A 69,451-nucleotide genomic window follows, 5' to 3' on the forward strand; every position below is an offset into this window, starting at 1 on the left:
TACCCTGATGCCAAGCTAAGGAGGAAACTCATTGTTCAACCCCCACCATTTAGAAACCATTACAGTGTCAGCATTCTTGGCAATAGCCAAACACTTTTAACAGCCTGAACGTCCCTCAGTATGAAATGCACATGCATGTGTGCCAAGTTGCTTCAGTCATGACCAACTCTTTGTGACCCCATGGACTGTAGCCCACCAGGCTCCTCTGTCCATGGAATTCTCCAGGCAAGAATACTAGAGTGGGTTGCCATGCCCTCCTCCAGGGCATCTTCCCAACCTAGGGATCGAACCTAGTCTCTTGCATTGCAGGTGGATTCTTGGCCACTGAGTCACCAGGGAAGCCCATGAAATGCACACATATGTATAAATAGAATAATAATAAGTTAAAAGGAATTGTGCTTGTTTGGGTCCTTTGAGAAGCAGCCATGGAGATGATATTAGATCTGCAAGGTAATTACTGGGGGAAATGCCTGAACAATAAAAGGGGAGGGAGCTGGAGAAATGGGGCGGGGCAGCCTCCAGGTCAGATACAGACCTTACCCTGGGAAGGAGGAGTGGGTGGGTGGCAAGAGGCTCAGTCTGGCCAGGCTGAGTCACAGTTGCCCGTTAGGGGAGCCCCCATCCCACCTCATCTTGCAGCAGTGGGCTGGCATTAGCACCCCAGCCACGCTCAGCCCCTGGCTGGGAGCAGCGTGCAGGAAGTGTGGCAGGGGACCCATGCATTTTCATGGCTCCCAGGTGAATAAACTGGGTCTGAGCATAGCAGTGTGGATACATCTTGTAGATATAACACTGGGTGAAAAGCAAGTTGTCAGAGAATAACCACTTATGTAAAATACAAAATGAAGAGGGTGGGACGAATCGAGAGAGAAGCAGCACATATATACACTATTGTGTAAACTAGCTAGTGGGAAGTTGCTGTATAGTGTAGGGAGCTCAGCTCGGTGCTCTGTGACAACCTAGAGTGTGGGATGTGGGATGTAGGGGTGCGAGGGAAGCTCAGCAGGGAGGGGATATATGCATACACGTGGCTGATTCACATTGTTGTACAGCAGAAGCTAACACAACATTGTAAAGCAATTATATTTCAGTTAAAAAAAGAACTCAGAAAAAACCCCAATATGATACATTGGTCATGGGTATATACCATGTAGTGAAAGTATAAAAATGAAGAGTAAACATGTGTACCAGACTCAGGCTGGGTTAATGATGGAGAATGGGATGAGGCAGGATTCTCTCGAAGTGATGGCTGATTCCAAGGGATGCTGGGTGGACTCCTTTCCTCTGGGGGGTGGGATGGATTTATGGAATGAAAGATTGGAGACATGATGGAAGACAGTATTTCTGCAGGCAGCCCGAGCCAGGCTGTCACTTGCTCCAACCCAAGTCAGTCAACACCTGCTAATCACCTACTAGGTAGGTGTGGGCAGAATTGCCCTCTATGATTAGGATATAAAGGGTAGTTAACATCTCTAGGAAGGAACTGACAGCCTGAGGACACAGATAGCCATGAAAATAAGCTTGTAAATTACAAGAGGAGGATGTGCTCAGTCCCAGAACCCTGTTTGCTGCTGCTGCTGCTGCTAAGTCACTTCAGTCATGTCCGACTCTGTGAGACCCCATGGATGGCAGCCCACCAGGCTCCCCCGTCCATGGGATTTTCCAGGCAAGAGTACTGGAGTGGGGTGCCATTGCCTTCTCCGAGAACCCTATTTAAGATACAGAAAAAGCAGTGAGGTGGGAGGGAGTTTTATCTTCCTCTGGGAAGATGGACAGAGGATCATTGGCCTGGGTTCTGAAAACTGAACAGGAGTTTTTCTGAAGGGAGTTGCAGCTGGATAATGGCTAATATTAATATTTACTGAGTGCTTACTCTGTGCTGGGCACTGTTGTGAGTGCCTTGGAGGTATTAATGCTTTGAGCTCTTACCATGATCAAGAAAAGTAGGTACTGTTGTGGTCGTATTCATAGAGGAGGAAACCAAGATTCATAGCAGTTACACCTGCTCACGTGGGGAGTCCATGGGGAGACAGGTTGAATTCTCCGCAGGTTGACTCCAAAACTTCTGTGCTTAATCATGTCCATCTTCCTGCTTGTGGGATATGGGATGCATGGGGTGACTTCTAGTGTAATTGGGATGATCCTAATCAGAGCCGTTGCATCCTGCCATAAATACTTGTTGTTCAGTTGCTCAGTTGTGTCCAATGCTTTGTGTCCCCAAGGACTGCAGCATGCCAGGCTTCCCTGTCCTTCACTGTCTCCTAGAGCTCGCTCAAACTCAAGTCCATTGAGTCAGTGATGCCATCCAGCCATCTCATCCTCTATGACCCCCTTCTCCTCCTGCCCTCAATCTTTCCCAGCATCAGGGTCTTTTCCAGTAAGTGAGCTCTTCACATCAGGTAGCCAAAGCATTGTAGCTTCAGCTTCCACATCAACCCTTCCAAGGAATATTCAGGGTTGATTTCCTTTATGACTGACTGGTTTGATCTCCTTGCTGTCCAAAGGCCATAAATACTATTGAACCACAATGCTAGGATACTCCTCTCTCTTCAGTTCTTCTCCAGTGTTTCTCGTTTGATTGAAGAGAAAATCTTTGCTTTGAAGGTAGTATGTCTTTTTTAAAAGTTTTTTTTTTTAATGTGGATCATTTTTAAAGTCTTTATTGAAACTGTTACAAGATAGCTTCTGTTTTATGTTTTAGTTTTTTTTTTTTTTTTTTTTTTTGGCACAAGGTATGTGGGATCTCAGCTCCCTGACCAGGGATCTAACTCATACCTCCTGCTCTGGAAGGTGAAGTCTTTACCTCTGGACCACCAGGGAAGTCCTGAAGCTAGTGCACCTTCAATTCTCTAGATTACTTCCTAACTGTTCTCGGTGGTGAAAACAGGGATGTAGGTTAAAAAAAAAGTGCAATGTTTTGTTTGGATCATAGATCATAGTTCCTAAGTTATGGCTAGAGATCTGGATTTATGTTCAGGGTAATGATGTAAGATTTCTTTCTGAAGCAGAAACACTTAAGTATATTTCTTATTTTAGAATGAGCTGACTTAAATACAACTACTAAGTCCATAATAAAGGCTCACAATCCACCATGGTAGAGGAGGGGTCCTCCTAGCCTAGGTGAGTGAGCAGCACAGCAGTGGGCTCCCCATTGTCCCCCAGGAGTCCTTTGAACTCAATAGGGTGGCCTCCCTAGGAGCCACCTGGGACCCTTCAACAGGCTGCCTTCATCTCGCACACATGCTGGGGGGGAGCTGAGTCTCCACTCTCTTGATTTTAACCATGAAGGAGACACTTTGGCTCGTGAAGGCTTGTCCCCACGGCTTTCCTCGTCTCTCCCTCTGCCCTTGGGTTTCCCAGAGCTGTACAGCTCCCTCTGGACTCAGGCTTTCAACCTGTCACCTTCATTCCTGCGGCAGCAATGAAGTTAAAGAACAAACAGTACCTGTTTACTCACCTCGGGGTTCTGATGTACTTTGCTCCATTAATAATTTAGTGAGGTGGACTGAATTGGATTGATTCCCCGCCCCCCAAATCAATATACAAAATGATTACTGTTTCAGGGTACTTCTGAGTGGTTCAGCACGGTGGAGGGGGAGCCTTTTGATTGAAAATTGAAACTGCACTCCTTATTCAAAATTACTGCGGAGAGGGTTACGTAAACCAAGGGAATGACCTGGCACTAACATTTTTATTGCAGTAAAAAGCCTTTTTTTTTTTTTGGAATGGGGCTTTTATAGCATGCTATCACTGTTCCAGGCCTATAATTTGAAAATTACTGTTCAATACTGAAGGTAAAATGATTTTACTGCTGCAGGTCTATTAAAGTTGGAAGAACCTGTGGCGGCCTGGAGAGTGTCTATAGGTAGATGCGCTTTGCTGCACTGAGCCCATTGCCAATGTGCCTGCAGATGCGGCAGGCGGGGTCCCTGGGCTGCACAGGGTGGAACAGGGCTCTGGTCTGTGCTTTGGGAGGTTCTGGGAGGGTAGAGTTGCTGGGAAACACATTAAATCCAGAGCAGCCACTTAGGCTGGCCACCTCACCCCACGGAGTCCAGGTGGAAATGTTGTCACAACTCGGAATTTTGCCAGTTTTAGTACTTTAAAAAGTACCTATTTATTTATCTGGCTATGCCAGTTCTTAGCTGTGGTACGAAGGACCCTCGGTCTTCATTGTGGCATGCGGGTTTTTTTTTTTAAGTTGTAGCATGAAAATTCTTAGTTGTGGCATGTGAGATCTAGTTCCCTGACCAGGAATCGAACCCAGGTCCCCAGCATTGGGAGCGTGGCGTCTTAGCCAGTGGAACACTGGGCAAGTCCCTATTTTCAGTATTTTTTATTTGTGGTCAAATGCCTATTACACGAAATTTACCGTTTTAAGCACTTTTAAGTGCACAGTTCAGTGGCATTAAGTACAGTCCTGTTGTTGTATAACCATCACCACTCTCCATCTCTAGAACTTTCATTTTCCCAAAGGGAAACTCTTGTTCATCAATGACTCCCCGTTGGTTCCTCCTCCCCCAGTCCCTAGCAACGACCTTTCTACTTCCTGTCTCTGTGAATTTGATGGCTCTATGTCCCTCATGTAAATGGAATCACACACTACTTGTCCTTTTGTGAATGGCTTGTTTCACTTAGCAGAATGTTCTCAAGGTTCTGAAGCATGGATCAGAACATCCCTCCTTTTTCACTGAATGGCATTATGTCTATGCCTATAACTCTATATTACACTTTTACTTATCCATTCATTTATTAATGGGCACTTCTGTTGTTTCTGGGCTTCCCTGGTGGCTCAGATGGTAAAGAACCAGCCTGCAATGCAGGAGACCTGGGTTTGATCCCTAGGTCGGGAAGATCCCCAAGAGAAGGGAAAAGCTGCCCACTCCAGTATTCTTGCCTGGAGAATTCCATGGACAGAGGAGCCTGGCGGGCTACAGTTGGGGGGTCCCCAAGAGTCGTGGTGGCCACCTCGGTCATTAGACTGCGGGACTAACACTTGCACTTCCCCTGTGTTGCTTCTACTTGTCGGTTATTGTGAATAATGCTTCCATGAACATGAGTGTACAAACATTTCCTGGAGTTCCTGCTTTCAATTCTTTCGGGTGCATACTCAGAAGTGGAATAGCTGGATCATATGGTGGTTCTATATTTAACCTTTTGAGAAACTGCCAAACTGTTTCCCACAGCAGCTGTACCATTTTACATTCCCATCAGAAATGCACAAGTGTTCTAACTTCTCTGCATTCCTGCCAACACTTGATATTTTCTTTCTTTCTTTTTTTTTTATAATAGCCATCTTAATGGATATAAAGTGGTGTCTCATTGTGGTTTTGATATTTGTAGTACTTCTAAGGCAAATAAACCTTAACTCTCTTTCTCTGAGGCTATTCTTTCTCTTCTTGCTTCTTTTCTGTCCTTCTACCAGCTTATATTCAAGCCGTACAACATTAGCTGCCATTCAGAAGTCCCATAGTTGCTCGTTTTCCTGTTAGTTTCTACCTAAAGGGCTGAGATTTTAAAATATCATTTGAGAAACATGGACTTTGATGTATATGAGAGCAAAATAGCAAAGAAATAGCAAAATAGAGAAAATTCTGTCTTGTGAGGCTCCTCTGCTGGGTCCCAGAGGGATCTTATAAAGCATTCAAAGGTTGTTTCTGCCCAAAGAGAGACTTAAATGCAGACAGAACAACCCTCCCACCACTGGCTCCAGTGAGTGGCCATCCTCAGGGGCTTGCAGAGCTTCTCTCCAAGGTGGCCCTGGACATGTAGCAACAGTTACCTCCACACACTGGAGGGGCTGCTCACAGGGCTAAGAACATCTCTCCAAACACTCTCCTCCTCTGCTTCTGGACTGGTCTTCTGGCCAAGAAGGAAATGTAGACCTTAGCTCTGGCTAAGGTGGAAACATTCTGGGGCCAGAACGAGTTGGGTGGAGAGGGGGGCTTGGAGAAGGTGGTAGGCAGGGCTAGTCCAACAGGATCACAAAGCTCAGGTTAAAAACTTCAAAGTCTGCCCTGGTGCATTTTCATGATTCACTTTGCATGTTAAAAATGTGAGCTGTTAACTGGGAGGCAGGGGACCATGTAGGAGGCCCAAGAGAGAGGAGATGGTGGCTGGGACCAGGGAGCTGGCTGTGGTAATGAAGAGAAGTGGGTAGAGTTGATTTGAGATACCCACATTGTGGGGTTGAGCTATGAGGACTTAGTGATGGATGGCTCTGGGGGGATTGGAGTAGAAATTATTAATTCAGCAAATGATGCCACCATGAACCAAGATGGACACAATAGTGAAGGTGCAGACGGCAGATTTGGAAGTGTCTGGAAAATGGAGAGCTTGCCCCCCACCCCGGAAGGCACTTGCAGTGGACCTGGACCAGTGATCATAAGCCCTTGTTTCAGTTTGACCTGCCAAAGCCACATTTGGCCTTTGCTCCTCAAAACGATGCTCACTATGTGAGATTGAGAAAGACCATTACCAGCCAACTTGGCGTCCTCTACATAGAGTCCAGCAACCATTGGGTAAGAGCGGGCTTGAGTTGTGCCTGCATTTTGGTGAGGAGTTTGTTCCAGAAGGGGATTTATGTGGGACGCCTCCAAGCCCCTTCCTTCTCTCTGCTTGCCCTCCTCGCCTCACTCCTGGAGCAGATTGCTGAAGGCCTCAGTGGCCCACATGCTGAAGCTCATGAGACATGTGGAAGGAACAGCAGCTTCCCTTCCTCCTAACTAGGAAGGTCAGCTTCCTGCCAGGAAGACCTTGATCCCCTGCCTGGGTCCCTCCACCCCACTGCTTCCTCATCTGCCCCAGCCTGTCTGCAGGTTCTTGGGGTTTGTTACCTGTATCACCCCTTTAGTATCCAGTACTAAATTCTCCACTAGTTGGAAGATTTGGTTGTGAGAGACACAGCCTCCTGGAGACAATCAAGCCAAGGTGGGATGTTTGTTAAAAAGTTGTGGGGGACCTGGTGACTGCAACCAGACTGTCAAGTCCTGCAGCAGAGATTAGGCTGCCAGGAACTGCTCCAGAAGTGGTTAGAAGGGTTACAGGAGAAGACTGGGCCAGGGCTCCACTGGAGCCCCCTAGGGAGCCCTGCCTGGGGCAGCAGCCTCTAGAGGGCGCTAGACCACCAGGAGACTAAACTGGAAAGGGATGTCAGATAGTCAAGGTCTCCTCCATACAGGCAGGGTCCAGAGAAGGCACTGGCACCCCATTCCAGTACTCTTGCCTGGAAAATCCCACGGACAGAGGAGCCTGGTAGGCTGCAGTCCATGGGGTCATGAAGAGTCAGACACGACTGAGTGGCTCCCCTTTCACTTTCCACTTTCCTGCATTGGAGAAGGAAATGGCACCCCACTCCAGTGTTCTTGCCTGAAGAGTCCCATGGATAGAGGAGCCTGGTAGGCTGCAGTCCATGGCATCACGAAGAGTCGGACACAACTGAAGCATCTTAGGAGCAGCGGCATAGGCAGGGACTAAGTTTGTGCCAGAAGACTCAGTAATCAAGATGTGTGTGTATGCACTAAGTCGCTTCAGTCATGTCCAGCTCTTGGCAACCCCATGTATTGTAGCTTACCAGGCTCCTCTGTCCAGGGGATTCTCCAGGAAAGAATACCAGAGTGGGTTGCCATTTCCTCCTCCCTTCCAACCCAGGGATCAAAACTTAGTGCCTTACATATCCTGCATTGGCAGGTGGGTTCTTTACCACTAATGCTACCTGGGAAGCTCCAGTAATCAAGATAAGTCACATATATTTCTGTGTTAGTCACTCAGTCATGTCTGACTCTTTGCGACCCCATGGACTAGGGTCCCACCAGGCACCTCTGCCCATGGGATTCTCCAGGCAAGAATACTGAAGTGGGTTGCCATTCCCTTCATATATTTCTAAATTTCATTAATTATTATTTTTTATTTTATTTTTTTACTGTGCTGGGTCTTTGTTGCTACACGTGGGTTTTCTCTAGTTGCAGTGAATGGGGGGCTACTCTCTAGTTTTTGTGCGTGGGCTTCTCACTGTGGTGTCTTCTCCCAGGTGGTTCAGCAGTAAAGAATCTGCCTGCCAATGCAGGAGACCCTGGAGACTCAGGTTTGATCCCTGAGTTGGAAAGATCCCCGGGAGAAGGAAATGACAACCCACTTCAGTATTCTTGCCTGGAGAATCCCATGGACACAGGAGCCTGGCAGGCCACAGTTTGTGGAGTTGAAAGAGTGAGACACGACTGAGCAACTAACACACATACTCTAGTTGCAGAGCATGGATCTAGGTGCTCAGGCTTCGGTAGTTGTGGCACATGGGCTTAGTTGCTCTGTGCCATGTGGAATCTTCCCAGACCAGGGGTTGAATCCGTGTCCCCTGCATTGGTAGGTAAATTCTTAACCACTGGACCAACAGGGAAGTTCCAGATAAGTTATATTTTTAAAAATGTATATAAATGCAAGACAAATTCGTGCTGAACAAATTATCAAAAGTTTACATAAAGTTAGGTGGTTGTTGTTTTCTGACTCTGCTCTACTAGGCAGTGGGAAGACTTGTTCCCAATTGACCGAAGGGTCCCAGGCTGTCTGTGCTCTGGCCTGTGGGTTTATGAGGGTTGACAGTGAGTCTGAACAGATTGGGCAAATTGGAGCTTTTTATCTAACCATGTTTTCCCACTTGGTTAAACATATTTTTTATTTGAGAAGTGTACATAGGGGCTCATATTTTTCCATTCCCCACAAGCTCCAGTAGGACTCCCCAGGGCACTGGTGTCAATCCTGGATTCCTTACATAGCTTGCAAAACATACACTGAGCCAGAAAGCATCTTCATATGGAAATAAAACTGCAGACTCTGCCTATCCCTACTTCTGCTGAACGTTTTTGCTAAGCATAAACACCCATTACAGGGTGATCAGCAGCCTGATGAAATTTTGAAACCGAATTACGGCAGGCTAGTGCTCTGTACCATAAATGAGTCATTTATCCTGTTATTTGATTCTTAAATCCTTTAATACATATCCCAAGAAGTCCACGGTGGAAAAATCACCAGAAGAATTAGAAGAGAGAACAAGGGAAGACAGAAAACCTAAAAGTTTTTTTTTCCCCAGATTTTTAAAAATTAAAATCCAGTTGGCCTGCACTGTGAAAATGATAGTTGAATTACAATGTCTACAATGTTCACTAACATAACACTGGTTTCTCTCTACCTTCTTTGCAAAACAGGGAACATCAAGCGGAGACCAATCCTGAGCCTTGGCTTGGGGACGAAGGCAGGGAAGGTTATACCCAGCAGCCAGGACAAGGAGGGACGCTCTGGGGACCTCCCATTTCACAAGGTTCTCAAGAAAGGAGGGGTGGCCCTTTAGGTGGTCTCCTCAAACTGTTCCCCAGGGTTTCGGCTTCTACTGGGCCCAGGCCCTTGGTTGACAACACTCCCGGATGGAAGAGGCTGGAAAACAGGCCTTTCCTCCATTTCCCAGTGCGTGTAGGGATGACTGCGTGGGCTCTGGGGCCCGCGGGAGGGGTGGGTTTCCAGAGGCCTCTTAGAATGGTCACCTGGTCAGCAGTGTCCCCTCACAGGCCTCGCTCTGCGCAGAGCGATTCATCTCAGGGATGTGGCGGGTCTGCTTGGTCGTGGCCAATGAGGGGGGCAGGTCCTCACACAGAAGACAGGCCTCAGTCTTGCGCCATTAGGCGCGGTCCTGCCCTCAGGTCCCCTTAGCAGCTCCTCTAGCCCCTTTCTCTGCCACCCTCTACCCATCACCGCCCCGCTCCCCTCCCATCTCAGTTGGCTCCGGGAGGGACCGATTCTTGGGCGGGGAGGAGGGCTGCCGGGAGCGCCAGGCTCGGGCCGGGAGGGCGCGCACTGGCCAGGGGCCGCCTGCGTGGAGCTGTCCAGCACCCGAGGCGGGGCGCGCGCCCCCCGCCCGCCCCAGCCACCTGCACCCGCCCTGCCAGCGCCACTGCGGCTCGGCGGGCGTGTCACGTGGCTGGCGCGGCGCGGCCTCCGGGCTCGGGCGGGCCAGGGGCCGGGCGGCGGGACCCACAGACCCGCGGACGCTCCACCGGCGGCACCGGCCGGGCGGGCTCGGCGCAGCGCGGGGCGGCCGGGGGGCGCCAGGGCCGGGCGGGCTGCGCGCCGCGGGGCATGGGCGCGCCGGGGGCCCCCGGGCACAGGCCGGCCGCGCCGCGGGGCCCGGGGCGCGGGGGCAGCGGCGAGCGAGGGTCCTCCCTGGCGGCCGCCGCTGAGCCCCCGCGGGGCCCGTGACGCCGCGGCCGATGTGGCCCCGCGCGCGCTGCGGGCCTGCACCGCCGCCTCACAAAGACGCCGCCGGAGCCGCCGCCCGCATCCGAGCCGCAGCAGCCGCGGGAGCCCGAGCCGGAGCCGCAGGCGCGGGGCAGGAGGCGGCGCCCGCGGGCGGCCGGCCGGCCCCGGCATGGAGAAGCGGGCGGCCGCGGGGCCGGAGGGGGCGCCGGGCGCCCGGACGCAGCTCGCTGTCGTCTGCCTGGGTGAGTGGGCCGCGCGGCCGCAGCGGGATCGGTCCCCTGCCTCGTAGCTCCGCGCCGCGCCCTGGTCGGACTCGGGGCGCCCCTCTCTCCTGGTTGCGGCTGGGGCTCCCGGGGCGGGTACTGCGAGAGCTCCCGCTAGAGGCCGAGGAGACTGCGGCTCCCCGGCACCCCGGCCTGCTGGGGTCTTAGGCCTCTCTAGCAGGGTTCAGAATAGCGTCCGGGAGCCCGGGTGAGCGGCGCGCGGGGCGGCCCGCTGTGTGGGCGCCTGGAATTGGCGGGCAGTGGCTTTCTGCCTGACTTCCCCGCGCTTAGCCTGGCGGCGATGGGGGATCCGGACCTCCGGAGCTGCGGACAAAGGCGAAGCCAGCGGGGCTGGGGCTGGTAGTCCCCTGAACAAGGAACTATTTCCTGCCTGAAGTGGGTTGGGGGTGGGAGCCAGCCGGAGCCGGGATCAGGATGCGCGGCAGGAGGCAGTTGCTAGAATGACTCCTGTCTTCCCTTTGTGTCTTCTCGGACCCAGCAGGGCAGGCCTCTGCAGCCCCGGGTGATGTGTCTGGGGAGGGCCGAGGGACCCATCCAGCCCTGCCAGAGCTTTTCTGTCCACCTTTCCAGGGCCTTGTGTGCGGGAGAGGGGAAGCAAGGGGTTAAATCCTCTAGCCACATGGCTCCTTTATTTACCATGATGAAGGAGGGAGGCCATTATCTAAGCCCGGGGTCATTAGGGGACACCCTATGGTGTCGTCAGTGAAGGTTCTGTAATCCCAGAAGGTTTGTTGAAGCCACTGAAATGACAAAGTAAAACAAAGAAGCCTGTTCATTTTAGGGTGCACTCTCCTCTGCCCCCAAGAATCTAGGAGCTGGGGGATGGCCCCTGCCTTAGCTGCGTGAGCAGATCTCAGTAAGCTTCATGGCCCCCAGAGTGCCCACTCCCCAATCTGTCAGTGTGGTCCCGTGCTCCTGAGTGCCTGGCTTCCCCCAGGGTGCAAGGCAAGGCGCAGACCCTTTGGCCTCCCCCAAGGCCCTCCCTGCCCAGCAGAGCCTGGGTGTCCTGCCAGGGGGCAGCTGGCTCTCTTCCTCACCAGACGTGGGCTGACCCCTGTAGAGATGTTCTCTGCTTCCCTTGGCATCGTTGATGTTGGGGAAGGGGGCACCCTGAACCTCAGGAAGTTGAGTGTGCCTACATCTTCTGCTCCCATAATTGCTGCAGGAAAGCATTCGGTGAAAGCAAAGGGCAGATCCCATGGTGGTGGATACTTGAAGGGGTAGGTGGCAGGCAAATTCTTTGCCTCTCTTTGCAAGGTCAGCATGGTGCAGTGAGAAGGACCTTGAACCCTGGTAGCTGTGAGTGCCTGTAAAATAGGGGTGATCAGAATTGCTTCCCTCCATCCCTGGCTGGCTGGCAAGACCCCTCAGAGGGAGGAAGCCATACAGTGTGGTAGGAGCCCTCTTCACAAGCAGGGCCCGTGCCCAGGTTGAGCAAGATCTTTCCCTGAAGGATGGTCAAGGCCCGTGGTTCCCAAGCCTGAGAAGATACAAGCAAACCCCCTCCCACGTGAGTTAGAATTCCCAAGGGTGGGGAATGGCAGGAGTGGCCTGGTGCAGCCAGGCTTGCACCCTGCTCTCTCCTACTATGGGTGTGTGGGTGAGTCCTGAGATCCCCTGGGGTTCTCCTTCTGCCCATCCCAGCAGGACTGTAACAGTGCTCTAGGCCTTACCCTTCGAGATGAAGAGAATCAGCCTGGAGTTTGGGCTCTGCACCCCAAGGGTTTAAGCCCCGAGAGCCACCCCCTCTTCTCCTCCCCTCCCCCACGCCACTGAACCCGCTTCGTGTCTCCCACAGTGAACATTGTTCTTACCGGGCGGTTCAGCAGCGCCGTTCCTGCCTTAGGTGAGTAACCTACTTCTCCCCTTCCTCCTCTCCTCCCTGCTCTCCTGGTTTAATGACCTCTGAGTACCAACCTTCAGGAGCCTGGCTCCACCCCTGAGGTCACCTGGCCTTTTTCCACCTCAATTCCTGGGCATCTTTGCATCACAAAGGAGTTTTTTTGGCATTGGGCAAGCTTATAGCTCTCTGAGCCTCAGTTTCCTCTTCTGTAAAATGGGTGCCTTTAACCATGAAGCCTGGTTAAATGGGCCAGTGAGGTAAGGTGTTCAGCACAGCTTTTGCACGTGGTAGCTTCATACAGCTAGGAAACTGTCATGGCCTGCACACTTGGCACACTGTGCTTCCTGTAGGCAGTGGGGGTCCCAGAGAACCGTAGGGCACCATAAGATGCCTGCCTGCTTTAAAATTCCACCTGGGATTTAGTTTATGAAGGTATCACTAAGCAACAACACAGAGAGGCCAAAGCCATTGATGGAGGAATTTGTTACTTACATGTCTTGAGAGGAGGGGACATGCCATGCCACTTTTAGGGTCACTTGGACAACACCAGGTCTAGTCAGGCAGACAGAAGTGAGGGGAAGACTTTGGCCAGAGCCTTGATCGAAGTTTTGGTGAGAAGGGCAAGACAGGGCAGAGTAAACATCTTAGGACTGGCTAGTTTGGCTAATCCCCAAGAGCTCTGGGCTAGGGGGGTGGTCTCTCCGTGCCTGGTACCTGACCCTGGGATGAAATATTGTCTTGGCATGTGAATTAGGTAAGAAGTCTGTAGGGGTTTAGTCTCGCATCAGCCTGTCTGCCAGGGAAAGACCAGTTTCAGGGACACCGGTTTGCAGGAGAGACGTAAACACTTTGGCTGATAGTTTGGCCCTGTGATAAGCAGGTGCCAAATAGACACACGGGATCTAAGAAAACACAGTTGAACTCCGTGGCTGCCTCCTGCCTGTCTGTCCATCTGCTGGCCGTCTTCATGTGTGGGCCTAGTGCCGAGTATAGCAAAGGCCGCCAGGAGCGGGAGACTTCAGGGCTGAGGCCATCAGGGGCATTTGCCCTTTGCTGAGGGGGCTGCCAGGGGTTGGGTCCCTTGGTGCCAGGGGAGACATCTGAGAAGGGCCTCGGGAGCTGGAGTCTGGGGGCTGGGGCTTGTTTGCTGTGTCCTGAGCTGCGTCGTGGGGCAGGAGGTACCTGGGATTTTTATTAATAGTTCTGCTCAGGGCCTGGAGAAGGCAATGGCACCCCACTCCAGTACTCTTGCCTGGAAAATCCCATGGACGGAGGAGCCTGGTGGGCTGCAGTCCATGGGGTCGCTAAGAGTCGGACACGACTAAGTGACTTCACTTTCACTTTTCACTTTTCACTTTTATGCATTGGAGAAGGAAATGGCAACCCACTCCAGTGTTCTTGCCTGGAGAATCCCAGGGACAGGGCAGCCTGGTGGGCTGCCGTCTATGGGGTCGCACAGAGTCGGACATGACTGAAGCAACTTAGCAGCAGCAGCAGCTCAGGGCCTGGCTGGCAGCAGAGGCCCACTGAGGCAGCTCAGGGAGGCGGAAGGGTGGGGTGGGGTGGGCTGTCTCCTGGGCTGTCCCTGTGATGGGGAGGCTCAGAATTCACACAAGCTGCTCTTCCAGGCTTATCTCTTAGATGCATACTCTCAGCCTCCTTTCCCATTCTCCCTTCAACCAGCTCCTTCCTGCTCCTGCAGCCTGGCCTCCGCTGCTGACCGCGCTGGCTCAGGGCCCAGCCTTGCTCAGAGCTGAGCCAGCCTCAGTCCTGCCTGACGTCACGGCCCCCACAGCTAACCACCCAGTCTCCCCACCCCAATCTCCAGGACCAGACAGACTTGCCTCACCTGGGTCAGGTGTCCGTGGCCACGGTCGAGAGTGGGCGCAGGGGGAAGGGGACAAGGAGGTGGCAGGTCCTACACATGTGAGTCCCAGGCCAGTCCCCAGGGACAAAGTCCATCTGTAGAGCCAGGAGAGAAATCCATCCAGGTTCAGCCTCCTGTTTGACTGCCAGGGGGGTTCAAGCTGTCTGTGCCTGCACCCCACCCCCCCGCCCCCACCCCCGGTATCCTGAAGCTGCACACAGAGCCTGTGTGGCCACAAGGGCTGTGCTGAACTGAGGCTGTCCTAGAGCCGGTCTCTCACCCTCTAGCATTGCTGAGAGAAGTGGAGACCAGCTTCTGGCTGCCAGAGTGTCTCCTCCCACCTGAAGCTCCGTGCCTCTGCACTTCCAGGGTTTCTGTGCGATTCCTGCTGTGAGGAGCCTGGGTCATCACTGTCTCACCTGCTGCTTCCCCACCCTCACTGGGCTCAGTCCCTCCGCAGGGTCCAGCTGAGCCACCTGGGGACCTCACAGGCTTTTGCCTCTCAGCCGCCATCCTGCCCCAGCTTGTCAGGCACTAACTGGGTTGGATAACTCACCCCTGCAGCCCAGACTTTGGCCACTGTGACCCAGGGGCTGAGCCTGGGCAGGGTCTCCAGGGTGTTCTCCGCTCATCTAGCAGCTCTGCCCAGGCACTCTGCTGGGGCTCCCGGCTCCCAGTCATCCAGCACCCTGGCAGGTTGTCCAGAGTGCCGGCAGCCGCTGGAAACCAGGTTTGCGAGCTGTGTGTCTTCAGGCTTGCTCATGCCGTCTCGGGAGTATTTGACATTTCTTTGGACCAGGAAAGGATGCTGGTCTGAAAGCACTCAGTCACCCCTTGCTCCCTTGAGCAGGCCACCTTGACCTGAGCAAAACTTCAGTCCAAGTGAACACAGGTCACTTGCAGTTAAGCTCAGACAGACTTCTCTGACGGCCCCTAAAGACCCCCAAGAGCCTCCATCCTGCATCAGTATCTCCCAGCTCCCCTCACTGCCCACCCCTCATCACACACGCCATCTCTGCCCTCACCTCCCACAGGCGTCCCCTCTCCTCACCCCACATGCACATCTGCCTCCAGACTGCTACTCCCCCACATCTTCCAGCCACCCTGAGATGAGCAGCACCCTCTGACTCCATTTCACTGATGGGCAAGCTGGGCCTAGGGTGCGACTGGCAATGTGGACTCCAGGACTGGACTGGATTCACGAAGCTCTTTCTCCTGCCTGTGCCTGGGTGCTGGGGTGGCGGTGGGATGGGAGTGAGATTGCCGTCCCAGGGAAGCCTGGGGCTGGTCGTCTGAGCTGGTGATGCCCTCCAGGCCCATGGCCAGGCAGTGTCCAGTTTGGGCTCCTGCAGGGACCCCGGCCTCCCTCCCCATCCATGGTCACTCTGCATGGGCCAGGCCGACGGCTGCAGTAACCCGTGGTCTCTCTGCCCACCGCCCCCTTGCAGAAGAATTAACAGTGACTCAGGGACATTGCTGCCCCCAATGGGGACATGTCTGGGGCATCTGAGGGGCACTTGGGGTGAGGCATGTCTGGGGGAACATGTTGCCAGGGGATTGTTGAGAAGCAGTGTCTGGTTTTCTGCTCCTGACTAGGCTGGTGGTCTGGAGAGACAGGCTTACCCATGCCATGAAAGAGGGTCAGACATGGGTTCCTGCAGGCCTGGCTTTCTCTGGCCATATGGGGGAGAAACCCAGCCTCCACGAGGGCTCCATCCTGTGGGGAAAGCCTCTAGGCTACAGTGGGTATTGCTTTGCCTCAGGCCGGTCCTGGGGGCTGAGGGGACAGGGGTGACTCCCACACTGGCTGATGGAGCATCTGACTCCAGGTGTAACGTTTGCTTTAGAGACTCAATGTTGGGGGAGGATGTGCTCCCAACCCTGCCTAGGGACTCTCCCCTCACCCAGCATCCTGGAGGAGGAGGAGCCCTGACCTCATACCTGCCAGGGTGTCCCCAGGTCACTGTCTCTGTGAAGCCCACAAAGCCTCACCCATCCAAGGAAACACGTTGCTCAGGCCCCTGATCACCACTCCGGTTGTTTAGTCCTTACCCTCCTGGGTTGCGAGAATGCTGAGGCTCAGGGAGGATGACCTCCAGGCCCTGGTGAGTGCCAAGTGGGGAGCCCTGGCTGGTACCTCACCAACCTGGGGCTGTCAAGGCTCTGACGGCGACCCGATGTGGTCAGCCTTGCTTTAGGGTTGGTGTGGGTGTTTCTCTTCCAGCCGTTGATGCTCCTGTGAGCCACTGCTGGGGGTTAACCCCCTGTGGATCACAGCCTTGGATCACCCGGACCTCCATGGGTGGAGCATGGGAAGCTGCTGGGAGGGCTTTCACTCTTCTTTCTGCAGCTGAGTCTTTTGGGGTTCCAAAGAGTCTTGTTGAGAGCCAGCAGAGAGATCCTGCTTGCAGGGCAACAGTCAGGGGTCAGGGAGAATGAAGAGGTAGGTAGTGTCACTGGGCTCAGGAAAAGCACTATTTGTCTCCCCGGGCCTCAGTTTTTCCATCTGTATAATGGGCCTGCCTGTGCCACAGGCTGTTGTGAAGATCAGATGAAGAAGTATGGTGAGGGGCAGGGGCAACCAAGTATAGGACCTTGCTTGGTCCTGCAAAGGCCAGGGCACACCAGGGCAGGGTTTGCCACCTTTAGGCTAGGTGAGCTTGGCTGGGTGCAGTGGGCATGTGTAACTAATGAAGTGGGTACAATGAGGCCTGCAGGGCTGGGCATAGAGGCACTCATCACCCGTGCTGGCCAGGGTGATGCCTTGTGCTCACTGGCACAGTGGACGGTTGACGCTTTACCAATGAGTTGACACTTTATCAATGAGAGGCCCAGCCCACTAGAGGACCAGGGTGGGCCCTGACTCTGCCACTTACCCGCTGTGACCATGGGCAACTAACTCACCGACCCTCTCTGAACCTTGGTTTCCTCATCTGGTTGACATCCCCTCCTGGTGGCCTCCCACTCACACTCAGGATAAAATCTAAATGCCACACAAGATGCCATCAGACCCAGCCTGTTTCCAGCCTCCTCAGGATATGGGTCCCTCCCTTCAGGCCCGTTTTATAAACTTCACTTTGCCCAGGGAATCTGCATTGCCTGTCTGCCCCTCCCCCAGTCTGTGAGCCCACAGAGCCAGACTTTTACCTGTCTTATGAGCATGCCTGGTACTGTGCTTGCCACATAGTAGGTCCTCAAAAAGCATGTGTTGGGTGAGGCCTGTATTAGGCCAGCCCTGGGGTGGTGGGGTGGCAGGCAGGGAACCATAGTGGGTCTGCTTATCCTGGGCCACCAGGCCTAGGGCTGCAAGATTCTCCACTGAGCTGAGACCCAAGGCCAAGAGGTGCCAAGGAGAGTTGGTGGGCTGCCTCCCAGCCCCGCGGAGGGTAGGGGAGAAGACCTGGGCTCTGGGGCACAGGGTAGACTGTCCTGAGTCCATGGGGGTCCTCCTCTCCCCACCCCATACATACCACTTCCCTGAAGTCTCACGGCGTGCCCATGCCCTTGGCTATGACCACCTTAGCTGGCCTTGAGCCTACCTGGGGAAGGCCTGTGCTCAGGTCACGGAGTGAGGGGCTCAATGTCGCCCTCCCTCACTGCCCCCTCCCACCCAAAGGTGAAGCCAGCGCCTCTCAGCCTCCTCTCCTGACAGCCGCCTGCAGCGGGCAGCTGGAGCAGCACACTGCACGCCGCGGCGTCATCTACAGCCCGGCCTGGCCCCTCAACTACCCACCGGGCACCAACTGCAGCTGGTACATACAGGGCGACCGCGGGGACATGATCACCATCAGGTACGTGTGTGCGGGGGTGTCAGAGTGGCTCGATGTGGGCCTGCACGCGCTGCATGTGTGATGGTGTGCATGTGAGTGTCTGTGACAAGTAGTGACCAGATGTATGTGTACGTGTGTGTGAACACACATGTGCTTGTGTACGTGTGTGCACCCAACCTGAGCAGGTATGAATGACACGTGTATGTGCGTTTGTGAGCACATGTGTGTGTAGGTGTGGAGGGCATGTGTGTGAGATGTGCAGGTGTGCAAATACATGTGTGAGTCTATGTGTGCACATGTATGGGTCAAATGCATGTGAACATGTGGGTGTGGGTCTCTGGGGCTGGCTACCCAGACCTGGGCCTCTCTCATGGGCTTGTGAGGCTGTCTGTCACCTCAGGCCTGCCAGGGAGGGGAGCCCTGGGACTGGAGGGCATGGCCCAGTTGTCTGTGAGGTGGCAGAGGTGTCCTGTCTGTCCTGCAGGGGTGGCTTGAGGCCAGGCTGGCACTAAGCCCAGAGCAGGTTTTCCCCCGGGCCCTTGGGGCCATCTCGGTAGGAGAGGGAAGAGCAGGGTGCTCAAGCTGCGGGGATGTGCAGAAGGAAGCGGGGTGAGACGATCAGATGGTGGAACTGAGGCTTGAGTTTGGCTGGGGTGTCACTCCCTTAAATGCAAAGCCTGGAAGATCCAGTCACTCCACGTCTCCAAGGCCAGGGGTGTGATGGGAACACATCAGGGTCTGTGCCTGTTTCCCTGTGGCCACTGGGAATCTCTTCAAAGACGCCAGCCTTTTTGGCCACTTCTAGAGTACTCCTTGGCCCTGCTCATCCACAGCCCGGGCCACTGCTTCTCCCCAGGGGATGAGCTGTCCCCCGGCCCAGGCCTGCCCTGTGCACACAGGCCCCCTCAGTGCCCTGGCCTGGGATTCTTGCCGGGGCTGTCGAAGGAAAGCCAGTGTAGGGGGATCTGGACCCTTGGACCTTGTCCTTCAGGGGAGAGTGTACGTGGAGGGAATCGCCTACCCTGGGACTCCTGCCTCCACCTCCACGTGGCCTTGGGTTGGGGCACCGTGTGTGTTCTGATGGAGGGTGGAGAGGCACAAGAGGAGGCCTTCACAGAACTGCAAGGGGGCTGACATGTTCATAGTTGTCCACATTGTCCTGATTCTTCATGGAGCCACTCTCGGACCCCTGGGGGCCTGCTGAGTGGCTGGGAGTGGAGGAGAGAAGGGATGCTGGGGCTGGCCGTCCTTGCTGTGAGCTTAAGCATGACCTGCTGGTCTCTGGCCACCCACTCACGTCTGCGGTCCTCCCTACCCTCTGCAGCTTCCGCAACTTTGACGTGGAGGAGTCCCACCAGTGCTCCCTGGACTGGCTCATGCTGGGCCCCGCAGCCCCGCCCCGCCAGGAGGCCTTCCGGCTCTGTGGCTCTGCCATCCCGCCCGCCTTCATCTCTGCCCGGGACCACGTCTGGATCTTCTTCCATTCCGACACCTCCAGCTCTGGCCAGGCCCAGGGCTTCCGTCTCTCCTACATCCGAGGTAACACCAATGGCAGGGTGCACCTATGGGCTCCCCGGGGGTGAGGGTGGCACCCTCCATCTGCCCCCTACCCTCAGGGTCTCCCCCAGTAGCCCAACAGTTGGAGCCCAGCGTTGGGACGGGAACTGGTCATCTTGCTGCCTCGGGGTGCCTTGGAACCCCTCGAGATCACTGACCCCACTTTATAGACCCCAGCTCAGGTCAGGACCTGAGACTCCCTGGCATTCGAGGTGTCTCTGCTCCTCAGGTGGCCAGGGAGAGAGAGAGTCCAGCGCCCTTCTCCTTGGGTCCTGCCTCTCCCTGGACCCTGCAGAGGCCTTGCTGGGATGGGGGGGACCTCCCGCGGGCTGCTGGCCCCAGGCCCCATGAGGAGGGTGGTTCTGCGCACCCCTGACTGTCTCCACCACGCACCTCACCCTGCAGGGAAGCTGGGCCAGGCATCCTGCCAGGCTGACGAGTTCCACTGTGACAACGGCAAGTGCCTGCCGGGCCCTTGGCAGTGCAACACCGTGGACGAGTGTGGCGATGGCTCGGATGAGGGCAACTGCTCGGCGCCCGCCTCAGAGCCGCCAGGCAGCCTGTGCCCCGGGGGCACCTTCCCCTGCAGCGGGGCGCGCTCCACGCGCTGCCTGCCCGCCGAGCGGCGCTGCGATGGCACTCAGGACTGCGGCGACGGCTCGGACGAGGCCGGCTGCCCCGACCTGGCCTGTGGCCGGCGGCTGGGCAGCTTCTACGGCTCCTTCGCCTCCCCAGACCTGTTCGGCGCGGCCCGCGGGCCCTCGGACCTTCACTGCACGTGGCTGGTGGACACGCAGGACCCGCGCCGCGTGCTGCTGCAGCTGGAGCTGCGGCTGGGCTATGACGACTACGTGCAGGTGTACGAGGGCCTGGGCGAGCGCGGGGACCGGCTGCTGCAGACGCTCTCCTACCGCAGCAACCACCGGCCCGTGAGCCTCGAGGCCGCCCAAGGCCGCCTCACCGTGGCCTACCATGCCCGCGCCCGCAGCGCCGGCCACGGCTTCAATGCCACCTACCAGGTTAAGGGCTACTGCCTCCCGTGGGAGCAGCCGTGCGGGAGCAGCCGCGAGGGCGATGCGGAGGACCCGGGCGAGCAAGGCTGCTTCTCGGAGCCGCAGCGCTGCGACGGCTGGTGGCACTGTGCCAGCGGCCGAGACGAGCAGGGCTGCCCCGCCTGTCCCCCGGACCAGTACCCCTGCGAGGGGGGCAGCGGCCTGTGCTATACGCCCGCCGACCGCTGCAACAACCAGAAGAGCTGCCCCGACGGTGCGGACGAGAAGAACTGCTTCTCCTGCCAGCCGGGCACCTTCCACTGCGGCACCAACCTGTGCATCTTCGAGACGTGGCGCTGTGACGGCCAGGAGGACTGCCAGGACGGCAGCGACGAGCACGGCTGCCTGGCGGCCGTGCCCCGCAAGGTCATCACCGCGGCGCTCATCGGCAGCCTGGTCTGCGGGCTGCTGCTCGTCATCGCCCTGGGCTGTGCCTTCAAGCTCTACTCCCTGCGCACGCAGGAGTACAGGTGGGCGCTGGGGCCGGAGCGTCGCTTCCTCCGTGTTGCTGGAGAGAGGGCCTGGGCTCACGCTTCCTGCAGCCGTGGGCCACCCACCCAGGGCTTCTCCGGTCTGGGCCCCTCGGGATGCCCGGATGGAGGGAGGAGGGCCCACATCCTGGGAAGCGGGAAGTGCGACCCCCACCCCCGCCAGGCCGGCCTGCCATGCTGCCCTTCTGCCGTTGCCCTCAGGGCCTTTGAGACCCAGATGACACGCCTGGAGGCTGAGTTTGTGCGGCGGGAGGCACCCCCGTCCTACGGGCAGCTCATCGCACAGGGCCTCATTCCACCCGTCGAGGACTTTCCTGTCTACAGTGCATCCCAGGTGAGCCGGAGAGCGTGAGTCCGGCCCCCCGCCCCGCCCCCGCGACCCGCCCAGCCAGACCTCGGAGAACGCGGGGTACAGGGAGGCCCAGGGGCCGGGTGCGACAGCGTGCAGCCGGGATGGTCCTGGGGTTGAGGGAGGTGGGAGATGAGGCCTCGGCTGGGTGACAGGCCAGGGGAGGGGACAAGGGGGCCCCTCGGCGGGGGGTGGGGTCGTGCTGACCTCTGCCCCCTCATCCGCCGCCCCACCCTCCAGGCCTCGGTGCTACAGAACCTGCGCACAGCCATGCGGCGACAGATGCGCAGACACGCCTCCCGCCGCGGGCCTTCCCGCCGCCGCCTAGGCCGCCTCTGGAACCGGCTGTTTCACCGGCCGCGGGCGCAGCGCGGGCAGATCCCGCTGCTGACGGCCGCGCGCACCTCCCAGACGGTGCTGGGTGACGGGCTCCTCCAGCCGGCACCGGGGGCTGCCCGGGACTCCCCGGCACCCCTAACGGACACAAGCAGCCCGGGGGCAGCAGGGGAGGGGCCCCCCGGCGCCCCCAGCCACGCCTCGGAGGTGGGGCCTCCTGTGCCGCCCCCCTCCGGCCTGCGGGACTCCTTGGAGTCCAGACCGGCTGACAAGGACAGAAAGGCTGGCAGGGACCCTCTGGTGGACAGCCCAGCCCCTGTGGACGTGCCTCAGGAGTCCTGCTCGGGCCAGGACCCTCACCCCCCGGCCCTCACTGCCGGTAGCACCCTCGGCCCCCACCCATCAGAGCCACTGGGTGTCTGCAGGAGCCCCCCGCCACCCTGCTCCCCAACGTTGGAGGCCAGTGACGACGAGGCCCTGCTGGTCTGCTGACCCGCCGGACACGCTGATGACCGCCACAGCCCCGCTTTGTAACCAGGGAATACAGAGTCATTTCTACCCCGCCTCCGTGTCCTTCTTTCTTATGGAGAGGCCCACCTGGGAGCCCTGCCAGCTTCCTGTGTCAGCACCCTGGCCCCCCTGGTGGGCATGGTGGGCAGAGGGACTTGCCAGGGGTTGAACACGGGAAGAGGGTGGAGTGGTGAGCCCCTCTCCAGGGCCCCAGGGTACACAAGACACCTGGGGGGAGTCCCCATCTGCCTCCCCTGCCTCCATTCTGGGAATCCTTTTGCAGAGAAGAAAGGAGGGCCAGGGCAGGGCTCCCTGGAATGTTTCCTGTGGCTTCTCCCTCCATTCACCCTGTGGGGCGCCAGAGCTGTCCCTGGACTGGACGTGGCCATGGGTACGTCAGACCTAGTCCACGGTGAGCGCTCTGGTGGCACAGGGCCTGGAGAAGCTGGGCCAGGAGGCTTCTGCCCCTAACCTCATGCCTGTGGGGTCAGCGTGGGCCCAGTCAGCTTGATGCCGGGCTGAGAAGGTAGGCACAGGGTCGAGAAAGCTCACGGGATCTCTTACAGGCCCCAAGGCCCCCAGAAGATGGTGCCCAATGCTTTCTCAGAGGGCAGAGGCTGAGGCACCAACTGACAGCAGCCAAACCCATGCCATCCAGTCTCAAAGCCCCAGTTTCCCCACCTGTAAACCAAGCCAGGCCACTGAGTCCCGATACTCACTCAGTGGGGATTTATGAGAAGAAAGGCAGTTCTGGTGGGAACCCCAGGCTCTCCTGGGTGGCTGAGCCTCCAGCAGGGTCTGGGGGAAAAGGTCACACCCAGCCAATTCTCAGTCCTCCACCTCTGTAGGGCAGGGTTGGCCCCTGACACCAAGGTGCCAACCCCAGAGAAGGAGTGTCTGGCTCAAGCATCAGAACCCCCCAAAAGTCAAGAGCCTCCTCCCGAGCCAACCAAGCCACCTGCTCCAGCCAGCTCCACACATGCCCACCCCCACCCAGGGGGACCCAACAAGTTCCTGAGACAGGTGCACCACCAGCCCTGTTTTATGCACAGATCTTTCCAGGAAAAGCTAGCAGGGCAGTGCTGACAGGGGACCCAGTCCACATCTTCAGGGCTTCCTTACCAAGCCCTTCTAAGAGTCAGAGCTCTGTTTATTTTTCCCCAGGAAAAAAAAATTTTTTTTTTTTTTTGCAAAAACACCTCCTCAATAAACAACATGTAAACAGAAACAGCTGCTTCAGGCTCCACAAATGTCTCATTGTGTCTTCAAGGGCTTGTCCGTGGCAGGCAGTGGGGAGGGCTGGCAGGGGCCATTTTCCTCCTCCTCTGGGGAGCCCTGGGGGTAGACCACGAAACACAGCTCCTGGCCCCAGCGTGTCACTGACTCTGAGGACAGACAGACAGACCAACACATGGACTCTGGGGTCTGACCCCGTGGGACAGGGGTCCTCAGGGAGCTGCTCTCTGCACACGGGACCCGGACACTTGAGCCACGCCATGGGCAGACGTCTGGTGGTGGCTGGGCCCCGTGTGGCCACCTTGGCTGCCGGGAGATCCCCGCTTTAGGGCAAAGCCCAGAGAGGGTCCTATCTCCAGGCCCCGCCCCCTCGGGGAGCTGCCCAGCTCACCTGTGAGTCTGTGCACACACTTTGGTTTGCTTCTCCAGAACGCTCCCAGGAAGAAGATGGGCACCCCTGTCAGGATGATGATAACGCCTACCCCACACACCATGGGCTCAGAGATGAAGCTGAAGACCAGCAGGAATGCCCAGAAGACCAAGTACGCCACAGGGACGAGGAGGTTCACCTGGGGGACAGCAAGCAGCAGTGCAGGACACCCCCCCCCCCAGCTCTCCTGCCCACCCCACAACCCTGGGGGTCTCGGGCCATTTCCTGGGAGCTGAGACCTGAGGAGCCCAGTTGGCCCAACTGTTGAGGGTCTGTCAACTTCAGCGGCTCTGAGCTCCCCACCGCGACTGTATGTGGACTGGCCGCTCGCACTTGGCTGGAGGTGAATGATTTTCAGTGTTCCACATTTCAGGCATTGAGCACTTACTTCTCCAGCTCAAGGATTGATATGCAAATGGGAGGACTTTCCTTTTAGCTCGCTTTCGGGGCTTCTGTTTTGTGTGGGCTCGTGGACTCCTCTGTGACCATGTCTTAGCCTTATTTTCCTGTCCATGAAGTGGGAGTATTCACAGCACCAACCTCACAGGGCTGCTTAAGGACTGAAGACGCCAGTGCACACAGGGCCCCAGGCAGGGCCGGGCACATGGCAAAGCCTGGCCTCCCCACTGCTGCCATCGCTGCCCCTGGGGGTGGCCCTGACCGCTTCCGGCACGTGAGCCAGCCAGTCCTTCCCCGGCCTCACCTTGATGGGCCTGTGGAGCGCTGGCCGCCTCCAGCGCAGCACGAGCAGGCCCAGGATGGTGACGCCGTAGCAGAGGTAGTTGATGAAGGACACGTAGTTGATGAGCGTGTACGTGTCTCCCACGAGCATGATGACCGCCGTGGCCCCGCACTGGGAGAGGACTGGGCTGAGGTCTGGCTCCCACCTGCCTCCTGTCAGCCCAGGAGGGGCCCTGGGCCAGCCAGCTCGGGCCAGGACATCGGTGAGCCCGGCCCTCCCCTCCCACAGGGCCAGGCCTCACCCCCTGCCACCACCCAGGCTGCTGCGTGGCCCTGGCTCCCTGCCCTGCCAGCCTGGTCCCCCAACTTACACAGACGAGGAGGGCAGGAATAGGGGTGCAGCGTCTGACGTGGATCATGGCTAGCAGGCTGGGCAGGTGCCCCTCTCGGGCTCCAGAGAAGCACAGTCTGGGGGATGGGGGCAGATGGGTGGGGGCCATGAGCCTGGCCCAGGGCCTCCCTGCCAGCCAGATCCCGACCTCAGCTCTGGACCTGATGGCCCTCTTGAGCTGTCAGCTCTGACCGCCTGCTCCAGCAGCCCCACTGGGCAGTTTTTCCCCTCATCCAGCCTGCCTCCCTCCTGCTTCCTGTTCCTCAGAAGTGGGATCAGATCTCTGTTCCCCAGAGGTTCCTCGTCCCACCTTCAGGTGGGCTCAACCAGGCGGGATTTCCCTTCCCCCAGCACTGCTCCTGTGCACCAGGGCGGCGGCCTGGCCTCACCCTGACCACCCTCCCTCCAGCCCAGTCACCTGGAGGAGGTGAACAGGTAGCCATTGATCCCTCCGAAAGTGGAAAGTGCCACGGAGACGGGCATGACCCAAGAAAAGTAGCCCAACAGCTTCTCCCCGAAGGTCTGGGTGGGCACAGAAGAGAAGTGGAGCGTGAGGTGGGGCGGGGGCCGGGCAGGAGCCAGGGACGAGGCGGGGGCCCCCACTCACCACGGCCACGGCATTGGAGGCCAGCAGCTCCTGGGGGGACATGGCAGTGAAGTAGGCGACGTTGGTGAAGGTGTACACAAAGGTCACCAGGGGGATGGAGATGAAGATGGCACGAGGTAGGTTCCTGGGGACAGTGGTGGAGCATGTCAGCATTGGTCCTTGGGGGGCTGGGGTGGGGCCTCAGGGAGGTATGGGGCTTTGAACCCATCTCCAGGACAGGGGAGAGGACAGCCCTGCAATCCGTCTATCTGTCTCCCCACACTCCGCAGCCCAGCCTTGGCACAGCCTGGTAGGAGGAGGAGCCACTAATATCCTGGGGGAGGGGGCGGATCTAATGTCTGCACGTGAAAAGAACGTTGCATACAGCCAAATCAGCTTTGAAGATCCTCAGAGTGTCCTTAGAGCTCAGTCCACAGGCCAGGGTCCCCGGGGACTCCCATCTGCGCCCCCCCCCACCCCCAGCCCCAGCTGTAACTGTTCACCGTCAAGGTCCCAGCTGAGCATCAGACAGAGCCATTGGCTTCTTTTCTAGGGACCATGTTGTGTGCACATGTGTAATTTTTTGGCCAACCACATAGCTGGATCCGTTTACAGGGAGACAATGAGACTCAGTGTTTCCGAGACCCAGCGAGGGCCGTGACTCATCCACAACCATACAGAGCAGGGTCAGGCTGGAACACAGGCCTCCCGGCTGCCTTTCCAGAGCCGCTCGTGGGGATCAGCAGTGCAGCCAGGCCATAGGTGACCGCAGGCCTGGGCGGGGAGGCCGCCTCTCCCACCCCTTCTCAGGGCTGGGCCAATGCCCCACTTACTTTCGAGGGTCCACCAGCTCCTCTGTGACATAGTTGAGGAAGTTCCAGCCGCTGAAGGCGAAGGAGCCCTGGAGGAAGGCCAGGGCCAGGTGGCCCACGGACGGCGTCATCCAGAAGTCGAAGGCATTGCTGGGCCTCAGCTCCTCGAAGTGTCCTGGGGGGTCCGGAGGCCAAGCGTCAGCATCGTCTCCTTGGCCCTGCACCCAGCCCCATGCCCGGCCCTACCTTGGAAGATCTGGACAAAGCCCACGCCAATGATGAGTGAGAGGGCCAGCAGCTTCCCGCCGGTGAACACGTCCTGTATGCGCGTGGCCCAGCGCACGCTCGAGCTGTTCACCCACGTCAAGAGCACTGCGGGGGAAGGACAGGAGGGCGGGTGGGTGAGCAGGCACCCAAGGCCGAGCGCCTCATGGTGGGCCATGGCCAAGTCCAGCCCCGGCTGCAGGATGGGGTGTCTCATGCAGCAGCCAGAGTGCCAGAAGCCCACCCCCTGAGGCCAGCTTCACGGGGGTCTGGCAGCTGGAGGGATACCCCCTCCCAAAGTCCTCCCACAGGGGACTTCCCCGGTGGTCCAGTGGTTAAGACTCTGCCTTCCAATGCAGGGGGTGTGGGTTCGATCCCTGGGTGGGGAGCTAGGATCCCACAAGCCTCCAGGCCCAAAAGCAAAAGCATAAAACAGAAACAATATTGCAACAAATTCAACAAAGACTTTAAAAATGGTCCACACTGGAAAAAAAGAAAAAAGACAAACCCCCAAGTCCTCCTCTGCAGGGCGGGTCCTGGGGACAGAGGCCCTGCCCACCCCCACGACTGGGCACTCACTCAGGCAAGCCATGGAGAGCACGCGGGAGGCGGCGGCCGGTGGGATGCAGTTGGGGAACACGGGCTGCAGCACGTAGTTGGAGAAGGTCATGGAGATGACGGCCAGGCTCGTGGGGTACATGATGAGCACGGCGCTCCAGAGCAGCAGGAAGCTGGAATGAGCCAGGGCCCGAGTGGGGCGGGCCTCCCGGGACCCTCCGGGCCAAGTGGGCCCAGGTGTAGGGAGCAGGGCTGCACCCTGAGCCCTGGTACTCGGGTCTGCTGTGGGCGCCCAGAGGCCAGCTTCGGTCCAGGGAGGCAGGGCCCACCTTGTCAAGGTCTCTGCTCTATTGATAAACTGTTTCAACAGAGATAGTTGTTCAGCACACACGGCTATGGGCTGTCTTTGGGCAGGTGTGGAGAGAGACTAGGGAACCCACCCCTTTTCTAAAGAAAAGGTCCTCAGCCCCAGGCTGTTCCTGAGCTGGGCTGGGCTCTCCTGGAACCTCCAGTCCTGGCTCCAGAGGTAGTCCCCAGCAGAGCCCTGTGGCTACAGATGGCTGACTCTGAGCTGTGAGCCCTGAGGGACCAGACCTTGCAAAGCACCCTGGTAGGGTGGGAAGGATTCAGGTCCCCTCTGCCCGAAACTCCCCTCTGCAGGGTGTCCACGTGGGAGTGAGGCCTGACCTGTTCCTGGGGGCTCTGGCTGCACCCAGGGCAGCACCTGTCTGTGGGGGTGGTGCTGGCCGCCTGTCCACCCCACCTTGAATGTGGGCACTGCCTTATCCAAGGGTACCAGTGGCCTCTGGGGCACCAAGCTCCGTGGCTTCCTCTCGGTCCTGGCCTTTGCTCTGCAGCCCTGCTTCCATACTCCTCGCTGTACACATTCCCCCCAGACCCCACTCCTTTCACTTCTGGGACATCCTAGCACCCTGGCCCCCCTCTCATACTGGGTGCTCCCCTCTCCCCACCCACCCACCCACTCAGCGTTAGGTGTCCCTGGGGTGGGGGTTTGGCTCTCCTCTCCCATCTTCTCAAGTATTCCAGCCACACAGCATGATTCTTCTGCTTTCATGGGTCCCAGGCCCCTTTGAGGACCCCCTCCCCAGAGAAGAACACCCCCAGACACACCCAGAGGAGTGTGCACGCTCTGCCACACTCCATCTTCTTAAAGGCCCCTGACCACATCGCTCAGAACCACCCTTTAAATTCTTCAGCCTAGACTTCTCTGTGCTCCAGATCCCCCACCCAAGGCCTGACTGAGCGTCTCCCGGGTGTGCCAAAGACTCCACCCAAGTGACAAACCCCAGCCTGAAATCTCCTCCTCCTGATCAGGAACCCCCATCAGTGGAGTCTTGCTAAACCCCTCCCTCATGCCACACTGGCCACCACGTCCCCGCGATTTGGACTCCTAAATGGTTCTGGAATCTTCCTGGACCTTTGTTCAGGCCCTCAGCGTGGCTCAGCTAGATGGACCTTGGGTTCCCCTCCACCCACAGGCTGCCCAGTCCCCGCCAAGCCCAGGCCACCACCCTCTGTACGTGCACCCCATCCTTCCTCACTGGTCAGCCAAAAAACCCCGACCTGCCCCTTCAAGCCTCAGTGCAAAAGTGTTTTCTCTGGCAGCCTTCTCCGGGTGGTAGGCAGCTATTTTCTTGGCTACTGGGCAGCGGTAGCCTTTCAGAGCAAGGCTCCTCCTGGTCCTGATCACATCAGAGGGGTTTCCCTTCTGTATTGTAAGCAACTTGATGACTGGGCCGACCCTTTTATCACAGCGTCCCGGCCCTCAGCAAGCAGCAGGTGCTTAGCTAACATTCACGGTGATTAAAGGAACACTACAAGTTATTTAAAGGAAAGCTCTTGCAGAGCGTTAATAGGAATGTCATGCCCCTCACTGCTTGCCTGGATGCTGACAGCATCTAGAAGTTTCCATAGTAACGACTTTCTCACCTGTAAACACCTGGGAGGGAAGGTGAGGCTTATTTAAAAGGTAGCACAGAGAGGTCGGGGCCAGCTAGTGTCTGGCTGGAGTGCCATGGGCGTTGGTCCCACACACCCTGGCCTTAGAAGGCCATCCAACATTCCCTCCTTCCCTCTACCCACTCCCATGACCTCCGCAGGATGTGAGAAGCGGAAGAGGATACTGGGGTCTGGGCCCCAGTAAGCCATCGGTTCTGGAGAGGCTGTCCCCACCCCCAGCTGCTAGAGCCCCACACTTACCCAGCCAGGCCCCCAAAGATCTCAGTGACATAGGCGTAGTCCCCACCAGACTTGGGGATGGCCACTCCCAGCTCCGCGTAGCAGAGTGAGCCCAGGGCAGTGATGCCTCCACCCAGGACCCAGACGAAGAGGGCCAGACCCACAGAGCCAGAGTGCTCTAGGACCCCTTTGGGGGAGATGAAGATGCCCGAGCCAATGATGTTTCCTGCAGTGAGGAAAGGTAGGGAGGCATCAGGTCTGGAGTGCCCCCAGCAGGCCAGCCTCTGTGCAGCTCTAGATGCTGCAGTGAGGAGGGGAGCTTGGGCTGCTCCCTGGAGGTGGGCCTGGAGGAATGTGGACGCCACGGGCCCCTCAGACCCTGCAAGCCCCACTCTGGCCACCTCATTTCCCCTCCCCAGCCCCTGACATGCACAGTGACACATTTGTCTGTCCAGACAGGCTCCCTGCCAGAGATGAGTCCTGTTCCAAATTCCTCTGCCTCTCACTCCCATGAGGTGGGCCAAGCCCAAGCAGTGGCAGCCACTCCAGTGCCTCCCCACAGGGCCCAAGCGCAGCCCCTCAACCCTGGCCAAGGCCTCCAGGCTTGTCAGCCTCCAGCCACCTCCTTCCTCCCGGCCTGCTGGCAGAGCCGGTCACTTAAAGCAAGACCTTGACCATGATACTGTTGCCACTTTCTTATTGGCTGAAATCCAAACTCACAGTGTCTTGGGGACTGGCACCTCCCCCAGGAAGCCCTCCTTGACCAGCTGGTAAGGCTCGTCCTCTCACTTCACAGCCCCAGACCCTGCTCCATACTCTCTTTATCTTCCATCTCCTGTTTCCCTGTCAGAGAGCCCTTTGCCTACTGGGCTCCTCCCTGACCTAGGACACAGACTGCAGACACAGACTCAGAAGAGATCTGGTTTCCTGGTGCTCTTAAAATGGTTCAGCTTCTGGGCAAAGGGCAGTGGGGTGAGGGAGAGGACCTGGTACATTTTCAGGGATGAGGTGGACGGTGGCAGGCTGGCAGGACTTGGTTGGCTCAGCCTGGGGTTTGGGCACAGATGCCTCTCTCTTGGGAACAGCTACTGGTTGCAAACAGGAGTTACTATTCAAATCCCAGGACCACAGTGGGAAATCCTGGCGGGGGCTCAGAAAGCCAGGAATCTCTCCTAGCTCAGGTCACCTCTCGAGTCCTGCCTGCACAACAGGGCTATAGTGAGGATTCAGTGAAGTAATGTATGGGAAGCCTCAGCTCATTCACAGCTGCATCCAGATGATCTTTGCATCTTCGGGTGATTCTGTGTGTACTGTCGGAAACCTCACCTAGGGCCTCCAGCACATAGTAGGTGGTCAATACACATCTGTTGCGCAAACTACGGGATGAGTGAATGGCCTGAGGTCCAAAACGGCACCCGTGCCCCGATGTGAGGGACCAATGTTCTCATCTGTGAAGTGGGTGCAGCTGTCTCCACTCGGCCCTCCCAGAAGGAGACTCTGGGCAGGAACAGAGGGGTTGGCTGGCTTTCTAGGTTTGGGTGCCAGTGGAATCTGGCAGGTCATGGGTCCCAGTCCTGGCCTTCCCCTGGACTGACTCTTGAGTCTTGGAAGGATGGGCACTGGTCAGGGTGGGACTCTCTGTTGACTCGTGCGGTCTGGGAGCAGAACAATGGGAGACCCTCAGAGAGCCAAGCTGCAGGCTGCAGAGCAGGCTTCCAGAATGAGTAAAATGCTGAGTGCACACTTAACCCTGAGCTCCCTGGCAGTTAGGGCAAAGAGGATAATGCACTGGATGACCTGGGCCTTATCCTCTGTGCTAATGAATCCAGTCACATCACTGGTGATGTACAGTAGGGCCTGCCCAAGAGGAGATAACCCCAGAACCCAGAGGGGATGGGCTTCCCTGGTGGCTCAGCTGCTAAAGAACCCACACACCAATGCAGGAGACACAGGTTCAATCCCTGGGTCAGGAAAATCCCCTGGAGATGGAAATGGCAACCCACTCCAGTATTCTTGCCTGGGAAATCCCATGGACAGAGGAGCCTGGTGGGCTATAGTCCAAGGGGTTGCAAAGAGTCAAATACGACTGAGCACGCAAGCACATACACACCCACAGGCCACATGAATAAAAAAGTCACACTGCTGGGACCTGGGCCTCAGCCCCTCCACAAATGGCCCCATCTGCTAGGGCCCAGGTGGGGAGCACAGGACCAAGAGGGCAGAGTCTGCCGGCTCCACCTGCAGGGCCCACAGGCGGGTCTGGATGAGGACACAGCTGGGGCCGCCCATCTGCATGGACTCCCTGTTCACAGTCCTACCCCACCCCCACCCAGTCGACACAGATTTCCAGTCTGGACGGCCACGATGCCCGCTTGGCTTTCCAGTCACATCCCAGGAGCCCTAAACACATCCAGATAAGGAGGAAAGAATTCCTGTCTCCCAGCCTCCCCCCAGGTAGGCTGTGTCCTCAGCTTGCTTCCAGGGGAAGACAGGCCACCTCCTTCATCCACCATGGGGCCCAGGGCCTCGGTGGGCTCTTGGGTTTCTAAAGGGTCTTTGAGTTCACTCTGTCCAGTAGTAGAGCCTCTGTTCTCAGGACCTGGTGGAGCAGGATTTGCCAAAAGCCAGGGAGGTTGGAAGCCAGCGGGGGTTGGGTGGCCTTGGAAGGAGCTGGGTGCATCCAGAGCCCTGAGCCACGCGGCGCCCCCACCCCACTGTGGGCCACCCCCCACCACCCTGTACAATTCAGCCTGACAGGGCCTCACCAGGGTAGCCCTCGGGGAAGCCACACCTGGCACCTTGTCTCCCAAGGCTGGGATCTGAAAGGGACATATCACTAGTCGTTGCCCACTGGTTGGAGACTTGGATGCTGGGAACTGGGGGATGGGCCGGGGGTGGAGACTGCTATTGTTTTAGACATGTGGACTCAGGCTACAGTGCAGGACTTCTCCCCACATGGCTCAAAGGGACACGTGTGCCAGCAGGTGTCTCTGAGGTCTTTGGGGGCCTCTTCCTCCAGGCCTGGACATCCTCCAGCCTCTGTCCCAGGTCTGCGCTGGAAGATGGCAGAAAACCCCATCAAGGTCCACTGGCTGCTCTTGGTACCATGTGGGTGGGATGGGGCTATGCAAGGAGCAAAAAGGCTAGGTGAGGGGCAGAGGACAAGGAGGAGGGATGTTGCTGAGGTGGCCGCCTACAGCAGTGGATGTTTAGGGGTGTGGAGAAGGGACCACAGAGCCATAAGGGATGCCTGCCTATCGCTCCTGGTGGTGGAGGGTCCAGGCCTCCCTTCTCAGCGCCCATGTTCAGGCCCGGCAGAATCAGCTCTGCCAGATTTAGTGAACAGCAGTGGACAAGTCTGGGCTTCCCTGGTAGCTCAGCTGGTCAAGAATCCACCTGAAGTGCAGGAGACCCTGGTTCAATTCCTGGGTCAGGAAGAGACCCTGGAGAAGGGATGGGCTACCCATTCCAGTATTCATGGGCTTCCCTGGTGGCTCCGATGGTAAAGAATCTGCGTGCAATGCTGAAGACCTGGGTTCAGTCCCTGGGTTGGGAAGATCCCCTGGAGGAGGGCATGGCAACCCACTCCAGTATTCTTGCCTGGAGAATCCCCATGGACAGAGGAGCCTGGTAGGGTACGGTCCATGGGGTCGCAAAGAGTTGGACATGACTGAGTGACCAAGCACAGTGGACAAGTCCAACCTTTGGGGGATCCTGCTCTGGAGGAAGCAGAGGAACGGCAGGGACCATGGAAGGTGGGATGGGCTGGGAGATACTGCTGAGCGCCTGGTCAGGAGTCTCAGCGGGCTGGAGGAATGTGTGTTCCGAGGCCTCCATATTCCTGTCCACCCAATGGGACGGCTGCTCTGTGGTCCCCGCGGGTCCTTGGTGGGGCCAGAGCTCCCAGGAGGGTGGTGAGGATGAGTCCCCCCCACCAGGGGGCCCCCCTCCAGTATCCTCTCGGCCCTCTTCCCTCAGCCCGAGCTGGGTGGTTTTTATCACATTAAGATGTTTGGCCTGATGGGGCTTACCCGGCTCCGTGGAGGAACGAAGAAAGGGCCATTGTTCCCCTGGCTGCTGCAGTGCGTGCTGACCTATTTCTGGGAGGCAGTGGCCGACTATGGAGGTCGCCGGGGTAGACCACGAAGGTCGTGCCGGTGGAAGGGGCTGGCTGCCCTGGGTGTGTGGGGGGGGAATGTGCAGAGTCTGATTCAGGGAGGGGTCGGGGCGGTCCTGTCACCAGCACCCCATCCCTGAACAGGAGTCAGCTGTGTGACTCAGGCCTGTGCTGCCCCCTTTAAGCCTCAGGTTCCCCTTCTGCCAGGAAGGGCCATGGGGCTCGGGGGGCAGCAGAGGGCTGGGGCAACCCTGACTTTGGCAGAGGTACTGCTGGGCAGGATGGATGTGTCCTGCCAGCTGCCAGAGGAAACACGGTCTGCTCAGGGCTCTCTGTCCTCTCCCGTGGCAGGTCTCTTCCCAGCTCACTGGCCTCCGAGAAGCAATGCCACCTCCAGAAAGCCCTCCCTGATCTCCCACCATGATCTCTATAATAGGGCCCCTCCTCCTCTCCCATGGTACCTGGAGGATGGCCAGGAAGTGATTACTTTATTTGCCATCCTGGGTGGACCCTGCATTCCCAGAGGGCAGGGACTATGCCCTGACCTGCTGAGATGAGGAGTTTGAGCCCCCTAAAAGGACAGGGGACCCCTAGGGCCTAGGTCCTCTTACACATGCCTGCCTTTTCAGTGAGCATGGCTATGACGTGGCCTCCTCCTGCCACACTGGCCTGCTGGCCTGACAGAGAACAGCTCCTGGGCTCCTGGGCCCTGTCAGGGACTGGCCATGGGCCAGGCCTCCTTCCCTTGCACTGGGCAATGAGTCCCAGCACCTCCCCATTAGGATGTGACCCATGAGATTTCCAGGGAAGAACTCAAAATTCCTGCTGGTAAGTCCCAAGTGTCCTGGGACCGTGGGCAGGGCCAATGACTAGTTGAGAACCCCTAAATCTGAATTCAAACCCTGGATCCCTCATGGTGGGGGGCTGTGGACAAGGTGCTTCACTCTCTGAACCTTCTTATCTGTAAGATGGGGAGATGAGGGAGTGATGTGGGTCTGTACTCATCCCGTCTGCTACCTCAGAGGTCCTGGGAAGTGTTTATGGGTAGTCCCTATTGCCGTCTACTTTGGAGACACCCAGCCACCCAAGCTGACCTATGGAGACCTGAGCCCCTTGGGACCTCAATACCGTGGGGTCAGCAGCCAGAGCCCTGCTTTGGGGGCCTTGCTATTGCTCTGGGTGAAGCCTCTGCCTCCCAGTGTCCTGGTGGTGAGCACATGTCAGGCACCCCTATGGGGGACACAAGTGCCCGCTGAAGTCGTGGCAGAACTCCAGGGAGGTGAGTGGGGACATTTCCAAGACATGTCTGAAAGTGCCAATCAGCCAGTGTGTACCACCAGACTGACCCACTTTCCTTTTGAGAGAGTGATGAGCAGAAGGACAGAACTCTCTTCCCTGGACCTACTCACCTCACAGTCTTCCCAGATCAATGAATGGCAAACCAGGCCCCCAGCCGCTCAGGCTCCAGTTCACTATCACCTAGACTCTACTTGGCCACATCTTTCATCCAGTTCATCACAAGTCCTTTGGCTCAATCTTCCAGACATGCCCAGGACTGAACCTCCTCTCAGCACCTCCATTAGCATCACCCCACTGTCTACCACCATTATCTCTTACCCGGGTGACTCCTGACTGGGCTTCTGGCTTCAGCCCCTGTTGCCCGCAGCCTCTCCCCCACAGTAAGCCCCAGGCCATGTCATGCCATGCCATCCTGTTCCATTCCATCCTACTCCACCCCACACCATCCCTCTTCTGCTCAAAGCCCTCCTCGGGCTCCCATCTGACAAAGAAAAAGAGGCAAGGTCCTTACTGTGGCTGCAAGACCCACACAGACTGGACCCCATCCCATGCCTGACTCATCGCCCATCTACAAACCTCTCTCTATCATCTTCTCACCTTAGTACTTAATCATGACCCCGTCAGCTAAACATTCAGCTGGTTTATCTTGTTTGCTCTTCGACTTCCCATGCTGGAACGTCAGCTCCAGGAGGACAGGGATTTGTCTGTCTTGTTCCCTGTTGTGTCTCCAGCACCTAGAACAGAGCCCTGCACTGTTTGGTACCTAACTGTTGAATAGATGCATGAATGTGACCAGTACTGGCCAGCCCCACCCTTGTGGCTGGAGCTGCCTCAGCCCCCAAGGGTGTTCCAGAGCACACCAAAAGCATCTGACCCCGGGCTGGTGGCAGCCTCAGGTCCCTACTTCCCTCATCTGTAAACTGGGGCTATGGTGAAGCAAAGACAGGCTGGTGGGTGAGGGATCTGAAGAGGGGTATCCTGAGCAGCCCAGAATCTCCAGCCCTGGAGATAATGGAGGGACCTGGCCACAGCTGGATGCATAGGTACTGGCTCCTAAGGAGATGGGGTTCACAAAGGAGACCCCAGAGCCCCAGAACACACTTGAGCCTGATCCATAAACATAGGCTGGATATTTGGGTCAAAGGGAGACAGTGGAGGCCAGGACAGCCTGGTCAGCAGACCCAGGTGATTCTCAGTCTGCTGAACCTCCTTGGGCAATCCCTCCTTGGGCATGAATTGGGGAGGTAGCTGTTTGTGGTCCCAGAGTCAGGACAAGAGATCCTGTACATACAGCCTTGGGTGGGGGTGAGGAGTCACAGGAGATTTCTCTGTCCACCTGTTTGTCTATTTATAGTAGAGTGAGGAGTTCAGTAAATCTTGGTTGGATGAGCTCCCAGCTTAATCCTCAACCTTCCCCTATCATGGGCTCTGAATCTGGCTCCGATTTTGCCCTGCACCAGAGCAGTGTGAAGAAGCATGCTGGACTGGGAGAGGAGTCCAATTCTGGTTCCAAATATCAAGTCCACCCCTTGCAGCAGCATCATTTAACTTTCAACAGCAGTTTCTATATCTATAAAGTGGTATGAAAATTCCCATCTTGCAAGGTGGGCAATCACGTGAGATAAAGGGAGACTGTGTTTTCATAATGTAGCCAGGCGTGTTTTTCTGAATAGACGGATGTAGTGATGTCTTGCACAGCTCTGGCCCCAGAGGACTCTTTTTCCTCCAGGCTGGCTCATTCCCCTTCAGCTGTGTTTGCTTCAGTGGTCCTAAGTACGTTTTAGGTGGAGTCTTTTTCAAGTCCAAAGCCCTACTTAGCCTGAGGTAGGGGCTGCAAGGGGAGAGAATTACAGGATCTTCTGGGAGAGTATTTGGAAGTTTTGGAGATAAGAAGAGTAGCTGCTAACAAACAAGAAAAATTATGAAGAAGGCTATAAAGTTCTCAAGACTTTTTAGGCTAAAATAGGACACTTTGAAGATATTTTTACTCTGACCAGGCTCCCCAGAGCAGGAAAGTGGGATAAGATGTGGGAGATGTGGCCCCTGGAACAGTGAAGAGGGGACCTTCAGGGTGTCAGTTGGGAGATGGTGGTGCAGTGATTCAGGCCACACCTGCCTCATCTGTCACCTTCTGGAACATTCTCCCCTTGTCTGTTTTCTGCCCAGGCTAGCCTCCCGCCTGTTGAAACCCTTCAAAACTCCCCAAGTAGGGTTATAGGACCACCCCTGAGTGTCCTGGGCTGCAGTCAGATCATCTGGGCTCTGTTTTTGAGTCTGCCACCCTTGGCTAAGTCACTCCTAAAGCCCAGCTCAGTCTTCAAGGCCTCAGACCAAGGGAACAGTGGCCCTGGAACAGCAAAAATGGCATGAGAGGTGGGGAAGCTGGGACGGCAGAGTTGTGCTGCACAGAAAAACTCCTGCTGAGTTAGCCTCATCTGCTCCCACCATCACCACCAGGGCCCTCTTAGGAGGCGAGATGAGCCAGCAGCCTCTGCTGGACTTAGGGGAGTGGGGATGGGATACGGGGATAAGGCAGAGTAGGTCTATGCTCGAGGATGCTGGGTTTAGCTGAGGCAGCCCAGGAAAAATCATGTCTCTCTCTGCCCGTTCTGGGCACCGTAGCTGGTCAGCCTCTGGACTCCCTGGTCCACCCATGATGTGTGGGCTTCCTCTTTCTGGGGGCACAGCTCCTGGAGAGGGTGTGGGTCAGGGCAAAGCTCTAGCCAGTACTCTGACTGAATCCCTGGAAGGAGCCTGTCCTCCCAGCAGACGGGCAGGGGCACTCGAGGTCAAGAAGGGCTCCAGACTAGATCAGGATCAGCTCCTAGAAGATACCTTTCCAGGTGCAAGGGGGTGAGACAGAGGGGTACCTGCACAGGGGCTGTGTCCTGGGGCAACCCTCAGTGTGAGTGTGGGGGTTGACCAAGAGCTAGACCCCAGCCTTGGCCCAGGAGCTCCAGTGAGGGGGGTGGGGGTGGGCCAGCGGAGGAGGAAGTGAAGACCCAGACTGTCCTCCTGAGCCCCCAACTTTTTCCATCTCCAGGGATCTGAGGATGAATAAGCAGCTCCCACTGACTGGGGATGGGAAGCATGAGCAGGTGATAAAGAAAGAGCAGTCAAAGTCCACTCCATTCATCCTTCTAGCCCTTGTCTCCCGGGACACTGGAGGTGGAATAGACTCCTCCCACAAGGCTGTGTGGGGCACCTTGTGTGGACACAGGCACAGGTCTGGGTTGGCCAGTTCCTGAGGTGTCAGTTTCATGACTTGGGACAGCAGGGAAATCCCACCACTGTTTTCACTGGGCCCTGAGCCCTCTGCCTACCCAGAAATCCCCATATGTGGGCAGGATGTGTGCACTCATTCTCAGGTGGGGAAGCTGGGCCAGATAGGATGCGAGTGGGGTCCCACCCCAGGAAGCCTTTCTGCAGGCGGGGTCTGCCCACCCCAACTCAGCTGCCCCATCACTTCTGCTCCGCCCCCCTGTGCCAGGGTCCAGCTGCCAATCTTGGCACTAATTACATTCTCGGAACCCATTTCCACTTTGGGCTGGTTCTACCTGTCCAGGCTACCCACAGTCCCTCCTGCTTTGGAAGAATAAATCATTCACGCGCTATGGCACCTGGACCCTGCACACCGTAGGAACTCTGCTTGAGCCACAAGATCCAGAACTAGGGGGCCTTAGCAGTAGGCCAGCTTACAGTGTCTGCTCACTTGGCAAGGCTCCTGCACTCAAGGCAGGACCACATGTTAGAGATGGTAAGACTGAGGGAAACTGTCCTGCAGAAGTTTAAAGAAATAAGGACAGCAGGAGGATTCCAGCGGTGGATGGGACCTGCACCTCCTTCGAGTGCATAAGTCCGGGGCACTTGGGAACTCTGCGGCTGCTGTGTGAAGGGAGACGCCGCATGCGCCGCGGGCGTGCATCCTTCATCCATGGTCCACCGTCGCGGACCGCTAGGCGCACCCGGAGAGGGGTGCTCCTTGTTCCAAGCCGCTGTCCGCCTCAGGCCTCACCGCCCCAGGCACCCGCCCGCTCCGGTCCCGCTCACCAATGATGATGGTACAGGCGCTCACCAGCCCGATCTCCTTCTTGAGCGCCACCCGCTCCGAGGCGCCGGGGCCGGGACCCCGGCCGGGGGAGGGCGAGGGCGCAGGGCCCGGGTTCCCGCGCCCGCTCGGCTGCTGCGTGTGGCCGGCCATGTCGCTGTCCCGCCGCGTCCCCGCTCCCCGCGCTGCCCCGTCGGTCCGACCGGCCGCCTGTCAGTCCGGCTGTCGGTGCGCGCCGCCCTCGCAGCCGGGACAGCGCCCACAGGCGAGCGCATGCGCGGGCGCGGGGCCCGGGCCCTGAGCCCCGGCGGCGGGGGCCAGGGAGGGGCGAAAGGAAGACCGGCCGGCAGCCCCCTCCCCCACCTTCCTTAAAGGGAACTCTCCCCCCATCCCCGTGGCTCTCCCCCTCCCAACCCAGGCCTGGAAAGAAGGAAAGGACTTGGGGCAGACTTAGGAAGAACTTCCCAGACCCAAGAAGGCTTAAGAAGTGGATCCTCCCGCTGCCTGAGTTACAACCATTCCTGGGGGTGGGGGTAGGGGAGCAGGGCTCAAAGGCAGGACTGTCCCTGCCCTCAAGGAGACTGAAGAAAGCTGGCCAATATCATAGCCGTCTGTGTGCTGAGATCCACTGTGCGCCAGCGCTGCCGGACCCCTTAAATCCTGGATCGGGTCCGTAGAGCGCGAGTGCCAGGAGAGGGATGGAGGTTGGGCCCATTCTCCGGGTGGACGCTGAGCTCCCGGGATAGTAAAGGAAGCTGACCGAGTGGCTTGCGAGGCGCAAACCCTTTCCCATGCCGCCTTGGCCTCCAGACAGACGCTGGGTGGAGGGTGTAGGAGCTACAGTTCTCCGAGGGGTATAGGTTGTGTCCAGGATCCCCTCGAAGGGGTCAGGAGACCCTAAGGCCACGCCATCAAAAGTCTGGGGAGATGGGGTCGGGGTGAAGACTTTGGAGCCCTCAACGGCCATCCAGAGGGGACCCAGTGCCTCGTGGGGGGCCTGGAAGGGCTTCGGCTCAAAACCCCACCTTCCCTCGATCTCCGCCCAGTCCGGCTCTGCGCTGAGCCTGGCAGGTTCTACCCGCAGACGCCTGGCCACAGGTGAGAATTCGGGCTCGGTGCACCAGAACTCGGGTCTCTGGCGAAGGCCCCGCGCAGTCCAGCCCGCACCAGGAGACGAGGCCACCTCAACTGCCCCGGAGACACGGAGAAGGGGGCCCTGGCCTCTGGGGTCACAGGCGGGGGTCGGGTGTGCAGGGCCCAAGGGAGGTTGCCGCCGCCTCCTCCTCCCGGAAGCCGTCAGGACTGCGTAGCCCGGCCCGGCAGAGCAGACACGAGGAGGGCCGCGTCGGGGGCCACCAGGGCGGCGGGAGGGGAGAGTCTGGCACGGTGCGGCCGGCGGCGGAACAGCCTTTGTCCCTTCCTGGCGGCCGCCGCGACGCGCTGTCCCCTGAATGTGGATGAGCCGCGCCGGGCGACCCGCGTTCCCCCCGCCCGCGGCCTCCGACGGGCGGACGGGGGTGGGGCGGGGTCTGGGCCCCGTGCTGCGCTGAGCGCGGAGCGTCGAGCTGCCAGCGTGGCGGTGCTCCGAGGTTGCAGGCGAGGGGGACCTTCGAAGCTGGGGGTGGGGACCTAGGAGTAGGCGTGGGACGACCCTGGCGGGACGCGGTGGGGGAGGCCGCCCGGCGGGGCTTCAGCCCTCGCGCTCCCGTCGGAGTCCCGCATTCTTGGCGCCCTCCGCCTCCCGCCCCAGAGACGCGTTCAGCGCGGACTTTCTTAAAGGAGCCTCGCGCGGGCGGTGGGGTGAGGGCAAGCGGCGCGAGCTCTGGGGACTCTTTAATTGTCGCGGGTGATGGGGGCTGGGGTCTGACCTGTTCGACTCTCCGCACCCAGCTGCCCTTGCAACGATAAGGTCTGTTGGGAGAAGGTCCCTCCAGGGTTGGCATGAGCCTCACGGGCCAGGGGCCTGTGGTTTTCCAAGGTGAGCCTCTCATGGTCCCTGAAATGTGGAGTCGGTGTTTCAGGAGGTGGAGGGGGGTGACCCTAGGGCACTGCGCAGAATGGAATTTGCATTTTGTTTTCCAGGCCCACAGTTCAGGAGGTCATTTTAGTGGAATACACCAGACCTTGCAAACCCTGATAGGAAAAAAAGTTGCCAAGATTGGTTTACCATCCAAATGACAAGAGGTGTATAAGGCACCATATTAACAGGAGGAAAAAATAGGAAAATCATAGGATGTTCTCAAAAGATTCAGAAAACAGTCTTTCACGATTTAAACAAACCAAAAAACTCTTAGCAAATTAGAAATAGTAAGGAGCTTTCTCAATTTGATAAAGGTATCTTACCAAACCCTCAAACCCTCCAAGATACAGAAAACAACAAACAAAACCCATTCAGTAACTTCGTGCTCAATGGCGAAATGATTGCTTTCCCACTGAGACTGGAGATGAGAAGGAATGTTAGTTAGCACTCTTTTCTATACAGTACTGGGCTGGTCCTCCCAGTGCAATAAGGCAAGAAAAAGCAGTGATAAGACACAACCTTTTAATGACTAAAATCTGAAATACTGACAACACCAAATGCTGTTGAGGATGTATAGCTACAGTAATTCTTACTGGTTGCTGGTGGGAATGCAAAATGGTACAGCCACTTTGGAAGATAGTTTGGCAGTTTTTTAAAAACTAACATACTCTTATCATACAACCCAGCAATCATGCTCCTTGGTATTTACCCAAAGGAGTTGAAAACTCACGTCCACACAAAAATCTTCAGATGGATGTTTATAGCAGCTTTATTCAGAATTGTCAAAACTTGGAAGTAATCTAGATGTCCTTCAGTAGGTGAATGGTACATCTACAGTTTAGGATGATAGAATAATGTGTGCTGTGCTTAGTCACTCAGTCATGTCTGACTCTTTGTGACGCCATGGACTGTAGCCCACCAGGCTCCTATGTCAATAGGATTCTCCAGGCAAGAATACTGGAGTGGGTTTCCATGCCCTTCTCCAGGGAATCTTCCCAACCCAGGGATCAAACCCAGGTCTTCTGCACTGTAGGTGGATTCTTTACTATCTGAACCACCAGGGAATCCCTTAAGAGAATAATGCTGCTGCTGCTGCTAAGTCGCTTCAGTCGTGTCCAACTCTGTGCGACCCCATAGACGGCAGCCCACCAGGCTCCCCCGTCCCTGGGATTCTCCAGGCAAGAACACTGGAGTGGGTTGCCATTTCCTTCTCCAATGCATGAAAGTGAAAAGTGAAAGTGAAGTCACTCAGTCGTGTCCAACCTTTAGCATGGACTGCAGCCTACCAGGCTCCTCCATCCATGGGATTTTCCAGGCAAGAGTACTGGAGTGGGGTGCCATTGCCTTCTCCGAAGAGAATAATGCTATGCTAAGTCACTTCAGTTGTGTCCGACTCTGTGTGACCCCATAGACGGCAGCCACCAGGCTCCCCCATCCCTGAGATTCTCCAGGCAAGAACACTGGAGTGGGTTGCCATTTCCTTCTCCAATGCATGAAAGTGAAAAGTGAAAGCAAAGTCGCTCAGTCGTGTCCGACTCCTAGCGACCCCATGGACTGCAGCCCACCAGGCTCCTCCATCCATGGGACTCTCCAGGCAAGAGTACTGGAGTGGGGTGCCATTGCCTTCTCCATACTTAGCACTAAAAAGAAATGCACTATCAACCCATGAAAAGACATGGAGAAAACTTAAATGCATGCTATTAAGTGAAAGAAGCCAATCTGAAAAGAATAAAAAAGGTGTGAAGATAGGAAAGGAAAACATACAACTGTCATTTATATATAACACTGTTGGATAGAAAATCCAAAAACATTTCTATTATATAAAACATTTATGTTTATAACTCAAGGTTAATCAGGTAATTTAGCAAAGTGGCTGATTTTAAAACATAGATGAAGAAGAACAAAGCTGGAGGACTTACATTGCAGTTAGGAAGACAGGTGCAAGGATAAACAAATCAACTAGGAACAGAATAGAAAATGAGAAATAGACTCATTCATTTCTGGACTCTTATTTTGTTACCACAAAGTTGACATCACAAAGCCGGGGAGAGAAGTGGAACAGACTTTTCAGTAAATGGTGCTGAATCAATGACGTATCCGTATTGGAAAACAAACAAACAAACAAAAAACCCCTTCATCTCTGCCTTACACTATACCCTAGAACCAAGTCCATGGATGTGCCCATGAAAGCTAAATGAACTTGTGAAAGGTAAAACAACCAGGCTGCTACAAGAAGACTTAGGGGAAAGAATAGGTTCATTGCCTTACCCAGGACACAAAAAGCAAGATCACTAAAGAAGTGATATATTTGACTCCGTTAAAAATAAAAAGTTCTGTTAATCAAAAGTCGTGACTAAGAGAGGGAAAAGTAAGCCACCTTTGAGACAAGTTATTTCAGTACGTATATCTGATAAGGGACTTGCATCTTAAAAAAACTACAGATTAGTAGGAAAGAGACTTTAAGTAGGTGCTTCACAAGGGAGGATGTCCAAATAGCTGGTAAACTCTTGAACAGGTGTTCAACCTCATTAGTCATCAGGGAAGTGCAAATTAAACCAGAATGAGCTACCACTGCACGTCCACCACACTGCTTAAAAGTAAACACCGGTGTCGCCAAGGATGTGGAGGGAGTGTGCCTTGGTACACCAGCTTGGAAGCCTTTTTGGCAGTATTTCTAAACTGCTATGGGCTTCCCCAGTGGCTCAGCTGGTAAAGAATCTGCCTGCCAATGTAGGAGACGCAAGAGACGCAGTTTGTTCCATCCCTGGGTTGGGAAGATCCCCTGGAGAAGGAAATAGTAATCCAGGCTAGTATTCTTGCTTGGAAAGTTCCATGGACAGAGGAGTCTGGTGGGCTGCAATCCCTGGGGTCACAAAATGTCAGACACGACTGACTGCCCATGCACGAAGGCACTAAATCCCTATGGCCCAGCATCTCCATTCTTTATCAGACACCTGCCAGCTTCCACCTCAGATCCTCCAGCCTCGCCTTGCTTTGAAGGCCTTGGCTACTTTCTTTTCCTTTTCAAGTACAACCTACTGACACCTTCCATCACCCTTACCCCTACCCAGGTCTTCTCTGCTATCCCTTGAGGTCTGAGACCATGAGGGTTGAAACCGGTATCCACACATTTGTAACCCAAAATGCAGAGGAGTTAACATACTTGGGCCTAATTTTTATCAAAAGTTAGGCAGGTGGTAACCAGTGGACAAATTCTCCGCCATTCCTCATCCTGGATGGACTGTCATGAGTCCTGTTCATTATAAAGCCTCTTGCAGGAGGGTCCCACCAGCCCAGCAATCAGATGCTTTTGGCAAGCTGTGGCCAGTTCAGAAACTCACCCTCATATTGGCTCTCTTGCCTTCCCTGCCTCACTTCCCTTCCCCTCGGTCTTTTTTTTTTTTTTAACTATTTATTTGGCTGTGTCTTAGTTGCAGCATGCAGGATTTTCCTTGCATCATGTGGGATCTTTCATTGCAGTGCGTGGATTTTGTAGTTGCGGAGGGCAGGCTTAGTTGCTGCGCGGCATCTGGGATCTTAGTTCCCCAACCAGGGATCGAACCCACATCCTCTGCATTGTAAGGTGGGTTCTTAACCACTGGACGGGCATGGAAGTCCCTCCTTTTTAAGTCTTTATTGAATTTGTTACAGTATTACTTCTGTTTTATGTTTTGGCCAGAGGCATGTGGTATCTTACAACCCACACCCCCTGCATTGCAAGGCGGATTCTTAAGCACTGGCCCACCAGGGGAGTCTCTAGCCTCAGTCTTGATTCCCTGTGGTTTCACACTCTGGGTAAGAAATGCCACCTAAGCTTTTGCCTCAGGCTCTGTTTCTAGAGCGCCCAGGCAAAGATACACTCCCATCGACCTTTCAGAAACAAAGATACAACTGCACTGCGAGATGTTTATAACATTGTTATTATTTTTAAAAGAACTAACTGTTTTATTGTTTATTTTTTGGCCATGCTGTGGGGCATGCAGGATCTTCTCTGATCAGGGATAGAACCCGTGCCCCCTGCAGTGGAAGTGGAGTGTTAACCACTGGACTGCCGGGAAAGTCCCTGTAACGCTATTCATAGCAGCCCTCTTCGCAGTAGCCCCAAACAGGAAACCGTTATTAGTGGCATGGATAAATATGTCAAAGTACATTCAAATCCTAGAGTCCTGTACTGCAAAGGAAATGAACAAATTACTACCATGCCCCAACCTGGATAGATCTTATAGACATAATATTGAACAAAAGAAGCTGAATATGGTATAACATTCTCGGCAAAACTAACGTATGACGCTATAAGTTAAGACAGAGGTGCCTTGGAGGTGGTGACTGGCGAGGGGCGAGGGAGGGAATCTGGGGTGGTTTGTGTTCTATTTCTTGATCTGGGTGCTGGTTGTATGAATATGTTGTTTGTGAAAATTCATCAAGCAAAACACTTAGGATGTGTGCAATATTTTATATGTAGGTTGTGCTCACTTCAATAAGAATAGGACATTAAGCATGTCCTTTGCAGCGTCCCTGGATGGGACAGGATCTGAGCTGGGGTGTCCTTGGGCCAGATCTTTTTCCACCAGCTGCTCAAAGGTGTTGAACCTGCTCGGTACCTCCATACCTGTTCTGGCCTTAACCCCCTTTCTCCTGCTACTTACATTCCAGCCTAGGTGGCTGCTCAGGCAGCCCGTTTCTCCTTGGTTTCTGCCATCCTGATCCCAAACCACTCCCTAAGTCTCCAGCATCTCCTTGTGGGTGGTTCTAGGGGACCGCTCTGTTTCTGTCTCATGGGGCTGTCTCTGCCTCTTCTTGTTTTCTGTCTCCAGTCTCTGTACCCTCCCTGGACAGCCACTGCCCATGTCTAGCCCTAACACTGGTTGGACCAGGGGCAGGAGTCCAAACAAAGGCTCCACATACATATGCCTAAATATTTAGTTTAAATCCCAGCTCCTAAGGTCACTATGGAATAGACAATGAAGAAAGCACAGTTAGAGGGAAATCAGGACACTGTCCTTGGTGACCTGAGGCAACCAACTTTAAGTGAAAGCATTGTCTCTTCCAGTTTCCCAGGGCAGGGGTTATGACTGCCCCCCATGCACATGTACACACACACACTTACCACTCCTTAGCCCAGCATCTTCTGACCTTGGGAGCTGGGGGGCCCTTGTATTACTCTTGTTCCTCTCTCGCAGTTCACCTTTGTTCAGCTAGTTACCAAACTTTAAAATATTCTGTGAGACTGAAATTAAAAACAACTTTGTATTCTGGGCTGGTGACATTCTGGCTCTCCGTAGTGTGAGGGTCCATGGCAGGGACCCCTGTGCCCAAAGCTGAGGGCTCAGCCTGCACATTCGGTGCTTCTAGAATGATCACATGAAGGGTGTGTCAGGACACCAAGCCCTCGCCCACTCTGCGATCCCTATCTTGGTCTCCACTCCCGGAGCTCTGACTCCTCCATCCTCCACACCAGCCTCGCCAGTACTCTCCACCACCCACTCTTTCCTCCAGGCTGACGGCCGCTTCTTCGTCACCCCAAGATTGCTTCAAAATGCAAATCAAATGTCTCTCCCCCATCCCAAAGTCTCTCTGCTCAGTTTCAGCAGGGAGGCCATTTATTTATTTTTTAAATTTTTTTTTTAAAGAACAGGTTTCTCTTTCTTTTTTTTTTCTTTAATTAATTTATTCTTGTCTTCACTGGGTCTTCATTGCTGTGCTTTCTCTAGTTGCAGCAAGCAGGAACTGCTCTCCAGATGTGACGCACAGTCTTCTCATCGCAGTGGCTTCTCTTGGTGAGGAGCACAGGCTCTAGGCAAGCAGGCATCGGCAGTTGCAGCAGGCGGGCTCAGTAGCTGCGGCAACTCAGGCTTTGTTGCTCCAAGGCATGTGGGATCTTCCTGGACCTGGGATCGAACCCATTCCCCTGCCCCTGGCAGGCAGATTCTTAACCACTGGACCACCAGGGAAATCCAGGAAGGCCATTTGACTAACAGTCCAAACTGGGGCCCTTTGAAAATGCAAGGGGGTGCTATTAATAATTAAAGCACGATGAGAGGGCGTCAACTGGATGTCTGAGCAATCTGGGATGTGCGGTCACCTTCTTTAAAGCCACTGTGCCAGGCTCTGCATGCTCAGATGTCGGTCCCCATCTTGCCTTGCCCATGCTGTCTGCTTGGCCTGCCCCCCCCCATGCACACCTTCCCGCTCCTGTGTTGCTCGTGAGTCAGCCTGCTCACCACCTTCTCCAGGAAGACCTCCGGGTCCCCAGATAGGACCACGTGCCTTTTCTGTGCCCACCTTGCCCCTCTCCTTACTACTTCCCTCCCTGCTGGACCAGATGCTCCTCATAGGCAATCTGGCCTTATTCCCAGCACACAGTAGATCCTCAATGCAGGTTCCCAAGCATCTGACTGGGAACTCAGAGATACAGCTTCCAGCCCCAGTCCTGCTCTTGACTTCTAAGCTAGATGAGTCACTGACCATCTGTGAAGGGCAGGGAGTGGGAATGGGGCATGATCCCCCAGTGCCACAGCTATGCTGGGGGGCAGCTTGCCCAGTGCCTGGGGTTCCTGGGCCCACTGGTTGGAAGAGGGAAAAAGAGGGGTAGGGTGACCTGCTGGGGAGTCTGGGACTCTCACGTCGTCCTGTGTCACCCATGTTCTCTCCTGAGACCCCCATAGGCACAGCCCTGTGTAGCCCCCTGTTGGAGGTGGTGAGGGCTGTGGGTAACAGGGACCAGTAGAAAATATGAGAAGTTGTGGCTTGGGCCTCTGCTCTGGAATTGGACTCTCCTCTTCCTCCTGGTTGTCCCAGTCCCAAATCTTGCCCCGTGAACTTCCCGGACCAGGACACCTTTGCCCTGGCCTTCTCTGAAGGACACCTGCCATTCCAAAAGATGCCACCAGAGGGCAGCCTCCTGACCTTGGGGTGGACTCTGTAGCCTGCCTCCCTCTCAGACATCAAGGAAATCAGGCCCTGGTGAATCCTGTCCTAAGGGTTTGGGACAGGCTGGCCAGGCCTGTTGGGAAAGGACCTAGCCTCCCGGAGTCAGCTGGGAGCCAGGGAAGTCATTCCCAAGGGCTGTGCCTGCTTCCTTCTTCTGCTGCCTGTCCTGGCCGTAGACATGGAGGGGAGGCCCCCGGGGCCGTGGGTGCTGGCCTGGGTCAGGAAACTCATAGTGAAACCCGAGAGATCTGGTAGTGAAATTCATTCCGCGCAGCACACCTGCCTCGGGGCAGGGCTGGGGAAGGACAGGAGGCAATAGAGCCTCTGCAGTGGCGGTGGTGTGGGGAGGGCCCAGGGCCTTATCTGATGGGCCCTGGCCTTTCTCACAGCGGAGTGAGCTGCCCTGACAAGCCGACCACAGCCTGGTGGGCAGGGGCTCTGTGGGCCCCATGGGCACAGCTTCCCCACCTGCCCAATACGCAGGGAGGCAGTGAGCCTGAGAAAGGTGCGGGCGGAGGAGTGGGCGCCGCTGGAGGGGAGCGGGCACCATGGGCCTGGGTGCTTAGGCGGGTCCCTCAGAGACCTGGTGCCTCAAAACACAGAGATAGGTCAAAATCAGTTACTATTAAATATTGGGGCACTCTAGGTATGTACTTGTTACAAACTAATGCTTTTCACGTGAAAACAAGACTTTGGCATCACCAGATGCTTCTGAATTTGAGACTCACCAGCCCCTGGGACACTGCAGGATTTTATTATTAATGGGCAGCGACTGTCCTCAGTCGTGCAGACAGCTTAGGGGCCTTGGTGGAATGTCACTGGGGGACCTCACAGGAAGTCTAAACTTGGGACCCTGGACAGGACAGCTCTCTGGGTGCCCCCAACCTGGATCCCCCTCCTAGGGGGCCCTCCCTGTGCCGGAGGGTAGGGGTCTGTCTCCCCTGGGTTGTGAGGGGTGATCCACTCTGGAAACACAGGTCCATCTGCTTTTCCAGGGCCCTGTGCAGATGGGCCTTCTGGACCCTGGGTGCCCGCAGAGAAGGGTCTGGAGAGCAGCTGTCTCAATGTCAGAGGGATCTCCCCACCCCTGGCCCCTGGGTCACCCTCCTGGGACCACCCCTTTGGGCACAAAGCACCATCCGCTCTGGGTGGGCTGGACTGAAATCTGCATTAGGGGAGGGCCTGAATCTGACCCTACCCAGTCTGTTCCTGACATGAGTCACCAGTGGGGCTGGGGCCTCGGGCCCACTCAGCACCATCCCGGAGGACCTCAGGACCAGCATCTGTTGGAACTTTTTCCCAAAAGGAGGATGCCACGTTCCCTCGGGCCCACCTCACAGGGAGGAAGATGTGTGAAGTGAGGATTCCCAGGGCCTCAGCCGACTCCAGGCTGCCCATGGGGTCCGGGTCAGCCGGGCTAAGGGTGAGTCGTGCCAAGAGGGGAGGGAGCCAGGCACAGGACAGGTTCAGGGCGTTGTCTGCTGGTGGGGAGATGGGAGTGGGCCCGGTGCTGTGTTGTCTCCCCATTTTTAAGGTGGAAAAGCTGTGGCATGGAGTGGAGTGGAAATAGTCACGTAGCTGATAAGTGGGGAGCTGGGATAGTCAGATGTGGAAACTGTGACCCCTGGGAGGCATGGGCTTCCTGGTCCTGAGCTGCTCCCTGGGGTCCGTCCTGGCATTCAGCCCAGCCTGTTCATTCATTGGCCTTTCTATAAAGAATGTTATCATGTCTTCATGCCACCCCAGAGTATAATTCATAGGTAATGTAACCTACAGTCAAATTAAATAAAAATCAACATAATGCCCTAACTTTAAAACTAGAGAGAAATAAAAGGGATGTAAATTGTAACTTCACAACGTGTGTTTGATTTAAAAACTGCTTGCGTATGACCTATAGAGGACTCAGTTGCCGGTTGTGTAGAATCCTGGAAGCTGTGGCAGCTGTAGACCAGACTGAGCTCGGAGCATCCTTCCAGGCTCAGATGGCTGCAGGAGCCGCAGCTTAGGGATGGCAAATTTCCAAAATGACAAACAACTCAGTTTTTTTATTTTATATATTTTAAAATTTTTATTGGCGTATAGTTGGTTTACAGTGTTGTGTTAGTTTGAGGTGTGCAGCAAAGCAAATCAGCCACATGCACATATATATCCACTCTCATTTAGATTCTTTCCCCCTCTATACAGAACGGGCTTCCCTGGTGACTCAGACAGTAAAGCGTCTGTCTGCAATGCAGGAGACCAGGGTTCGATCCCTGGTTTGGGAAGACCCCCTGGAGAAGGAAATGGCAGCCCACTCCAGTATTCTTGCCTGGAAAATCCCATGGACGGCGGAGCCTGGTAGGCTACCGTCCATGGGATTGCAAAGAGTCGGGACATGACTGAGCAACTTCACTTTCACTTTCTGTACAGAACACTGAGTAGAGTTCCCTGTGCTACACAGCAGCTCCCAATCAGTTTTATTTTAAAAATTTTAAGCTTTATTTTTCAATTTTTGGCCATATCTCGTGGCATGTAGGATCTTAGTTTCCTGACCAGGGATCAAACCCGTGCCCTCTGCATTGGAAGTCAGAGTCTTAACCACTGGACCACCAGAACAAACAACTCTTGATAAACATCCAAACAAAACAAGGAAACATTTTCCCAGGACTGTCATACTTGTTGCATCCTAGGAAGTTCTATATTTGGAAACCATGTAAAATGAAAGCAGTTTCCAGACTTCTCATCCTTACCAAGAGAGTCTTCACCTTTGCCAGGAATTCCTCAGCCTTGGTGCTACTGATGTGCTATGGTGCATTGTGGGATGTTAGCAGCATCCCTGGCCTCCATCCACTAGAGGTCAGGAGCACTCCTACCCCAGATGATGATCAGAAGTGTGACCAGACATCGCCAAACGTTTCCTGACGGGTAGAACCTACCCCCACCAGAGTGTCCCGTGTGATATTCAGAAGCTGTGTGGGCACAGGACGACCTGCCGCTGGGCAGGATGGCCCCCACACCCAGCCCCCAGCCCCACCCCCGCTCCTCGACAATGCCTGTAGCAGTCTCATTGCACGACACCCAGTGTTTCCCTCCATTTCTCAGACACCCCATGGGAGAAGCACAAGAACTACGAGGGCCTCTCACCCAGCTGGTGGCCTCTCACCCATGGGCCCTAGGGCCCCTGTTGCCCCAGCCTCGCCCACCTGCCCCTCCTACGTCTCACTCCCAGCAGCTCGGGGTCTCGTCCTTCTCAGGGCCCTTTCCTCTGCCTTACCCTGAAATTCTATCAGCACCCCTGGTCTGGAGGAGCTTTCTCAGCCTAGGAGTCTTCTCCAGGGAGCCCTCCACCAGAGCCTCTCCCCAGCATCACCTGGGCCAGAGTTTCCTTCCACATGTCCCAGCCCCCAGGGCTAGCATCGTCAGAGTATGACTCCTAAGAAGGTGACGTGGTTGAGACTGCGACTCAGTTCAAGCCTCGTTTCATCTGCTGAGGCCTCCAGTGCCCCCCCAGAGACTGGAGGAGGTGCCTGTTGAGGGGCAGCTCTGGGAGGGCAGTGGGTTACAGCCTGTGGGGTAGGGGAAGAACCTGGAGTCTCCCTGACCAGAGCTTCTGCCCCTTCTCTCACAGAACCCTGGAATCTCTCCAACCACAGGTGTCTACTGGGGAAGGTCTGCTCCGGCCCAAAGTGGGGCTAGGGCTGAGGACGAGCACTGCGGAGGCAGAGGGAAGGGTCCCGCCTCCAGTTCAGTTCCTGGCATCTACCCCTTGAGGAACCAGAACTTCCAGCACTTAAGGTGTCCCTGGGGCATGGGGCACCTCCTGGGGTGGCGTTCACCTCACTCCTCATCTGCCCCCAAGCCTGCTTGTCCCTGAGCAAGGTTCATGCCTGGCAAGTGGGCCAGGGCTGTGGACAGGGCAGAGAAGGGCTGTGGGCACCCCTACCTGGCCACCTCTCAGCCCTTGGCAGAGACTGTGTCCCATCCCGGGGGTGCTCTGGCTTCTGGGACACCTCCTCTGTGTGATGCAGGTGGAGGGGGCTCAGGGAGGGTGCGCTGGTGCATGAAGTCATCTCCAAGCTGTCTGAGCTGGGTGCACAGCGCTGAGGGATGCCAGATCCTGGGAGGATATGGGAGGTGAAAGTGTTACTGGCTCAGTCGTGCCTGACTCTCTGCAGCCCTATGGACTGTGGTCCACCAGGATCCCCTGTCCATGGAATTCTCCAGGCCAGAATACCGGAGTGGGTAGCCATTCCCTTCTCCAGGGGATCTTCCTGACCCAGGGAACACACCCAGATCTCCTGTGTTACAGGCGGATTCTCTGCCATCTGAGCCATCAGGGAGGCCCTATAGGAGGTGAAGGTCCCGATGATCTGCAGTCTGGGAAGGGAGGCACCAGCAACTCCTGTCTCGGTCAGCTCCCACTGGGCCTCGTGCTCCCAACTGTGGGGAAAAAATGGGGAAAGTGACCTTTGCCCTCCTTTCCTGGTGGCTGTTGCAGAAGAGGGCCGGCAGTATACCTGAAATGGATCCCTCCGGTCCACGGAGTCGGGGTTCCAGGGCCCCGTCAGGCCCCGCCCTGTACCACTGGCCTTGCGTGCCCCATGCCTCAGTTGGTAGGGCTCAGACACCCCGCCCCCCAGGCCTTTCCCCCAGTTCCTCAGGCTCCTCTCAGTGACGCAGGCAGCCTGGCCCCAGATCAGCTGAGGTTGTTCTTGGCCGGTGTGGACGTACCCACTCTGGGGCCTGGCCTGGCTCCCAGGCCCCTTCCCCTGCCCGGTGTCCTCAAGGGTCACCACCCTCATTCGTGCAGGCCTTGCTCACGGGCTGGTTCTTCCTGGGCTTCTGGTCAGGATGGTGACCTCTTGGGTTCCTGCTGCTTCTCGACCTTGGTCTGGGGCCCCTGGCCTGGTTTGTTTTTATCGGGGGAGGAGGTGGGCAGGGAGCCCAGCATGCCACTGCAGCCTCCCCCTTGAGGCCTCCCTCCCCAGGCGCGACTAGCTGGTCATGGTGCATCTGGGTCGGGGTGGGGAGGCTGGAGGGTAGGAGCTGGCCCTGGTGAAGACTCTTTGCCTACAGGGTCCAGGGACATCCTAGGGGCCCCCAGGTGGCTCTGTGACTGCACGTGGGTGGGAAGAGCCTTGAGAGAGGGTGTGACAGTGAGCATGTGGGTGTGGACCCAGAGACGGGGATCGTGAGAACATGAATGGGTGAGGCCAAGGGCTGGGGGGCCCCTGCTCCCTGGGATCTCCCCCAGGAGAGAGTTCAGGGAATGGGGGAAACAGTGCATCAGGAATGCTGGCCACTAGGTGTCACCAGGAGCCCATGGGACAGAAGAAGTCCCCTCATCCACGCCCCCCCACCAGGCTTGCCCCCTTTCCTTGATCAAGGGGTGCTTTCCGATCTGTTAAGATATATGAGCACCCACTAGCTGTGTTTAGCCCATGGGGGTGACATTGCCTTGTCCAAGAGGAGACATTCTCCATGGAATTCAGCCCGTCCCCACCTCCTGCCCATGTAGATCCAGGCTGAGGACAGAGCTAGCAAGCGGTGGGGCGGCAGGTAACTCCTGGCCACCCGGCCCCTCCCTGGCCCAGATGCCTTGCTGCGGGGGAGGGAGCGCCTTCCTGCTGGCACTTCCAGGCGAGCAGTTTGCCTGCAGGCAGGCTACCTGCCAGGTGAAGGAGGAGGGTAGAGTCCCACTTGCACCTGCCCGCCCCTGTCCAGCTCGGCACTTAGATTCCCACAGCCCCACTCTGCCGCCCGTGGGCCTAGTTCCCAGCCCCTAGACAGGCACTCACTTGTGCACTACTCAGCAAGAGTGAGCAGGACCCACTGTGTGCCTGGCGCCGGGGACTCAGCCATAGACGACTGGACCCTACCCTATGAAGCCTGCAGGCTCCAGAATGCTAAAGGCAGCAGTAAATGAACCAGAGAATTTGTGGTGGGGACCCTGTCATGGGGGAAGTCATTCATGGAGGAACTGGGAGGGTCATGGGCAAGGAGGGTCCAGGGAGGGCTTCTGTGAACAGCTAATGAAGAGGATCAGTCATGTGAACACTAGAGGGAAGAGCATTCGGGGCACCTGGAACAGTATGTGCAAAGGTCCTGAGGCAGGAACAAGCTGGACCTGTTACAGTGGAACACCTAGGCCTGTGTGGATGGGTGAAGTGATAAAGGGTGGAGGGTGGGAGAGAACAGACTACATGGGGCCTCGGGCTACGCTGCCTTCTTCTCCCCAAGGACACGCATATGGAGAGGCCCTCGGGGGCCAGGCAGTGGAGCCTTCATGCTGGGATGTGGCTGAAGGGCTTGTTCTATCTGGGGCCGGTAATGGCTGGTGTGGAGTGGAGGCCACAGCATGTGGTGGATCCAACAGGACCCAGTCCTCATATCTTTGTAGGCTGAGAAGCAGTTAAAACCCTCGAGGGCCTTTCCCCGCTGGTTGAGGGCTCCCCAGGGCAGGACAGGGCTGGTCTGTCTCCAGGCTCCTGGATAGTGTCTTCTTGGCTGGGAGCAAAGTCAGAGGGAGTGGGGCAGAGGGAAGGGCAAGAAAGTTCCTGTCTGGAGTCTCTCCACTGCTGAATGAATGAGTGAATGAACAGGGATGAGTGGGTCAAGGCTGTCCCCCACCCATCCCAACCGGTCTTGCCATGGCAGGACCAATCCTGGGCCTTAGCGCCCATCCCCCTGGAACAAAGCCAAAGACCTGAACAAGGTGTATCTGCCCCAGTTGTCCCCAGACCTTGTCGTGCTCTGATTGGTCTGTTGTGGCCACACCCCCTAGGAAATTATAGGGAAGTGGCCCCCATGGGGAGCTTCTGGGGCCAGTGTAAGCTAGAAGTGGTGGGCCAGGCTGGGGCCAGGGTGGCTAGCCGCCACCCACCGCACCTCTGGCCCTGCTTTACCTCCCTGTGAACCATGTTTTATATCTAGCAAATCACATTTTATGGCTTCAGGCAAACACAGCAAGGTGTGGAATGCAGGCGACGTGGTGTGCCCCATGTGTTACGTGCAGGAGCTGGGGACATGCAGGAGGATGCCAGAAGCCATGTGGCAGCGGGAGACCAGCAGTAACTGTTCTGCCCCTCTGGAGTGGTGGGGGGAGCTGGTGGGCTGTTGCGTGGAGATGCCCTGTTATCAGGGTCTCCCCGTGTCAAGGCCAGAGCTGTGAGGCAGCCCCTCCCGCAGAGCCCCTCACATACATACCCTTTTGTTGGAGGGCATGAACTCGGCCCTTGCCAAAGGGTTGGGCCCCAGGGGACCCCCAAAACTGCCCAGCTCTGAAATGAACTCCCCTCTCTTTATTGCTTCTTCTGCTTTCCAAGAGGTATTTAAGTCAGAACCCAATCTAAAGTGACATTGTACATCGGGCAGAAGATGATGGGGTTAAAGCCCAGTGAATTGTTCTAAACGCAGATCTGACTGAGACACACTCATAAATAGACTCCCAGAACTGAAAGGTCAAAATCAGCCTGGAGATTTAAAGTATTTTGGGAGAAATAGCTTCAAAAGCTCAATACTTAAAAGCAATGCTCTTTTGAGAAGGAAAGTGAGAAGCTGGGAGCATTGACTTTTGGGAGCCCCTGGAGAGACCTGAGGAACCCCAGGCTTCCTTAGAGCACAGTTTGAAAACCATGTGTATCAACCCACTACTCCTTGCAGAGAGGGATCTGTTGCCGCGAAGGGGGCCCTTTGCCTGACGATGGCTTGTAGAGTCAGTCTGCAATACCTGATGTTCCCAGCAGGGGCCACTGATAGGGGGCTCCATTTGCATCAAGGAGCTCCAGACCCCAGGGGGCCACGTGTCTCTTCCTGTCTCAGTGCCAGTGACCTCGAACCTAGGCATGCTCTGAGTCAGGGGCCACCACATGGTTTCCCAGTGGACAGAGCTGCCCTCTGGCCATGCTGCCAGCTTGGCCAGGGCTGATCAGAAGCCCTCAGCTCTGGGCCAGCTGCCAGAGCCAGGGCCACAGGGGCTCGTAAGGGTTTCTGGCTAAGCTCTGATCAAGTCATTCCAAGGGACAGCTGGAGTGTCTCTCCAGGCACTGCCTGGAAGGGGGCCAGCCCAGCCTCGGGCCTGGGCCAAACACATGTGAGTACATGCACACACACACAATGCACCCACGTGCACATGATCACACAGTTCACACATGCACACAACTGCATGTTCACACACATGCCCCGTGCACATACACACACACAGGAAAAACACGTGCACACATAGCAACAAGCACATGGATGTACACACATGCAGATACACACACGCACACACAGGCACACACACAGGCAAGCACGCACACTCCCCTCCTCTCTCTCCCCAGGCACCCTCAAGGATAGGTGCAAAAACACCTTTGGGGGCATGTCCTGGTGGTCCAGTGGTTAAGACTCCGTGCTCCCACTGCAGGGGGCATGGATTTGATTCCTGGTTGGGGAACTAAGATCCCACATCCCACATGGTGCGGCCAAAATAAATAAATAGCTAAGTAAGTAAGTAAATAAATAAAATCCCCTCCATACAAAGATATGTACACATTCATATAATCCAAAAGAAAAGGAAACACCTTTGGGTCCAGTCTGTTTGGGGTGAGTTCATTTGGGCGAGATGCCCCTTCACCCTCTCGGTCATGGGGGCTCCCTCCTTCTGGGCCAAGGCTGGGTGGGTGGGTGTGTGCGAGATGAGTAAGGGGCAGTCAGACTGTCTGGCCACCTCCGGATGGGCTCTGGGCACAAGTCGGGGATGGGAGTGGGGAGGATTCACCACGCTTTTCTGGGGTGGGAGGGAGCTGGAATGATGCCTGCATCTGCTAGAAGCTGGCTCTGGGGTGAGCAGGTAAGACTGGGGGAAGCCTTTGAGGGTCACTGCAGCTGTGCACCCTCCCCCACGAAGCCAGCCCGGCCCTCGGCCTGCTGTTCTCTTAAAGATGATGTCGGGTTTTTTGACTCCTCAGTTCCCAGATCGCCCGGGCCTGTCGCCTCATACCTGTGAGAGCTTTGGGTGCTGGAGCATATAGCCGCCAGGTCCCTTCTGTCCCCCTGGCGACAGGCCCAGGCATGTTGGACCATCAGCTCAGGCATGATAACCGAGATCCCTTGTGATATGATCACTGCTCCCCTGCCTGTCGAGGGACTTGGCTCCATGAGCGGGGCTGTGTAGCCCCCTGCCCCTCGTCCCCAGGAGCCTGTTCTGGGGTGGGCTCTGCGGCATCTAGCTTGCTGACCACCAGCCCATGCCCACAGCTCTTGGCAGGGCACAAAGTTCTGTCACCTCCCCCACCAGATCAATACCTCCAAGGCTGTTGTCAGCAAATCTTTGACCTCCGACCCAGCGATGCACTGTGACCCCTGAACCTCTCAGCCTTTCCACCAATCCTTGCCCTGGTCTCTGGGGTGGATGAGGGGGTGATCCCTGGCTCCAACCCTGGCTGTGAGGGGCGGGAGTGGGAGGCCCTCAGTCTCCATGGCCCAGCCTCTTCCCTTCACTCCACACTCAGGGCTGTGGTTAGCGGCAGGCTCAGGGCAGGCGGGTGGCCGGCTCTGGGAGGGGGCCCTGCTGGGCAGGGGAAGATGGCTGGGCCCTGGAGCAATAGGCAAGCAGCCAAGGGCTGTGGATGAAGGAGTCAGAGGCTCCTTTCTGGGGCCCAGAGGCCTTGGAGGTCCAGCCATCAGAGAAGGGATTCTGGGCTTCCTGTCTCCTATCTGAGGCCTCAAAGGTGTCTCCCTACCCTGCCCCCTGCAAACTGCTGTGCACCAGGTGGGGGACTTGAGGCTCAAGAGACCCCCACCCTTTAACCTTCTAATGCTCAGCATGGTCCTGGCTGAGAAGGGGCCTGGAACAGGAAGGGCAGCTATGGATGGCTTGTAGCCCACGTTGTCCCCATGGCTGGGGCACCTGCCCATAAACCTCTAGGGGATGGAAGGACCCTGGCTTTCCCATCCAGCATGTCCCCTCCCTACAGCCATCCCCCTGACCTATCTGTGTCCCAGATCTGTGTCTCAGCCCTGAGCTAGGAATGAGGTAGAGGCCGAGCAGAGGCCCCTCCCAAGCTACCTGGGCCCAGTCCCCTTTGACTCAACCGGGAGGGACACTGCCCTGGTCACCCTGTCCCCCTCACCCAGCCTGCACCAGCCTGGGTGGGTATTTAGCCCATTGTTCCATTGAAATCCTCCCATGGATGCTGAGAGCCCTATCCCCTAGGGAGTCCTGGGCTCCCAGGCAGACACTGCTGTCCCCAGACTCTGCCCCCAGAGGTTCTGGCCAGGACAACAGAACCTGCTGGTCACTCACCATGTAACTCTTACCTGGTTGCCTTTCTTGGCACCTGGAGTATCTCCACAAGGGCTCCTGCTTCTAAAAGGGGACCCACCTCCAACATGGGTGCTCTCAGGGCCGTGGAGCCCAGCAGTCCTCTGTCCTGGGTCCATCTGGGTTTGAAGTAGTGGGAGGGGTTAAGGATGGCCCAGGAACTCCAGCAATGAGACTCCCCCCCAGGGGGGAGAAAGAACAGAAGCGGAGGGTGAGGAGGAAAGAATATGAGGGAGAGGAGCGGAGAAGAAGGATGAGTGGGGGCCACCCTCTAAGGTGGGAGATGCAGCCGAGAAGCGCGTAGAGTTGGGCAGTCGAAGAGGCAGAGAGAAGGAACGCCTGCAAGTGGGCTCCAGTGGGCCCGACTCCAGGTTGCCTCCCTGGGGCACTGTCAGTGCCAGGAGGGATGGGCCAGGCTTGGGATGGAAGACTGGTTGTGCTGGCCCAGGCTGGTAGCTGCGTGGGCAGCAAGCCCTGAGGTTAGTGGGTGGGGTGGGGGTGGGGGATCCTGGAGGCCCACTACCCACACTTGCGTTGGCCATGCCCGGGGTCACCGTTTGTCCCCCAGTTCCTTCTCTGCTTGGGACCCGGACCCGTTAGGTGGGAACAGCCTGCTCCCACCCAGCCCAAGGGTCCTGGACCGGAGGAAAGAGTGAGGACAAGAGCAATGGTGTGACACGTGCTGTGTGACCCCTCCGTGCACGCCTTTCCTGGAGCTCAAGCGCCTGGTCACCCCACCTGGGTGCTACGGCTGAGCCTCAGAGGGAAAAGCGGCTTGCACAGTGCCCGCAGGGGATGGAGCTGGACTCGAAATCCAGGCAGGGAGTCCAGGCCACGGGGCGGGGCATCCTGCTGCGAGAGCCACCACTCTCTGGTTGGCACATGGGCCGTGTGGGCCTGGGCAGAGAGAGGAAATGAGCCCGGGCTCTCCGGGCCCCCGGGCCTTTGGGCAGCTTCTGGAGGGAGGGGATGGATGGATGCCGAGAACGCCAGCACCGTGGGCTCTGAGGCGCCCTCCCTGCGCCGCACCCTGCGAGGTAACCGCACAGGGACCCAGGCCCTTCATCCGCTCCTGGGGCTCCCGGGCTCCCGGGCTCCCGTGGAGTCAGACTCTGCACCAGACACCGCGCCACCCCCGGCGCCGGTCAGGCCCTCAGACATGGGCACACTCCACACAGACACACACACCACACACGGACCCACACCACACACACACCATCACACTGCAGACCCCCACACCACACACAGACGCACACCACACACAGATCCCCACACCACACACAGACCCACATCACACACAGACACATACCACACACAGACCCCATACCACACACAGACACACACCACACACAGACCACACACCACACACAGACACACACCACACACAGACCCCATACCACACACAGACACACACCACACACAGACCACACACCACACACAGACCCACACCACACACAGATACACACTACACACAGACCCCACATCACACACAGACACATACCACACACAGACCCCATACCACACACAGACACACACCACACACAGATACACACCACACACAGACCCCACATCACACAGACCCCATACCACACACAGACACACACCACACACAGATACACACCACACACAGACCCCACATCACACAGACCCCATACCACACACAGACACACACCACACACAGATACACACCACACACAGACCCCACATCACACAGACCCACATCACACACAGACACATACCACACACAGACCCCATACCACACACAGACGCACACCACACACAGACCACACACCACACACAGACGCACACCACACACAGACCACACACCACACACAGACCCACACCACACACAGACACACACCACACACAGATACACACCACACACAGACCCCACATCACACAGACCCACATCACACACAGACACATACCACACACAGACCCCATACCACACACAGACCCACACCACACACAGACCCACACCACACACAGACACACACCACACACAGACCCCATACCACACACAGACACACATCACACACAGACACACACATCACACTCACACACATCACACACAGAGCCCCACACCACACACAGATACACATACCATACATAGACACAAAAACTACACGCACAGACCCCACATCACACATACCACATCACACACAGACACACACCATATAGAGCTCGATACCACACACTAACGCAGATACCACACAATGCCCATATCACACATGACACACTGATACAGATCACAGACACATGCACCACACACAGACCCCATGTCACACACCGACACACGGGCCACATTGATACGGCCCACGGACACCACACACTACTCAGTGACACAGCCCGCAGACACACACTGACCAGGCTTGACCCTGCCCTCACTGGCCACATGTCCTGCTCCACCAGGCACACCGACTCCCAGTCAGCCATGTCAGCCTGCGGGAGCCCTGGGGCCACACAGCCCTTCCCCCAGCCCAGAGGCACCCCAGCCTCCACTTGGCAGAAGCCTGAGCTCAGGAGAGGGCAGGGTATCCTCCGCTGGATGCCTGAGGGGAGGAATTCAGAGGGGACATCCTGAAGGGCGGGGACCCATGGGTGGGGGGAGTTGTGCCTTCAGGGGTGGGTGGCTGGATGCTGAGGCCTGAGGCTGAGGGATGTCCCCCCTCCTCCCCAACACCTCCTGCACTCTCAGGGCAGGGTCTGCCCCCTCCTTGGGACGGCTTCTGCCACCCCAGGGTGTATGTGGGCACAAAAGAGGCCCTGGTCTCTGACTCCACCCACCCCCCTTCACGGTTGACTCAGGGCCAGCTGGGCCCCCACCCTGGGGCCCTCCTGGCTTGGAACTCCGCAGGAGTTCAAAAGGAGGGGCCCCCATGTCTTGGGCCCGAACGAGTGGCATGACTTCTGGTGTCACTCCTGGCCTGGGCCAAGACCCCCCACCCTCTACAGGGCCTGAGAACTTTCCCAGACCCTGAAGCCAGGCCAGTCTTGGTCCCTGAGCCTGAGCTGGTCAGAGCAGAGGTCCCATCTTCAAGAGCAGGGCCTCTGACACCTCTGACCCACTGAGTCTGCCTGACATTCCAGCGCTGGAGCCGGATTTTCTGCTGGAAAGTGCCCAAGGCTCTCCTGGGCCATTTGTGGATGATTGGAGGGGGTGGGGCGGTGAAGGCCAGTGGGGCCCTGGTGGCGTGGCTCCCAGGAGGAGTAAGTTTTTCCCTAGTCCTGTGGGGCTCTTTCCAGAGGTCAGTTGTGGTGGGCAGTGGGGTTCTAAACCATCCAGACTGCCACCCCTTCCTGGGCTGGGGCCCAGAAAGGCAGTGACCGGATAGCGAAAGGTATAGCCAGGGCTGAGTCCCGGCTCACACAGTGGTTCTTTGGGCACAGAGGGCCAGTCACTGACCCCTGAGGGTGATCACTGCCTGCTCTAGTCAGTGCCCACTAGCCTTCACTGCCAGCAGCCTCCTGCTGAGTAGAGGGTCTGGGGCAGGAGGCAGCCCTGGGGAGCACTGAGGGTGAGGGGCTCCTCTCAGGAAGCCCCCCTGACTGGGTCTGCTTGGACCCCAGCCCTCATCCGGGTCTGCAGCAGGCCACCATCGCCCAGCGCCAGGCTCTGGTCCTTGTGGAGGATGGCAGTCCGGCCCGCTGTGGCAGGAGGCATCTTCACAGGATAGGATGAAAATAGGAAGTGGTCTCCAGTGCCAGGCGAGTGCCCACCTGCCATTCTTCCTGGATGTGGGGGCGGCTGCTCCCGGGAAGGAAGAGCCTTAGTCAGCCGCCCAGTCAGCTGCTGGGAACCCTGCGCCCAGCCTCTGGGAAATGCTGCCGGCCATTCAGCTGGACTCCCCTGAGGCTCAAAGGCCCACTCTGCCAGGGCACCCATTAGGAACCTAACCATGTTGAAGTCTCTTATTCCAGTTCATCTTCCCAGGATCCCTGCTGGGCAGACTTATGTCACAGATGAGGAAGCCAAGGCCTAGACACGTGTTCAGAGTTCCACAGCTGACTACTGGCAGTGCCAGGATGTGAACTTGGGACGGTTTAGGTCCAGGGCTCCACTGTGGGGTCCAGCCTCCAAGGCCAGGGCCAGGGAGCAGCTGGGAGGGTGAGGCCGAGTGAGCCCTGTTGGGTAGGGAGTCATTAGGGTGGCCTGAGGCTTGCAGTCCAGGGCTGGCATTGTCCACCTCCAGTGCCCTCTGGGTTTTGAAGTCACTCCTGCTCAGCACCTGTTGAGAACCTGCCGTGTGCTCTGTGTTGTACCAGGCACTGGGAACTCAGCGGTGAGCAAGGTGTGTTCAACCCTGCCTTTGGAGAGCTGACGTTCTGTGAAGAGGCAATGATCAACCAGTAAACCAATAAGAAAATGACGTAATTTCAGCTTTTGATAAAGGCCATGAAGGACACCCATCAGAGTGATGAGGGTGATGAGAGTGGTCGTGGGGTTTTAGCTGAGGGGGTCAGAGGTGATCTCCTCCCTGGGAGGCGACACTTGAGCTGAGACTTGTATGACAAGAAGGAGCCAAGAAAATGACTCTAAGGGGGAAGGGTGTGCTAGGCAGAGGAACAGGGAGCGCAAAGGCCCTGTGGCCGGAACAGGTTGGAAGTCTTTAGAGGACAGTTCCAGGTCAACTGTCCAGTTAACAGTTCCAGTGGTGCCAAGATGTAGGCCATCACCCCACCACCCAATACAGATGACCTGACCACCCAGTGCAGATGGGCGTGGGCGTCTGTTCTAAGCCCTGTGTCTCCGGTCAGGGGAGCTGTGCCAGCTTCACAGTGGGCGAATTCCTGCCTCTGAGGATTCCTATGTGGAGTACTAGAAATTTTCCTCCATAACTTCCCGGAGGACAGGCCAGGGATGACAGGAAGTGATGAGAGCATGACTCCACTGTAATAGATGGTTTTATCCATTTCTCTCTGGGGGTAGTTGTAGGCATTCGAGTCCTCTAGCTTTTTTGAAGCCTTGCTCTGTCTAAGGGCAGCTCTGGTGTGGCTGAGCCTGTGTGCTGCTTCTAATGAGTGAGCGGGGCACACTCCCTGGCCGCCCACCAGGGAAAGGGAACCATGGAAGACTTGTGTGCGAAGCACAGGTGAGTCTATACTGATCCTGGGGTGGGTGTCTCATAGGGAAAGAACACAGAAATCCAGATAAAAATCATCTAAGATAGGGCTTCCATGGCTCAGTGGTAAAGAATCAGCCTGCAAAGGCAGAAGACATAGGTTATATGTCTAGAAAGATCCAGGAAGATCCCACATGCCTTGTCCAGGAAGATCCCACATATCTTGTCCAGGAAGATCCCACATGCCTTAGAGCAACTAAGCCTGCCCGCCACAACTGTTGAGCCTGTGCTTTAGAGCCCAGGAACTGCAACTACTGAAGCCTGCGTGCCCTAGAGCCCATGTTTCACAACAAGAGAAGCCACCGCAATGAGAAGCCTGTGGACCACAACTAGAGTGTAGTCTCCTCTCCCTGCAACCAGAGAAAAGCCCACGCAGCATCAAAGACTCAGCACAGCCGTCTGTTCAGTTCAGTTCAGTCGCTCAGTCATGTCCAACTCTTTGTGACCCCATGAACGGCAGCACACAAGGCTTCCTTGTCTATCACCAACTCCCGGAGCTTACTCAAACTCATGTCTATTGAATTGGTGATGCCATCCAGCCATCTCATCCTCTGTTGTCCCCTTCTCCTTCTACCTTCAGACCCAGCATCAGGGTCTTTTCCAATGAGTCAGTTCTTCACATCTGGTAGTCAAAGTATTGGAGTTTCAGCTTCAGCATTAGTCCTTCCAATGAATATTCAGGGCTGATTTCCTTTAGGATTGACTGGATCTCCTTGAAGTTTTTTTTTTTTTTTAATATTTATTTATAGCACAGCCATAAATAAATATTAAAAAAATCATCTAAAATAGTTCATGAGCTTCTCACATGGCACTAGTGGTAAGGAACCCGCCTGCAAATGCAGGAGACATAAGAGATGCAGGTTGGATCTCTGCATTGGGAAGATCCTCTGAAAGAGAACATGGTAACCGACTCCAGTATTCTTGCCTGGAGAACCCCATGGATAGAGGAGCCTGGCGGGCTACAGTCCATAGGGTTGCAAAGAATCGGACATGACTGAATCGACATAGCTCGCAAGATATTTCATAGGGAGTTCATGGAGTAGAGAGTTTGCATCTGGTGAGGGGTCAGGGAAAAACAGGTAGCAATGGAGTGGAGCACAAAGAGCAGGTCAGGTGGAGATGTAGGGAAGATGTGGCTGCACTCTGAAGCCAGTGTGGCTCCAGGGCTAAAGGGGCCCTTAGTGGCTTTTGACCTCACCCCCACGACTCGTGAAAACCACATACAGAACTGTCTTGCTGGACTTCTCTTGCCGCTTTATCGTGTTCTTTTCTGGAATAGTTTCTGACCTTGCCTTTCACCACTTTCCTGTCTCATGTGTCCATCAAAAGTAAGCCATTCTCCACGACGCCAGACTGGCCCATCTGTCCACTCTTCCCTCCACCACGATTGCTTTGAAGGCCCTCAGTTCTACTCCTGATCATGAACGCTATCTTCTCACCACAGACTGAGCCCACTGCTTGCACCCCAACTCTTTATTTCACTTCAGTTCAGTGGAGTGTGGACACAACTTAGTGGCTCAGGCAGTAAAGAACCTGCCTGCAGTGCAGGACACCCGGGTTCAGTCCCTCGGTTGGGAAGATCCCCTGGAGAAGGAAATGGCAACCCACTCCAGTATTCTTGCCTGGAGAATTTCATGGTCAGAGGAGCCTGGTGGGCTACAGTCCATGGGTCGCAAAGAGTCAGACGTGACTGAGCGACTAACACATGACGTGACATTAGTGGAGCACGGGATTCTTGATGGAAAGTTATCTCCCTGAGCACCTGGAATGTTTGGTTCTCTAGTCCTCTGGCATCCATTGCTGCTGAGGAGAAGTCTGTTGTCAGGCTAACCATCATTCTTTTGTGTAATTCCTCATTTCTTTCTGGTACTTTTAAGATTTTTTTTTTTGTTTTTAAAGTTCTGCAGTTTTACTATTATGTGAATTTCTTTTTATTTATGCTTCTTAGGACTCAGTGTGCATCTTCAGTGTGAGGATTTATTCTTTAATTCTGGACATTTCTCAACCATTAGTCCTGAGTTTTTCCTGCTTTCACCTTCTGGCATCCCTACTACATGCATGTTGGACCTTCTTGGACCGTTTCATTTTATCCTTTAAGAGACTTTGTATCTTATTTTTCCTTGTTTTTATATCTCTGTGCTGCATTTCATGAAATTTATTCAGATGTGTTTTCCAGTTCCCTCTTCCACCATAGCTAATTTGCTATATAATCCATCCACTGAACTTTTATTTTATACTGTGATGACTATTTGATATCCTTTGAAATCTATCTGCTCTTTATTTTTAAGTAATATTTTTATTATGTCTTCCACTTCTGCTTCTATCTCCTTAGTAATTCAAAATTTCTATTCAGTTCAGTTCAGTCACTCAATCGTGTCCGACTCTTTGCGACCCCATGAATTGCAGCATGTCAGGCCTCCCTGTCCATCACCAACTCCCAGGGTTCACCCAGACTCACGTCCATCAAGTCAGTGATGCCATCCATCCATCTCATCCTCTGTCGTCCCCTTCTCCTCCTGCCCCCAATCCCTCCCAGCATCAGAGTCTTTTCCAATGAGTCAACTCTTTGCATGAGGTGGCCAAAGTACTGGAGTTTCAGTTTTAGCATCATTCCTTGCAAAGAAATCCCAGGGCTGATCTCCTTCAGAATGGACTGGTTGAATCTCCTTGCAGTCCAGGAGACTCTCAAGAGTCTTCTTGAACACCACAGTTCAAAAGCATCAATTCTTCGGCGCTCAGCCTTCTTCACAGTCCAACTCTCACATCCATACATGACCACAGGAAAAACCATAGCCTTGACTAGACGAACCTTTGTTGGCAAAGTAATGTCTCTGCTTTTGAATATGCTATCTAGGTTGGTCATAACTTTCCTTCCAAGGAGTAAGTGTCTTTTAATTTCATGGCTGCAGTCACCATCTGCAGTGATTTTGGAGCCCCCAAAAATAAAGTCTGACACTGTTTCCACTGTTTCCCCATCTATTTCCCATGAAGTGATGGGACCAGATGCCATGATCTTTGTTTTCTGAATGTTGAGCTTTAAGCCAACTTTCTCACTCTCCACTTTCACTTTCATCAAGAGGCTTTTTAGTTCCTCTTCACCTTCTGCCATAAGAGTGGTGTCATCTGCATATCTGAGGTTATTGATATTTCTCCCAACAATCTTGATGCCAGCTTGTGTTTCTTCCAGTCTAGCGTTTCTCATGATGTACTCTGCATATAAGTTAAATAAGCAGGGTGACAATATACAGCCTTGATGTACTCTTTTTCCTATTTGGAACCAGTCTGTTGTTCCATGTCCAGTTTTAACTTTTGCTTCCTGACCTGCATACAAATTTCTCAAGAGATGGATCACGTGGTCTGGTATTCCCATCTCTTTCAGAATTTTCCACAGTTTATTGTGATCCACACAGTCAAAGGCTTTGGCATAGTCAATAAAGCAGAAATAGATGTTTTTCTGGAACTCTCTTGCTTTTTCCATCATCCAGTGGATGTTGGCAATTTGATCTCTGGTTCCTCTGCCTTTTCTAAAACCAGCTTGAACATCAGGAAGTTCACGGTTCACATATTGCTGAAGCCTGGCTTGGAGAATTTTGAGCATTACTTTACTAGCATGTGAGATGAGTGCAATTGTGCAGTATTTTGAGCATTCTTTGGCATTGCCTTTCTTTGGGATTGGAATGAAAACAGACCTTTTCCAGTCCCGTGGCCACTGATGAGTTTTCCAAATTTGCTGGCATATTGAGTGCAGCACTTTCACAGCATCATCTTTTAGGATTTGAAGTAGTTCAACTGGAATTCCATCACCTCCACTAGCTTTGTTTGTAGTGATGCTTTCTAAGACCCACTTGACTTCATATTCCAGGATGTCTGGCTCTAGGTCAGTGATCACACCATCATGATTATCTGGGTCATGAAGATCTTTTTTGTACAGTTCTTCTGTGTATTCTTGCCATTTCTTTTTAATATCTTCTGCTTCTGTTAGGTCCATGCCATTTCTGTCCTTTATTGAGCCCATCTTTGCATGAAATGTTCCCTTGGTATCTCTAATTTTCTTGAAGAGATTCCTAGTCTTTCCCATTCTGTTGTTTTCCTCTATTTCTTTGCATAGATTGTTGAGGAAGGCTTTCTTATCTCTTCTTGCTATTCTTTGCAACTCTGCATTTAGATCCTTATATCTTTCCTTTTCTCCTTTGCTTTTTGCTTCTCTTCTTTTCACAGCTGTTTGTAAGGCCTCCCCAGACAGCCATTTTGCTTTTTTGCATTTCTTTTCCATGGGGATGGTCTTGATCCCTGTCTCCTGTACAATGTCATGAACCTAATTCCATAGTTCATCAGGTGCTCTATCTATCAGATCTAGGCCCTTAAATCTATTTCTCCCTTCCACTGTATAATCATAAGGGATTTGATTTAGGTCATACCTGAATGGTCTAGTGGTTTTGCCTACTTTCTTCAATTTAAGTCTGAATTTGGCAATAAAGAGTTCATGGTCTGAGCCACAGTCAGCTCCTGGTCTTGTTTTTGCTGACTGTATAGAGCTTCTCCATCTTTGGCTGCAAAGAATATAATCAATCTGATTTTGGTGTTGACCATCTGGTGATGTCCATGTATAGCGTCTTCTCTTGTGTTGTTGGAAGAGGGTGTTTGTTATGACCAGTGCATTTTCTTGGCAAAACTCTATTAGTCTTTGCCCTGCTTCATTCCGTATTCCAAGGCCAAATTTGCCTGTTACTCCAGGTGTTTCTTGACTTCCTACTTTTGCATTCCAGTCCCCTATAATGAAAAGGACATCTTTTTTGGGTGTTAGTTCTAAAAGGTCTTGTAGGCCTTCATAGAACCGTTCAACTTCAGCTTCTTCAGCGTTACTGGTTGGGGCATAGTCTTAGATTACTGTGATATTGAATGGTTTGCCTTGGAAACGAACAGAGATCATTTTGTCGTTTTTGAGATTGCATTCAAGTACTGCATTTCGGACTCTTTTGTTGACCATGATGGCCACTCCATTTCTTCTAAGGGATTCCTGCCCGCAGTAGTAGATATAATGGTCACCTGAGTTAAACTCACCCATTCCAGTCCATTTTAGTTCACTGATTCCTAGAATGTTGACATTCACTCTTGCCATCTCTTGTTTGACCACTTCCAATTTGCCTTGATTCATGGACCTGACATTCCAGGTTCCTATGCAATATTGCTCTTTACAGCATCGGACCTTGCTTCTATCGCCAGTCACATCCACAGCTGGGTATTCTTTTTGCTTTGGCTCCATCCCTTCATTCTTTCTGGAGTTATTTCTCCACTTATCTCCAGTAGCATATTGGGCACCTACCAACCTGCGGAGTTCCTATCATTTTGCCTTTTCATACTGTTCATGGGGTTCTCAAGGCAAGAATACTGAAGTGGTTTGCCATTCCCTTCTCCAGTGGACTACATTCTGTCAGATCTCTCCACCATGACCCGCCCATCTTGGGTTGCCCCACAGGCATGGCTTAGTGTCATTGAGTTAGACAAGGCTGTGGTCCTAGTGTGATTAGGTTGACTAGTTTTCTGTGAGTATGGTTTCAGTGTGTCTGCCCTCTGATGCCCTCTTGCAACATCTACCATCTTACTTGGGTTTCTCTTTCCTTGGGCATGGGGTATCTCTTCATGGCTGCTCCAGCAAAGTGCAGCCGCTGCTCCTTACCTTGGATGAGGGGTATCTCCTCACCACTGCCCTTCCTGACCTTCAACGTGGGATAGCTCCTCTAGGCCCTCCTGCACCTGTGCAGCCATGGCTCCTTGGGCGTGGGGTTGGTCCTCCCAGCTGCCGCCCCTGGCCTCGGACGAGGGGCAGCTCCTCTAGGCCGCCCCTCCTGACCTCGCACGTGGGGTAGCTCCTCCTGGCCGCCGCCCCTGGCCTCGAATGTGGGGTAACTCCTCTCATCACCGCCCCTGTTCTAGTATCTATTAATACATCTACGATCTCCTGCTGATGCAGTGACTTGCTTTCTCAGATTCTTCGTAATTTCTTTTTATTGTGAGCTCATCTTCACCAGGGATTGTTTTTCTGTAGAAATTGCCCTGGGTAGAAGTGTTCATACAAAGTGGTTAAAAGTAAGTTTTATAGTTCTTTATCAGTTTTTATATTAATTTCTAGACTTGGGGCTGGATTGTGTAAATTTGAATCCCATACCTATTTGT

At 55.5% G+C, this 69,451-nt stretch overlaps 2 protein-coding genes across 4 annotated transcripts; one reads left to right on the top strand and one right to left on the bottom strand.

Annotated features, from left to right (window-relative positions):
* Window positions 1–10,109: 10,109 nt before the first annotated feature.
* LRP3 (LDL receptor related protein 3) lies at window positions 10,110–23,500 on the top strand. Of its 2 annotated transcripts, none has more exons than XM_055552864.1 (7): window positions 10,110–10,484; window positions 12,325–12,372; window positions 17,889–18,027; window positions 19,331–19,545; window positions 19,969–21,085; window positions 21,308–21,440; window positions 21,696–23,500. In XM_055552864.1, the coding sequence occupies exons 1-7, from the start codon at window positions 10,412–10,414 to the stop codon at window positions 22,281–22,283; spliced, it is 2,313 nt and encodes a 770-aa protein (XP_055408839.1). In that variant the 5' UTR covers window positions 10,110–10,411; the 3' UTR covers window positions 22,284–23,500. The 2 variants fall into 2 exon arrangements, with proteins under 2 accessions (XP_055408839.1, XP_055408838.1); XM_055552863.1 differs by having other exon boundaries at window positions 17,853–18,027; window positions 21,696–22,868.
* Window positions 22,916–39,133, bottom strand: SLC7A10 (solute carrier family 7 member 10). Of its 2 annotated transcripts, none has more exons than XM_055552865.1 (11): window positions 38,925–39,133; window positions 29,480–29,684; window positions 27,281–27,432; window positions 26,684–26,809; window positions 26,459–26,612; window positions 25,647–25,770; window positions 25,458–25,561; window positions 25,020–25,116; window positions 24,671–24,820; window positions 23,929–24,106; window positions 22,916–23,636 (listed from the first exon to the last, which is right to left on the bottom strand). In XM_055552865.1, the coding sequence occupies exons 1-11, from the start codon at window positions 39,073–39,075 to the stop codon at window positions 23,452–23,454; spliced, it is 1,626 nt and encodes a 541-aa protein (XP_055408840.1). In that variant the 5' UTR covers window positions 39,076–39,133; the 3' UTR covers window positions 22,916–23,451. The 2 variants fall into 2 exon arrangements, with proteins under 2 accessions (XP_055408840.1, XP_055408841.1); XM_055552866.1 differs by having other exon boundaries at window positions 23,431–23,686.
* Between the last annotated feature and the right edge of the window lie 30,318 nt (window positions 39,134–69,451).

Source organism: Bubalus kerabau, chromosome 17, assembly GCF_029407905.1.
Source record: "Bubalus kerabau isolate K-KA32 ecotype Philippines breed swamp buffalo chromosome 17, PCC_UOA_SB_1v2, whole genome shotgun sequence".
NCBI classification, from domain to species: Eukaryota; Metazoa; Chordata; class Mammalia; order Artiodactyla; family Bovidae; genus Bubalus; species Bubalus kerabau.

Coding starts and splice junctions, on each gene's coding strand:
- LRP3 (XM_055552863.1), top strand. CDS start 10,412: ATGGAGAAGCGGGCGGCCGCGGGGCCGGAGGGGGCGCCGGGCGCCCGG. Junction 12,373..17,852: donor CAGCGCCGTTCCTGCCTTAG/GTGAGTAACCTA, acceptor TCCCACCCAAAG/GTGAAGCCAGCGCCTCTCAG. Junction 21,441..21,695: donor CTGTCTACAGTGCATCCCAG/GTGAGCCGGAGA, acceptor CCCACCCTCCAG/GCCTCGGTGCTACAGAACCT.
- SLC7A10 (XM_055552865.1), bottom strand. CDS start 39,075: ATGGCCGGCCACACGCAGCAGCCGAGCGGGCGCGGGAACCCGGGCCCT. Junction 27,433..29,479: donor ATCTTTGGGGGCCTGGCTGG/GTAAGTGTGGGG, acceptor GGCTCATTCCAG/CTTCCTGCTGCTCTGGAGCG. Junction 24,107..24,670: donor CGCTCCACAGGCCCATCAAG/GTGAGGCCGGGG, acceptor GCTGTCCCCCAG/GTGAACCTCCTCGTCCCTGT.